The sequence below is a fragment of the Manis javanica genome, chromosome 4, assembly GCF_040802235.1.
Source record: "Manis javanica isolate MJ-LG chromosome 4, MJ_LKY, whole genome shotgun sequence".
Taxonomy (NCBI): domain Eukaryota; kingdom Metazoa; phylum Chordata; class Mammalia; order Pholidota; family Manidae; genus Manis; species Manis javanica.
In genome coordinates this window covers 113,035,884-113,088,319 of record NC_133159.1, presented here as the reverse complement: position 1 = coordinate 113,088,319, position 52,436 = coordinate 113,035,884, and the positions used below count along the sequence as shown (strand labels likewise).

At 51.8% G+C, this 52,436-nt stretch overlaps 2 protein-coding genes and 2 long non-coding RNA genes across 8 annotated transcripts; 1 reads left to right on the top strand and 3 right to left on the bottom strand.

The window, feature by feature from the left end:
* Positions 1-1,164: 1,164 nt before the first annotated feature.
* TMEM11 (transmembrane protein 11) lies at positions 1,165-13,625 on the bottom strand. Its single transcript, XM_017673918.3, has 2 exons — positions 13,493-13,625; positions 1,165-2,043 (listed from the first exon to the last, which is right to left on the bottom strand). The coding sequence occupies exons 1-2, from the start codon at positions 13,552-13,554 to the stop codon at positions 1,527-1,529; spliced, it is 579 nt and encodes a 192-aa protein (XP_017529407.1). The 5' UTR covers positions 13,555-13,625; the 3' UTR covers positions 1,165-1,526.
* LOC140849001 (uncharacterized) lies at positions 7,871-12,997 on the bottom strand. Its single transcript, XR_012130408.1, has 3 exons — positions 9,691-12,997; positions 9,108-9,289; positions 7,871-8,401 (listed from the first exon to the last, which is right to left on the bottom strand). It is a non-coding gene; the product is annotated as an uncharacterized lncRNA (long non-coding RNA).
* Positions 13,021-41,472, top strand: LOC108405655 (uncharacterized). Of its 5 annotated transcripts, XR_012130407.1 has the most exons (5): positions 13,486-15,537; positions 19,956-20,586; positions 37,688-37,828; positions 38,122-38,302; positions 39,224-41,472. It is a non-coding gene; the product is annotated as an uncharacterized lncRNA (long non-coding RNA). The 5 variants fall into 5 exon arrangements; XR_012130406.1 differs by lacking the exon at positions 37,688-37,828 and having other exon boundaries at positions 13,021-15,537; XR_005063730.2 differs by having other exon boundaries at positions 37,688-38,302.
* NATD1 (N-acetyltransferase domain containing 1) lies at positions 26,723-38,907 on the bottom strand. Its single transcript, XM_037027271.2, has 3 exons — positions 38,612-38,907; positions 31,340-31,458; positions 26,723-29,640 (listed from the first exon to the last, which is right to left on the bottom strand). Exons 1-3 carry the CDS (start codon positions 38,706-38,708, stop codon positions 29,524-29,526), a joined length of 333 nt encoding a protein of 110 aa, XP_036883166.1. The 5' UTR covers positions 38,709-38,907; the 3' UTR covers positions 26,723-29,523.
* Positions 41,473-52,436: the final 10,964 nt, after the last annotated feature.

Sequence of the window (52,436 nt, the reverse complement as noted above, 5' to 3'; positions counted from 1 at the left end):
CCACGTCTTCACCTCCTCCACATGGAACACATAGCCAGGTTGGCACTTCAGAACCTGGGCTGGTCTACCCAGCAAGGATCTCTCTGTTCAGCGCAGCACAGCCAGCCCGTTTGCAGTGGGCTTCTGCTTCTGGTGAGAGCTTCTGCCTGGCTGACCCTGGGGCCACTGCTTGTCTGCTTTCCACCTCCCCCTGAACTCTAGCTGTGGGCAGTGTGGGGCTCCCTTTCCAAAGCTGGGCTGTTTACTTCAAAAACACCCACCATTCCTATCCAGCAGGCTCAGAAGCCAGCAAATTCCTGAGGGGTCATGGGCACTGCACTGCAGTCAAGATGCAGTGTTTGCTTGGAGACAATTTACCATTGTCCCACGTGGCCAGACTGCCTTGTCAACAGTAGTGTGCACCCAACAGTCCACTGAGGGATGACTTCTTGGCCCTTTGGAATTAGTCTCAAACTCTTTGCTCTGGATCTCCAGAAAAAATGGCTCAGTGACCCCTTTGACGCCTTGCCTACCCATGCACCCCATCATTCCTCTGGTGTCAGATCTGATGGATCCTTTAAAACTAGGTGAAAAGCCAGTCAGTTGCCTTTTAAAGGGGGCCCTTCAGAGGGAAGAACCTGGGAGCTCTTCAGGGAGGACGGAGGGCAGGTTGTGGAAGTTTGCAGTCAAGGCAGGGGCCTGACCTCTGTGGAGGAGTAATTTTCTGTTTCTTGAAAGCCTCAGAGGGAATGTAAAGATGATGCAGGGTATGCCCTCTCGTGTGAGGGAGGTGCATGGCATTTGGCTTCTGCGGGCTGGGGCGATGGGGGTGGGGTGGGGCTTGGGGGCTGCTGCAGAGGCTGCTGAGAGGGCCTCTCTCAGCCTAGGGCAGTGGGGTGAGCTCAGGCCACGTCAGGAACAGCTTCAGTGCTTTAAAAACAGTTATGTGTCCTCCTAAATCAAAACCTCTGGATAGGAGGTACTGGGACCCAGTTGTCCACGTGGACGGTGTCCCTGAACAGCTTAGGGTGAGACACGAGGCTGTTCTGGGAGGGGTCTAGGCCTGCCCTGTTCTTGCTGTCGGTGGCGACCCTAGGCTGCAGCAAGGAGCAGGAGGCTCCCGTGGTACCCCTCCTTCCGTGTGCAAGCTGCCACCAACGGCATGGAGACGGAAGACACCAGAGCTGAAATTTCATAATTTTAATGGTCAACAGCTTTGGGTTGGCTCTGCGTGGTACAATTAAACAACAGACTTAAAAGATCCCTAAGCACACTCACACCCCCTTGGTGGCATCACTGCCATCAACAGTTCACTGCCCGGGCAGACGTCCACAGCCTCAGGCCCCCAAGGGTGACAGGATCCACATCTTGGTGTAGTGAGCTGCAAAACCCTCAGTACACTGTGATCTGTGTTTCTTTTAAATAACAAACATTGAACCAAACGCCTCCCCAGGCTCTGCTGCCTCACAGCAGGACCATTCCGGTGGCACCCTGACCTCTGTTGTCTCGTGGACTGGCTGCTTGCTTCTCTCCTTGTGCTACTGCGATCATACGGCATAAAGCTCGTAGATCTTCTTTACACAGTACACCAGGGCGGCCAGGGCTATTGTGTTGTGCAGTCTCTTTCTGTGCAGGTCGTCCTTCCGGACCAGCACCACCGGCGTGGAGGACGTGAGCGTGTGCAGGGGCAGGCGTGACAGTTTGTAGGCGTCGTACTCCACCTGGTACTTGCAGCAAGGGTCAAACTGCCAGGAGATCCCGTACAGGGTGCAGCAGGCTAAGCTGAGCACACCTGCAGGCAGGGAGATGTAGTGGGAGTAATCTAAGGGCAGGGCCAGCGGGGTGAAGAGGCAGGCGGTGCCAGCCAGCACAGCGGTCTTGTGCAGGCAGTTGCCCACGGTGATCCAGCGGGCGGTCTCGTCGCCAATGCGGGTGGGCTCAATCACGATGTACTTGTACTGGGCTTCCAGGGCCTGCTCCAGCTCGTACTCAAACTGGTCTTGGGCATTCTCTCCATTGTAGATCTCGTGCACGATGTAACAGTCTGTGGCTGACAAGCTCACCCTTGTGGAGGGGCAGGAGAAAGGGGAGACAGTTAGGCTGAGGAGCACTTGCCACATTTCTTGGGGAGACACAGAGCAGAGGCCAGGGGAGGGAAGTCTGGGCCTTGGGCTCAGCAGAGCCCAAGCTCTGGAGGGCACCACCTCTCTCTTTTGTTACCTTCCTTAGAACCCAATATTATACATCATTAAAGAATTTTTTCCCCCAAGAATAAAATAGTGAATGTAAAGAGCACTCCAACCTCTAAGAGGATGACAGCTCATGTTATGTTCGGGGCCTGCAGACAGCCCAGCACAGTAGATGGACCTGTGAGCCAGCAAAGGAGCCCCAGGGGACCACGACGGCTTCAGCTCCGAATCACATTAACACAAACAGGGCAGAAGCCCAGGTCAGCAGGATGAAATCTGTTCTTGGTTAATCAGGGCAAACTGGGAGGAAGACTCTTCCTCGGAAACCAACAAACCCCTGGGACGGAGACTGCCAAACCCTTGGCCCTTCACGGCTCACAACTAGTCATCCCTGCCGCAGAACCGCAGTGCGCAGGGCAGCCTCCACCCTGGGCAACAGAACAAAACTTCTCCAGCCCTCACGGCAGGACAAGCTGTGCAAGGCCCAGGCCCCTTCCAGGCCTGCAGCCCAAGGAGCACCAGCCCTGAGATTCAATTAGGAAGACAGCCCTCAAGATAGCAGTGACTCAGTGTGCAAGCAACCTGTGAGGGGCCCCAGACATTCCTGCCCACTCTCACACTGTGGCTCAGGACTCTCCATCACCAGTGAACACCTCACTCACGTAAGAAACACTATAGACAAAGGCCTACTGTAAGTAGCTGAGCAGATCCTACTTTTCCTTGGGATATGACCCTGACCAGAAGATGAATCTGGAGCCTATGGAAGGCTTAGCTCTGCACTGAAGCCAGGCAGCAGGCTGGCACAACTTTGGCAGGGACCCATTTACGGCAGACTTAGGATTCACATTGAGGCGTCTCTGGTGCAAACTTCCCAACCAAAGCAGAATCTCCCTACACCCCTGACTGGCAACGTAAACACAGACCTGTAAACACCTTATCACTTTGATTTGGCTTATTTCAGCCTGCCCAGATCTTTCTGAACCTCTACACTGCACCCAGCATATACTGTTTCTCCTGGATTTGTATTATCTGTTCATCTGATAAGGCACCTTTATACTAGCCTCTGGGAGGGATGCTGCTAGACACAGCTCTTGAGGATGGATCAAGTTGCTTAACCCATGATACGGCCACCAGGCCATCTTTGGCCACATGCCTCAGTGAGCAGCACCCCCTGGTCCCCAGGCTGGTCAGACTGTCACAGGAGATGAGGCCCGGGGATCCCATCTGTCTCCTGGCAATCACCGCAGCCCCCTCCAAGTCTGTGCGTCCTAGCTGGGGCTCGGGACTGGTGTACTGGGCCAAACAAGGCGAGCATGGCCCTCCTGCCTGAGCTCTGGCTCCCGCGGGAAGTAGAGCCCTAAGTACTCAGACACAAGCCAGCAGCTGGGTGCCCACACCACGTGGCTGGCCAGGTTAAGTCCACGGGGTAGCTGGGCTCAGAGCTTCCTGGTCACTGATGGTGCACATTAGGGACCACGAAGGCTTTTAAATCAAAGCCTGAGAGCCTCTAAGTCCAGCATAAAGGCACTTCTAGCTCTCCAAAGATGAGAGCAATTGCATATTGAAGGTGGTAGAAATGGGACTGTCAGGGGCAAACCATGGGAAAGGGGCAGGCGGTCAGAGAGCCAGACGGAAACAAACTGCCAAGTGCTCTTTCCAGTTGTTACTCCCGGGCAGGGTTCATGGGGAGCTGCTTTTAGCAAAAAGCAAGCAAACCCAAGTGGCAGGGTTTCACTCCAGCTGGACAGACTGGCTAACATGTTCCTGCACTCACTAGAAATGAAACCTTTGGTTACCAGGCTGATGGTGCCCCCAGGTACGAAGCAGCACCCCAGGTGGAGCCACAGCTTGGACCAGGCAGAAGAAACTACCCCAAAAAAGACCCTGTAATTCAGTGCGCTCAGGGAGGCTAATTAAATCAAGGCCCCATTTAAGCTATGCCCTGGGAGGCAGTCATTCCCTGGGGGCCCGACAGAAAGGTGGCTGCTACAGAGTACCAGGAGACAGGGCTGCCTTTCCAGGATGTTAATGAGCTGTTTCTGTAAGACTCCATCAGACATTTACAAAATAGCCAGGTTTTCCCCTTGAAGGGGAAGGGGAGAGGCAGCTCACACTGGGATTACTCCCAGGTGGGTCTCAGCACTTTGGAAGCCACCTTGAGCACACAAGCAACACTAGGGGCTGGTCCCACTCTACATGGGTAAGTCACATGGGGAATGGAAGCACTGGTCACGGACTGACTGTCACAGCGGCCCAGAGATTTCCTTTGTGCTCTCAGGTTCATCAGGCATAGGTGGGGGAGGACAGGGAAAGGGAGGGGCCGGTCCTGTGCGCTCTGTGCTCTGGGGGAAGTGCTTCCAAGCCAGAGTGCTTCCTGCTATCAAAGCGAGGCCAGGGGACACCACCCTGCAGTCCACGTCTGAGGCGCACTATCTGGCCACCAATTAATTCCTGTCAAACACGCAAAGCAAAGCGTCAGGGTCAAGGTTAGGATTACAGAATGTTCTTGCCAAAACCCCAGGCACCTCAGTGCAGTGCCCTGTTCTGCCTGGCACACTGTGGCCTCCTGAGTAGGCCCATAATGCGCCTGCGACAGCCTGCTCTATCTCACAAACACATCAGTGGGCAGTCCCCACCCCGCTCCGTTGCCCTTACCTCCGCAAGCCGAGCTGGCACCATGGCCACCTCTGCCCAGCCCAGGATCGGGCTCCCTTGGGTCCCTTGGTGTGGGCTAGGGGGCCGAGGTGCTGTTTTGTCATTTGTTAACACGGATTAGGGGATGCGTCCATGGGTCCCATTAAGCCTGGCAGTGGGTGAGAGGCGGTACCCTTCAGAATCCCCTCATTGCTGATGTCAGCACACGAGCGACAGTGAGTAGACACGGCTGTCATGAAACCACAGGCGAGTGTGTGTGCACACAGGTAGGCTCACCTGACGAATGCAGCCAAGCCTGCGGAAGCAGCCCGCAGCTCCCTGGAGCCCATGGCTCACTGTGGGCAAGGCACCCCATCCTGTCTGTCCCCACAAACCAGCTCTCCGCAGTGTGAAGACAGGCATGAGCCGAGTGCAGCTTCCTGAGCACAGCAAACCAGGTGTGCCCAGAGGCCCACAGAGCCATGCTGCCTGAGGCACACCAATTCTGCTTTTACAGCCAAACCACTACACCCGGTTCAGGGAAGTGAGTCTTGGTCTCCACTCATCTGGAGTAGCAGATTCCCAGGATCCCACATGGTATACAAGGAAGGAAGACAGCAAGGTTCTACACACACACTCACCAGGAGCACCCCATTTGTGAGGGGCCACCCCACAGGCAGTAAGCACCCACATCTTGCACCTGGGCTGCCCCTGCAAATGTAGGATTTGAAGGCTGCCTGGGCCACCAGGTTCATTTGTGCATGGTTGACATGGACAGTTACTTCACAAACCCAGGAGAGAGCCATGTCTGCCATCCTCGGGCTACACAGGCACCCACCCACAATGGCGTGCTTTTGCTTCTGGGTCAAATGTAACCCCACTAAGGAAAGGATCCAGGAGGAGGTTGCCTTGAAGCACTTCAGAGAATCACCAGCCAACTCCCAACTTGAACTGGGCCACACAGCAGATCATAAAGAATAGCTACCTGGAATCTTCGGAACCCTGGGCTCCCTCAGGAACTCTATTTCTGCTTTTCATTGCAGATGTGAAATGACCAGGAGAGAGTAATAAAAAACATCTGTGTTAGAAGAGAGAGTGCTGACAATGGAAAGGCTTCCAAAAAAGTGAAAAAGGCAGTTCCAAACAGTGTTTATGTATGCTATCTTTAGTGTGTTCTTAAAAATGTATACACAGAACATTTCTGGATGGATATACAAAGACCTAAGAGATGACTGTCACTAGGGAGGGGAATGGAGCAGCTCCACAAAGAAAAGGGGGTCCCTTTCTACCAAATGACCTTTGACCCTTATGCATCTGGCATGCACTGTGGTCTTTAAGGGAGGTTGTTCCTCTGATCGCCTGCTGCCCGTGCTGAGATCGCTCTGAGCCGTAGGCCTCTGACCAGCCTGTGGAGCAGAGCATCCTCCTGAGGCTCTTGAACCTCCTCTCCTGCTATACCTTACACCAGAATTGGCCTGCCCTCTCCTTGTCTGAACTGCTCGGGAAGTACTCAGGAAAGAGTCATCAAAGAAATCCCCTGGGAACACAGGCTTTCTGGCAAGAAGGTGGCCACACAGAAGACATGACAGGACAAACCCCATTTCCCCTGGGATCTGAGAACCCTGTGTGTGTGCCCTACCCCCCTGTGGTCCCTGCACCTTCACAAAGCTGGTGTCAAAGGAATCTGGGATTACTAAGCACTCTCAAATGTGGGTTCCCCAGAGTCTGGAGACACCTCCCCAAGTCAGAGCTGCACAAGAATGCTCGGAGCAGCACTGTTTGGTAAGAGGAACAGATTACTAACAAAAGGAGAGAGAAAAAAATGGTGAAATCCTCCACTGGAGTGACAGCGAACAGTCTGGAGCTTATGCTTCATGGCTGAACACACACATCGAAGGCAGAGGGAAGAGCAAGCGTGTGCAGGTGGGCGCCTTGCGTCCATGATTCCAGGAACACAGAACTAAAGGAAGGGCCACTTAGGGATTTTTTTCAGTGCAGTAACTATGAGGGAAGGCAAGGAAATGCCAGACAGTTCAGGAACTGGGTAGCCTCTCATGGGCAGAGGGACACATGAGCCACAGTAATGCTAGTTTTCCACTGCTTAAACTGACCAGTGAACAGGTTTATTAATTTTTTAAAATTATGATAAAATACATGTAACACAGAATTTCCTGTTGTAACCATTTTTGAGTGTATATTTTGGGAGCATTGAGTACATTCACATTTTGTGTAATCATCTTCAGAACTTTGCACCTTGCAAAACTGAAACTCTGTGCCCATTAAAGAAGAACTCCCACTCCCCACTCTTCTACTTTGTCTCTGTACTTGACAGCTCTAAGTATCTCATATAAGTAGAATGATATAGTATTTGTTCTTTTGTGACTGGCTTATTTCACATGGTATTTTCAAGGTTTATTCATGTTATACAGCAGGTGTCAGAGTATCCCTCTTTTTTATAGATAAATAGTATTCTACTGTATTCCAGTAAGCCACATTTGTTAATCTATTCATCCACTGATGGACACCTGGGTTACTTCCTCCTCCTAGCTATTGTGAATAACACTGCTATGAACACAGTATAAAAATATTGTTCCTGTCTGTGCTTTTAATTCCTTTGGATATATACCTAGAAGTGGAGTTGCTGGATCATACGGTACTTCTATTTCTAACTTTTTGAGGAGCAGCCATACAGTTTTTCACAGCAGCTGCACCATTTTACATTCCCAACAGCACTGCACTGAGGTTCCAACTTCTCCACCTTCTCGCCAACACTTGTTATTTTCTGTTCTGTTGTTTTTAATAGCTATGCTAATGAGTGTGAGGTGGTATCACATTGTGGTTTTAATCTGTACTTTTAAAAATAACAGCTTTACTGAGACAAAATTCACACCATACAATTCACCCATTTAAAATACACTCCAATGGCTCACTGCTTTCCTGAATTCAGCAGCCATCACCACAATCAATTTTAGAACACTTTCATCATCCCGAAAAGGAACCCATCACTCCCCATTTACCCCAACCCCGCACTCCCACCCCATGCGACACCCCCTCTCTTTCCTAACTGTGGAGCTTCCTCCTCTGGACATTTCATATAAATGCAATCATATGGTAGGTGGGCTTGTGACTGGCTTCTTTCATTTAGCAAAATGATTTCAAGGGTCACACATGGTAGCAAGTTTATGACTTTTGAAGTCAGAAACATATTTTTGGTGTGTTTAACACACTATGTTTAAAAGTCAAAGACAAAATATCTGAGATGAAGTATCAAAGGTGCTATGCAAGAGAAATGGTCAACAACGGTTTTCTTTGGACAGTGGCCTGACAGGCAGCTTTAAAATTTTATTTTTCTTCATGCTTTTCTGTATTTAAAAACAAAAACACATGCTTCTTTTACAATGGGAAAATTAATTATAAATGTTTTCTTAAAAAGAAAAACCTCGTTGAACAGCCCATATCCTCTGGATGAAGAGACCAGACAGCCGTGGGCCTGCCACAGCTGAGCAGTGCAGGAGGCCACTCATTTTCGGCAGCAAGCCCCTACCTCTGTCGGTCTGGGTGCAGGCAGCTTCTTATGAGGGTTGTGCCGCTCTCCATTCCTGCCAGTGAAGAGGACACGGAGAATTCCATTTCCGTGTTTCACTCAATCAAGCAATGGTCAAGCTGCCCCACAGTCACCACCACTTTTTGATCATGTGAGAACCAGAGAACCAAGTCAAACCGCAGTGGAAGCACCTCCTGTAGGCTTCTTCCTGACGCAGGCCCCGGGCTCACAGACAGATGGAGCCTTAGCTCCTGCTGAAAATGATTCCAAGCTCCACGAAGGCAGAGACTGCACTCCACCATAGCAACCCCAGCCCTGGGCCTGCCTGCAACAGGTTCCCAACAGACAGCTGGAGGAACTGCGTTTGACGTGAGTGATGCAAGGAAAACCATCACAGTAATTAAGAGAACCTGTGGCTGAAAAACTAAACTAGGTCCATAGGTCAGGATGCCTTCCCCTTAACGTGTACCTCTGACAGGTGGGGTGCTGGACTCCACTGCTACCCCCAGGTCTAGGAAAACCAAGTTTTGGCTAACAAAAAAGTACTTCCTCAGGAGTCTAAGAAAGCAGCTAACATCTTCACTGCTGTAGATTTAAGCGTCAGGACAGAAGGCCCAGACATGTGGCCCCAAATATCCAGGACAGTCCAGAGGCCAAGGAATGTCCACGGGGCACTTGACATTTTCATCTGTTTCAGAGAAAGCCCCATTGTGAGAGCATAGTGAGAGACACTTTCCTCTTCTGCTCTAGTAACCACGCACCTCTCTGGGAACAGAACATGGTGCTTGCATCACGTGTAGGATTCAAGTTCCCTCTCAGTCACGCACTGGCTTTGTGTCCACGAGCAGAGCCTCCACTGTGCTGGGCCAGTCAGCCTTAGGTCCGGTGGGGTGAGGCCCCCACTCCCCCAGACAGTTGCAGGGCAGATGGACCAAAGGGAGAACTGCAAAGACCAGCCCAGTGTTAGGCCCATGCAGCTGTTTAAGTTAATTAAAATTGAGTAAAATAAAAAGTCCAGTCCCCAGACACATGAGCCTCATTTCAAATGCTCAACAGACACATGTGGCTAATGGCTGCCCTAAGAGACCACACGGACACACAGTCCTGTCACAGCAGAAAGGCCTGCTGAGAGCCTGAGCTGAGGACTCTTACGACTAAGTTTCAGTGGCTTTCCCAAGAACTCTGTGGCCCATAAAGTTGCGGCCAGTGCCAGGGGCAGAACACAGTGGCGGCTGCGAGGTGGCCACAGAGCACTTCCCACCTCCTGCTGTGGCCCTTGCTCATGGGCGTGCAGGCCCAGGGCAGGGAAGGCCATCTCAGGCTTGGCCTCTGCCTCCTCCTCACCTCCCTGGACATGAGGTCATCCCTCCCTTCTCTGGACGTTGGGTCTGGATCGGAATGTGGCTGAAGGACGGAACCCCTGAGGCCCAAGCTGCTGCAGCTGTAATCCAGCCTGATTGAGTCAAGGAAAATGTAAATTCATGCCCCAGAAGACGTGCACCAGCAGACCTTAACCAACACCCAACTTTCAGGGTCAGAACGTGTGGCCCAAGCATGCATGGCCAGTTGGGGAGACCCACACCCTCAGGACTGCACACCTGTGGACGGGTGCAGACGCTGCAGCTGTGTGGCTCACCCAGACCAGGAGGAAAGAAGCGCTTTACCACACACGGGAGCCAGAGTGGGAGTCTTTCAAGAGAAGCAAAATACCCAAAGCCCCTAAAGGTCTTAGCTCTAAAGGAAAGGATCGCATCAGAATGAGTGAACAGTACCCCAGGACTGTGAGCCACCTGCTTGTGTGGCTGGTGGTCCATCCGGTCAGCTGGATTGGTAACGAATCCCTCCCAGCCATCCAGGACCACGTTCGTCTCATTCAGATTTAAAGCAAAGCTGTAAAAGTGGAGGACTACGCGCAGGGGAATGCCACGTGGTACAGAACGCTGTGGAAATAATTCCACAGAACTGGCTGCCTAAAAACACTGGAGCAGACGGCTGCACAGCTGGGGGTGGGAGGTTACAAAGTGACTTTACCCTAAAACCTAAACGTTTTGTCCACCGTGCTTGGTCCTCTGAAGACCTGAGGCCCTTGGACAGAGCTACTGTCTCCCACCAGTGTCAGAATCAGATCAAGCACAACTTCACATGGCGATAAAGTCAGGAATTGGCAGCACACATGGTGCTCATATTCCCACAATCAGGAGGGCTCAGGGTGCTCAGGGGCTACAGGGTGAAGATGAGTGGCCCCAGGGATAGGCGCGCTGTCTGTGAGCTGATCAGAAATGGCACTTGAGTGGCAGGACACACAGATACCTGTGCTGTGCCTTCCTAGGTGGGCAAGAGTGTCTCAAAGACACCAACAGGACAAGTGGCAATCTGTTTCATGTGCTCGCTGCTAGTGTGCTGAATTTTGGACAATAATTCAGGTTACAGCCCAGAGTCTGATGTTCTTCATTACAATACTGTTGATTCCCTAGATTTAATGACATGGAGAGAAAAATCAACAAGCAGGCAGCTACCAATTTGCTGTTTATACCCCTCTCCTCTTTGTCTAGGCCAGCACTATCCTGTCAGTAGAACCTTCTGCATCATGGGCACGTTCCTGTATCTGTGCCATCCAATATGGTCACCACAAGCCACATGAGGCTGCTAAGCACCTGAAATGTGGCTAGTGTGACGGAGGAGCAGTTATTTAATTTTAGTTAATTTAAATTTAATTGCCACAAGTGATAGTAGCTACTGAATTATTACAGCTCTAGACTCAAGAACCAGGTAAAAAATCCACACACTGTGTATTCCAAATCAGACTATCATTAACACACAGCTGATGACAGTAATTCTTGTGGACAGGTAGGGCCTTTAAATACAAGGCAGGCTGTGGAGTTTGCAGCCACTGGCAAATCTGGAAAGTCTGCCCAAAATGCTGCTCTCCTCCAGCCCCTGACCCAAACCAGGCAGTTTCCCTTCAGGTTCAGAATAAAGCTGACTCCAACCAGGTGTGTGCAACAAGTCAGACAAGTCGTCTTACAGTGTGGAGCTGAGATCTGAGTCAGCACAATGTAACATGGAACAAAGTCATTTGAGAGAGCCATAAACAGCCTACTTCAGTCATAATGCACTCGGGCCTCATAATCTCCAGTGCTGGGCAATCAATTAATCCAGCCTGCCCCACCCGAACAGCCTTCCCACACATGGAGCAGCAGTGGAGGTGTGCCCAGAAGTTAGCTGGAGGCCCAGCGGCTGTTATGTTTCCCTCCCTTGCTCAGCATGGGAGGCTCTTAGGGAAACTGGGCTCAGGCAAATGACACCTCCTAACAGAGCCGGGCTGGGGCCTCAACAGCCAAGGCAAACAGAGAGGTACCCCCAGCCACAGCACATTATATGGAAGGAGGAGACATGGCATCATCCAAACCACAAAACCAGATGCCCTTTCCTGGCTGAAAGAAGACATCTGCATGTGTGAGCAGAGATGTCAGTTTCAGACCAAAGGTTGCAACCTCAACACCCCAGGAGACCAGGCAGGTAAAGCCAGAAGGTGAGAGATGAACTGAAGAGTACTTGTCCTGACCAAAAAAAAAAAAGGCGGCCACTACTCAGATTTTCAAGGAGCGTTTTACGTCAAATTTTTCCATTTATAACTGTTGGCAACTAATTACTGTAAAAACCGAGGCTCACCAGTCAAGGGGCTGGATTCAGCCTATGGATGGCTGGTTTGCAAACTCAGTTTTGAATTACCACTTGTCTCCAACCAAGAAAAAAATCCCCAGTTTGATCAGTAAATGCTTAACTAGCACGTTCCCTGTATGGTGTCTGGGGCATCTCCATTAGGACCTTTCAGTTGTTTGTATCCAGTAAGGAAAAATGCCTTTCTCTCAGATACTCTTAATTTTCTAAACAGGTTATTTCCTAGTACTAAATAATTAATATGTGCATTAAAGAGCTTGAAAACGTTTGCTAGTTTTTAAGACCATTTGGAAACCACTGAGGTCACTTTTTTAACTTCTAAGAAATACCAGTGGGAGTCTGGAATAACAGCTACCTGCTTGCCATTCATTGCTTTTCCAAGGAAAAGAAAATGCACACAATGTTGGTTAACTGAGCTCAAAATAAAATGTGATATAAGGCATCTGTCCCAACTACCAAACAAGAAAAATCTTCTGGGATGGAAAAACCATCTGCAGGCAACAGCCATGATTAGATGCACTCAGTCAAAGAAAAGGAATAATGTAGAATAAGTGAGAGAAAGAGAGGAGGGGGGAAAGAGAACTTTCTGTTTATCTCAGAATTTTCTCAGGTTTATCACCAAGAGGAAAAGGCAAACGCAAACTTCCCTTTCTTGCTGACCTCTGCTAGACCAACCATGGCTTAACAGAATGGACAGGACGGTTTAATCCAGGTGACCCCACCAATACACATCCTTTCCCAAATTTCTAGTGGCTGTACAGCTTCCAGTGGCTTCTGCTAGCTGCAACTGCTTTCAAAAAAAAAAAACCTGTAAATTCAACGAAACACACGAAACGACTCCAATCTCATCTTCCAGAAAATCAGCTCTCCAAATCGAGATCCTCCTTGGAAGAAACAAAACTCCTAGTTGCCTACCCACACCCCATTCATCAGGAAAGGTCACTTTAAAGGACTCCCACAACACAAGAACGCTGGAATCGCCCCTCGAGGAAGTGGCTGGCTCTCCGCCGAGATCACACCGGGGAAGGCTGCGGCACCCCGGCAGATGCCGCCGGCCCACTCCGGGAAGCGGCCCTTCCTCCTCCCTCCCTCGCCACGTCAGGGGCCGCGGACGAGAGGGCCACGCGTGTGCTGGCGGGGCGGGAGCTCCGAACGCCGCTCGGCCCGCCGGCTGCCAGGCGGGTCCCCTGAGCCCGCGAGGGACGCCGGGTCTTCTCGCGCGGCGCGGCCGCGGCCCACGTCGCCGCCCCGCCCCGCCCCCACCCCGCCCCGGACCCTGAGCCCTCTGCGGAGGCCTCTCGGGCCCGGCTCTCCGGGTCTTGGGTCGGCCGACTGGGCCCCGCGTGCCCGGCGTGGGGACGGGCGGGCGCGCGAAGGCAGCCAGGGTGCTGCGGCTCAGGATGCCTCATGGGACGCCGCGCTCCTGCGCCGCCCGCCCGGGGAGGGCGCCAGCCTCGGGCCTCACCTCTCTCGGGGGCCGCCACCGCTGCTGCCCGGGCCGAGACGCCTCCTTCCCCAAGCGGCCATCTTGGAGACTCTCTGCTTGCAAGCGACTCGCGCCGAGGCGGCCTGGGGATGGTGGGTGAGCGGAAGGGAAATGTAGTCCGGGCCGCAGCCCGGGACAGGGCGTGAGTCGGAGGCCGGGCTCCAGTGGACTGCCAGGACCACAATGCCTCGCGCGCCTGAAGCCCCGCCCCGGGCCCTGGGAACCGCGGTCCGGCAGCGGGCGTGTCCCGCCGTTCCCCGCGAGTCGGTACGCCGGGTGTGCAGCCGGGGCAACACCAGCGCCCACCGTGGGCGCGGCCTTGAGCTTCGGGGGCGAAGAGCTGAAGGAGAGCTGGAAGGACGGTGCCTGCAACTCCGCGCCGCTCGCGGCCCTTCCCGCGCCCCCGCCGCCGCCTTTCCCCCCGAAGGCCACTGGGGCGGGAGGCACCTCCAGCTCTCTGGACTGCGGTGCTGCGCCGCGAACTCGACGGACGCGGTCTCTGCCGCGGAGGCCTCTGCGTGCGAGCTTCTGGAAGACCGAGGGCAAAGAGGAAAAAGTGGTCACAGCATGTGGTAGTTGCTATGCGAGAAACGGGATCTGCGACGGAGAAAAGCCCGTTTTAGACATAAGGGCCCCGGCCCCTTCGGCCCTGCCCCACACGCCGCTCTGTCCCGGCTGCGGTGACAGGAACGTGATCTTGTATTTTGGTGTCTTTGATGGCATTTGCAGGGCAAGTCACCCACCTCACAGCAGCCCTGCCTGGACGCTGCAGTAAAGAGGCACAGCCAAGATGGACTAAAGGGAGCCCAGCTATTCCTAGATGCTCCCTCAGACGTGGGAGCTATTCGGCGGATCTTTGGCAGTTTTTGAACTGCTAGTCCCTCTTTTCCCACAACATGGCTGAACATTCGTGGGTCGCATAGTTAGTCCCATAAATATTTGAGCAACTCTTCTATGCCAAAATCTGCCCAGATCAGAGGCGGGAAGAAGCGCAGCACCCGCTCTGAGCGCCGAGTCTGGTGGGACTCGGGAGCAGGGCTGGAGGACTGGCGGGTGTAGATTTGACTCTTTATCACAGAGGATTCTAAAGGATTTCTTTGCAGCTAACGTTCTACAGTAGGTGTAAGTGCATGAAGTCTCCTCCCTCGTTGCCTGCCATGTAAAAGTCGAGCTCTTTAGCACAGTCTAGACGCTCCTCTGCATTTTGGAGGGTGCCTGCCTCCCCAGGTTCAACTGCCTACTTCTCAGACCTGGGACTTGCCGGGCTCGCAAATTCAGAGGGTTTGAAGGTCCCCAGATGTTCCATGCTTTGCCTAAAATACCTTTCTCTCCCTGCAGCTTTGCTTCTAGACCTTGGGCCTGTGTGATCCCTCAGAAGTATCTGTTGGGTCAACCCTGCCTGCAGGTACCAACACGTGGTATGTGCTAGAGACCTCTGAACAACTACCATATTGGCTTGGCCCTGCCTATGGCTAAGTCTGCTTTCTCTGGCCCCGTGTGGTGATCAGGCTTTCTAGGGATTCTAGAACAGCTGGGCTTGAAGCATGGCTCCGCACTCTGGATCTGGATCTTGTATAACCTCTGTTTCTCAGTTTTCTTGTTTATAAGGTGGGGGTGATATTAGACACTCTCCTCAGAGGACTTCTCTGAGTATTGCGTAAGAGGACACGTGTATGGAACTTAGAGCAGTGCACAAGGTGACGATAACAATGGACGGCTATGGCATGCCAAGCCCTGTTCTAAATATTTGAAGTGATTTAACTCTTGATCTTCAAAACAGCCCTATGGAAGTGATACTGTTACTATCAACATTATTATTTTGCAAATAAGGAAACCAGACTGCAGAGGACCCTAGTGATTCACCAGGGCCATGCTGCCCGTCAGGAATGGTATCAGAATTTGAACCCAAGCTGTCTGGTTGCAGAGATCACACCATGCAGCGTGCCTCTCAGGAGGACCTCGGGAAATGCCTGTCATCTTTGATGAGGACAGGTCCCAGCCCAGTGACTAGTGCTGGAGGAAAGGTAAGTGCTCAAACAATTGTAGACCTCGGATGATCTTTCCACCCCTCTGGCTTTTGCACTTAACTTTTAACAGGCCATCTGCTTCCAGTCTGCTGATGAGCTGACGTCCAGGTCAGTGTTAGCACACTGCCATCTTCAGGGGGCTTGACGGGCAGGCTGACTCACTCAGCATGGAGTAACTGAGCTCCCCTGAGGCCTGAATGCTGGACAGTGGAGTTCCTGTGGGCTTCCATGCTGTGGAGCCCCCCGATGAGCCCCCTGAACTGCTGGCAGAGAGGCAGCAGAGGGAGAGGCAGGTCCTAGCTGGTGCTCCAAAATAATCGGCTGCTTTTCATGAGCCTTGTCATCCGTCAAGCTCACAGCAGGTAGTATTGTGTGCATACTGGTGCCAGTACCCTGAGGCACCTGAGACACAGCATTTGGTCAGACACTCTTCCTGGTCTCATGGGCTTTCCAGTCCAGTGGGGTAAACAAGTAAATAAATAAACATTCAGAGAATGGTGAGGAAATAAAGCAGGATGATGTAATAGAGTGACTTGGAAATTACTGATGTCTCGAGGTCTCCCAAGAGGTAATGTTTGCATGGGGCCCAAATGAAGAGAAAGTATGCATGTGAAGAGCCAGGGACAGAATGTTCTGCACAGAGAGAATGGGTGTGAGGGATCTGGAGTGCAAGCGGGTTTGGTGTGTTCCAGAAATGGGGCCAGGGTGGCTGAGACATGGTAGGGGGAGAGGTACCAGGTTTGCCTTTGGTTGAGTCACTTCCTCTTTCTGAATTTCAATTTTATCACCTGTAAAATGGGGGTAATTTTACTTTGTTAGTTTCTAATTGAATAAAACACCCTAGGTATTTCAAACAGAAGGACTTAAATACAGGGCAGTGTTTACAGAGGTGCTGGGAGGGCAGGAGGAGCAGGGGGTGATGAGGACACCCACGGACCAGTACATGGAGGGAGCAGCTTGGGCCCCTAAGCCTGAAGGAGCAGAAGGAAAATGAGTGTTTCCCAGAAACTGAGGTTCGTGCTGCAGCCTGGGCAGGAGTGGGGAGCTGCAGCCCCTGGGGCTGTGCTGACACCACACTGTGGCCTGGGGTGCCACCAGAACCCATCTGGGATGGCTCTTCCTCCCTTCCATCTTCTGAACTCTACCACTGCCTCCCATTGGCCGAGTCAGTTGGCAAAGGGGGTCTGGGAAATCTCACTTGTAGGCTTCCATTCCTGGCCACAAAGAAGGGTCTAGAAAGGTAAGTGTGGGAAGAAGGCAGCCACATCATTTGCCCACCAGCTACTTTGCAGGGCTTTTTTGAGTAGAAGTGCATATATACTCAACAAGTTCTGCGTGTTCTCATGCTTCATAGCACATAGCAGGCATTCAGGAAGGGAAAAACCTACCAGAAATATATCTCTGGTATACTATTTCTACACAAAGGTTTGAACTTAATGATTAAAGCATCAAAACTGAGCATTTTGAGGATGGAATTTTAGTTCTGAATGGGTAATGCATTCACATGGTGTAAAACTCAAGTCAGCTTCTCTCACCCTAACTCCTGCTACCCAGTCCACAGTGCCTTCCAGAGCCAGCATGGCGCCTCTCCTGCATACCTGCCATGTGCAAGCCAGACACAGGCAAGTGTGCACATATGTTAGAAATGACAGTTCTCCTTTGCCCATCTGGGGCATCCCTGCACTGCACTGTCATGCAGGTCACCGCCAGCACACACCTGAGTGGTTTGAACAGTGCATGGCATTCCATGGCCAGGTCAAGATGCTATTAGCCAGTTCCCCAGTGCTCTGCCATTTCAAAGTGTTGCAGTCAACATGCTTATACAACTTCCTGGTTTCCCGTGTGCATGTATTCATGGGAGATAATTTCCTGAAGAGAGCTTGCTGAGTCAAAGTGTATTTTGATGAAGATTGCTGAACTGCCCCCCATTCCGCTTGTCTCCTCCAGCTTCCTGCCATATTCACAGTGCCACTGACAGGCAGGGACAATCCTCCCTCAGAACCCTGTCTGAAGGCCTGGCCCACAGACACCATGAGCAGAGTAAAATGGCTATTTCATGCCAGTGTGTTTCAAGGTGGCTTGGTACACAGCAATAGGAAGCTCAAGCAGCCCCTTCCTGAAACCCAAAGCCAGACATTCTCCGCTTGGTGAGACAAAAGCTGGCCTAAAGTGCTGAGCAAAAGCCCACTCGCTCCCAACCGCAACCATCCAGTGTCCTCCGTGCTGTCTCGGGAGCCATGTCAGCACCCCACCTCGCACACACGAAGGCCCTGGGTGTGTGCACAGACAGTGCTCTGATGCACACCTGCTGCCAAAAGATGAAACAGTTGGCATGGTTGTATTGCATGCATCAGGGGAAGGCACAGATGGCCCCAAACTTAGTGCCCTCCTGGAGGAGACCAGTAGCAGTCAGCAAGAGCTGGCAGTCACAGAGATTTGTGGGAGATGTGTCACTTGCTCATTTGTCACCAAACCTTTGCTGAACACCTGGTTTGTGCCAGGTCCTGGAAGAGCTCCGGTGATAGAGTAATAAACAGATGAGGCCCCTGCCTTCCATCAGCCCATGTGGCCAGCCCCTAATTCAGGGTTGGGGGAAGAACACAGCAGGGGTGCAGAAGGGTAACATGGGGGTTTCAGTTTCGGTATCGGGAGGGTCCTGGGCAAAATGGGCCAAGGTGGTCACACCAGGGCGATGAGCAAGGCGAAGATGGCTTGATAATACTGATGTCTCGATAGCCCACCTGCCGCACATGCTCCTGTCACAAGCTGGAGAGGTAGATGAGACTGTTAGAATTTTGATTTCACAGACTTGGGCTGGGGCTGGGGGCTGGCTAGAGAAATGGAGAAATTCAGGATATTCCCAGGACATTAAAATATACTCTTCATTTGCCAGGGCTGCATAACAAAGTACCACAGGCTAGAGGGCTTAAATAATAAATTAATTTTCTCATGATCCTGGAGGCTGGAAGTCCAATAGGAAGGTGCCATCAGGGTGGGTTTCTCCCAAGGCTGCGAGGTTCACAGATGGCCACCTTCTCTGTGTGTCATCCCCTGAGTGTGCATCCTGGTGTCTGCTTGTGTGTTCAGATCCCCTCATCTCAGGAGGACCGCAGCGGGGTGGACTAGGGCCCACCCTGTAGCCTCACTTACCTTCTCACCTCTCTAAAGGACTTGTCTCCAGCAGAGTCACATTCTGAGGTACTAAGGGTTAGGGCTTCAACATACAGATCTCAGGGGATACAGCTGTCTGAACACTCTCCCCAATTTGCACTGCGACCACAGAATGAGGTGAGGCTCCACACGCTTCCCCTGCAGTGCCTTTGCCACCTCAGCCTAACAGGAGGTGGAGGATCAGAGGAAGTTGATCTGGGACAAGAACAGTTGCTCTGGGTGCCCTGGGCTAGGTGCAGGGACTGAAGCATGGCTACACGTGGAGGATTCTAAAGAGAGGCTACACTGGTGCCCAAGGTGGTGGACACAGAGAGGCATACCTGTGCTGGGGCCAGCTCCACTCCCCACCCGGGTGGAAGGAGATTGGAGTGAGGGGCTGACACTATTTTAAATCCTGTCCTGCCCTAGGGGACACTTAGAGGGGCAAGGATGGGCCACCAGATAACTAGGGTTTGAGAAAAGGAATGGAAGGCCGCTGTCACAGGAAGCAGACCCAGAAGGGCCACAGCGCAGGTGCTGCAGAGCGGGACCGGCAGACGTCACACCCAGGCAGGTGCTTGTGCACCTGTACTCAGCGCAGCGCTCTTCACAGGCACAGAAAGGCTGAACCACCCAGATGTCCACCCAGAGAGGAACAGATAAAATGGGGTCCACCCACACAGTGGGCTATTACCCAGGAACAGGAACGAAATTCTGACATATGCTATGATGTGGATGAACCTGGAAAATATGCTAAGTGAAAATAAGCTGGTTACAAAAGGAAAAACTATGAGTCCATGTGTGTGGAATGCCCATACTAGACACATCCATAGAGGCAGAGGTAGACTAGTGGTTGCTTAGGGCTGGGCAGGGGATGGGGAGTAGACTCCTGGGGACCAGGTTTCTTTTTGGGTAAAGAAAATGCTTTGGAACTAAGTAGAAGTTGCTATTTGTGCCAGACCCTTAGCCCATGTTTAATATTTGTCTTTAAATGGGTCCACTCTTTGAACACTGAAATGTATTTATTTAAAAGAGAGACTCTATATGACTAAGTGGAATGTCTGTATCATGTACACATAGCTGCAAAAATAAATATATGGAAACAAAGGTTATTAAGTTTTAGTTAGATATCTCACCATTTCCCTAAACCTCCCTCAAAAAGGGAGGCACTTCCATGCTATGTGAGGGCTGCTGTTTAGCTCTGGGCTTTGCACCGCCCCGGATCATCTTGGCCACTGCACCAATTTTTTTCTCTTTCCATCCAGGCTTCAAAAACATGGGCTCCTTCTTCGTGTGCCTGGAACCTGAAAATGGATTTGGCTGCTGCCCATGACTGCCTGGATGCCTCCCAAAGAGGGTCCAGGGAGGCCTGGGGGTACACTAGGAAACTTCCAGGCCCACAGCAGGAGGGAGGTGTTTGGCACCAAGCCACCTAGGGAACTTTGTTATTCATTTATTCAACAAATATTTATTGAGCATTTCCTATGTTGCCAGACACAGTTTTTGCCATAAAGAAGATGTGTATGGTCCTGCCTTAGTGGAACTCTACTTGTAGTGGCAGGAGTTGGTCTAACAAGCAAGGAAACAAGAAAATTCTAAGTAGTGGTTAAGGATCAGAATAGGATGTGGTAATGGAATAGAGAGTGCCCAGGGAGGCAACTTAGATAGGGAGGTCAGGGAAGGAAACATGTGCCTTTCCTTCTGCTTGGAATATGGTTGTGATACCTGGAGGGAAAGCACCCATTTTGTGACCTTTAAACAACAAGCATGAAGGCAAAAGCCAACATACTGAGGGTGGTGCAGAAAGAAGATGAAAAGCGGCTGGGTCTTCAGTAAAATCACTGTGCCACCACACGAGCCCTGGACCTTCACTCTCCAGACCTCATGATATGTAAGGTAAGTGAAATGCCACTATGGACTGGGTTTTTCTAGCAACTGAACACATCTAACTAAAGAGACTTAAGTGACAAGGAAGATTAAATTATGGTAATATCTGGAGGTAGAACAAGTGCAAAGACCCTGAGGCAGAACAAGCTCAAAGGATTTAATGAACAAAAGCAAAGCCTGGGCAGCTGAAATGTGATGAGCTGGAAGGACACAGGTGAGCAGGGGCTGCATCAGGTCCCCAGGTTTTACCCTCAGTGCAATAGGAGGGCACTGGGGAGTTTGGAGCGAGGGAGAGACATGGTCTGATTGAGGTTTTAGGAAAATCTTTCTGGCTACTGTGTGGAGAGCAGCCCACAGGGAGTAAAAGAGCAGTCAGGGGACCAAAGGATGGTGGGCCCTGGCCTGGTCAGCGTAGCCAGAGTCTGGGGCCATGTGTGTACACACATACCTGGACATACAGGACCCTCTTCCACCCAGACAGCCCCCCAGTTCAAATGCTGGCCCTGCCACTTCAGCTGTGGGGCTCAGCCAGGTTGCTTCAGTGCCTCAGACCTACCCATTTCTCTGTCTTACTGCCCCCATTGTGGTCCAGGACACTGGTCTCTCTCACCTCAGATCTGCCATGACCTTCTAACCTGCCTTCCTGCCCCCAGGCTTCACCCTCCAGTCCTTTCTCCGCACTCCAGCCACAATAGTTTTTTTTTTTTTTCAGTGTGTCAAGAAGAACTTTTATTACTTTTATAATAGGCTTTTATGCTTTCTTGGAGTCAAAGAATGAACTTTGCAAACACTCAAGGTAGGAGAGCAAGGCGGAGGCTTTTATTTAGAGATAAAGCAAGAGGACAGCTCCTGGCTCACGCCAGGACGGGACAAGAGAACCCCGCACAATAATACTTTTAAAACAAATGTGGCCACAGAACTTCCCTGGTTGAGGCCTTTTATGGCTCCCCACAGCCCTCAGCAATAAGTTAAATGCCCGGTAGTTTAACAAATAGCCTGAACAATGCTGCTGAGTTGGCTACAGTGCGAGGTGGGCTCCCCCCCCACAGCAGCTGGGACAGCGGTCTCCCACCAGGGACTCAGAGACCTGGGTCATTAGTCTGGTGCCCCACCACACCCCTTCCCTACTGGCCAGCGTAAGGGGAAGCTGGCAGTGCTGGGAAATGTGGCCCTTGTCCAGGACAGGAAATTGAGTTTTGGTGAGTTACTGAGTCTGAAACAGTCTGTGCCCCTTCCTCCACTCACATCTCCCCCTTTCTGCTCCAGGGCCCCTGTCTCTTCCAGATGCACCATGTTCTACAGCAGCAGCAGCCTGAGATCTAGAAGTAAAATCCAAGTTACTGCCTGCTCTGAACCTGGAGAGACAGATTGAACTCAGGGGAGGCTCCCACTAGGAAAAGGGAGAGCAGGGCACAGCCCGCAGCAGGGCCGGGTCTGTGGCAACAGGGCCAGGGGCAGTGGCCCTGACTCTGCTCTCTGGGGTGGCCCCCCTCATCCAGTTTTCCCTGCGGCCACATCTGAGGAAGGGGCTGCACACTTTCTGCAACTCCTTGCCTGCTCACCAATGTGTGGCTTCAGGGGCCAAGCCACAGGCTCGTGGCCTCTGCAGCAGTGTGATTCCCTCCAAAATTTAGGGAGTTTCCCTTCCAGTAAGTTCTGTGTACTGCACTGAGGTTCTTTTCTAATATGGCTTTTGAGCAGCTTTATTTCTTTGCTTCCTCCTCCCCTGGTCTGTTTCTGTCGTAGTTTACTGACACTCATGTCAGAGCATCTCAGACAGTTGGAGGGCCATAAGGGTCATGTCCACATTGCCACAGGGCTGAGGCCTTTGTCTGTAGAGCTAAGTAAGCTTTAATGGGCCTTTGTTGCCTAAAACCTTTTCCAGTCTGAGTTCCTGCACTTTGGGTGGGGCCCAGTCACAGATGCCTTTTCCAACACCGAGGCCTAAAACCCTTTCTTGCCCCTTTCTTCTGTTTGCAAACTGTCTGCTGCTTCCCTCTTTCTTTTACCTCACTATAAAGTGAAGGAACAGCAACACACATTAGTGTTCAGCTTGTTCCAACCACTTCTCCCTGGAGCCACAACTGGGTAGGTCTCTGGTCTGTCCCCAAGGCATTGCAGGTTTGGCTTTAACAAACGTTTTCCCCTGCACTCCAGTCTCCCCAACTTGCCATGTTGCAGTACCTATGTCCATGTTCCCTGCTGCCTGACCAGTAGCCAAAACTATGTATTTCAAGTTTAAGCACCTTACGTCAAGGCATTACTACCATCTGGGCATAACAGACCCCAAGGTGCAGCATGCTTAACACACTGTGGAAATGTGTTTATTCCTTGCTCGCCGAATAAGCCCAAATGAGAGTTTGGTTTTGGCAGGGGGCTTCTATATGCAGCCATTCAGCCAGCAGGTTCACCAACCCCAGAGCCTTGGCACTGGTTCCATCTGGCATGGTCTGAGAAAGACAGGGCCTGGGGGGAGCCTGTCTCATTTTCAGGCACATTCCATTGGCTGAACTCTGACCCAGGTCATGCCTGTGTCAAGGGAGGCTGGTAGGTGCAGCTGTGTGTCCACCCATGGAAACAGGTGGGTTGGTAACAGCCTTGACCGTCCCTCCTGGCCCTCATCACTTGCCTGCCTACCTCTCTGGGATCACTTCCTGACTCCCACTTCCAGCCACACACAACCTCACAAGGTGTGAGAAGCTATCTCACCATGAGGCCTTTGCTCATGTTTAGTCTCCCAGAGCCCCGTTCCGCTTGCTGTTCCATCCATTCATCCGTCTACCCACCCATCCAACAAATATTGTAGAGCATTAAATATGTGCCAGGCACTGATCTGATCTGTGAATATTGAAATGATGTGGGGCTTGTATTTATTACAGACAACAGATAAGGTAAAATAAAACAGCCATGTGTAGTGTAAGAAGAAAGCAATGATTGGAAAGAATCCAGCAAGATAAGGGAATCAGGAGTTGGAGGTGGCAATGTAAAGGAGCTGGGATCTGGGAAAGGCAGCCTACTGGGAAGGGGAGAGTTGGGCACAGCTCTGAAGGAGGTGAGGGAGGGAGACCTGAGATGCCTTTGGGAAGAGGAGGAGCACATGCAGAGGCCCTGAGATGGGCATGGCTCTGCAGGTATGAGATGTTGCTGGGAGGCCTGTGTGGCTGAGAGTGGTGGGCAGTGAGGTCAGAGCCCATGGGCCTCTGGGCTGGTCCCTTCACAAAGCCCACCTTCCAGCTCAGCTACCTCTTCAGGGGGGCCTTCCAGGGCCCCTCATGCTGGGTGGGCGCCTCGCCTGTGCACGCCAACACAGCCTTCTTACCGGGTGTGTGCTTTCCCACCCCCACCTGCACTGCGGGCCCCTGGAGGTGGAGCCCCATTGGCCCTGCTCACCCTTGTGCCTTCGCTGGACACACCATGGGTGTTCATCATAGGAAGCAGTTGGCTTTCTGGAGAGTGGTATCTGCCTGCATAAGGAGGAGAGCTGCCCCATCATAGGCCTGCTGGCAGATTGGAATGAGATGGCCTGGTTTTCTGATCTGTCCACGTACTTAGTTGGCCTTTTTGTCTTAGATGGCAAGTGAAACACCAGTAGGTTCTTACTCCCCGAGACTCCTTTCTCTAGATCCCAGAGTGACTGGAGAGGCTTGCTACTGTCCCGTGTCAGTTTCTCCCCACATCTGACAGGTACCTTCACCAGCCAGTCTCACTAATTCAGAAGATCGCTGAATCTTATCAAGCCCAGTCTCCCACCCAAGTTCCTGATTCACCACCTGCAAGCATCCCACTTGAGCTGTGAGCTCACATCAGCGTTGGTGATGGCCCAGTACCTCCAAACATGAGCTGCTGCCACAGCAGGCATTCTGAGCGGGCTGGTGTTGGGCTCTGTCATTCTCTGTCATGCTGGTCTTAGCATTTGGGATAGATGGGTTCGCATTATGGCAGATGCCCCATCCCTGGAGACAAGAACATCCTGTTATTTTGTCCCCACTCTTTGTCTGCTGGCACTCAGATCCCTTCTGCACCCTGATCAGAGAGGGACTGGGCACCTGTAGGCGCATTCCCCAGAGCCCTTACCAGCAGGTGGCCATTCATTTCTGTGGATGGGAGGCACAGGCAGGAGGCCAGAGCAGCAAGTTCCTGGATTTTGGGTGTTTGCAGTGGCAGTGGCAGCAGTGAGCAGAGGGCAGGTGCTCCTGGGCTTCATTGAGGCAGCGAAAAGCAGCCATGCAGCTATGGCCTTGGGGCCCCTTGTGCTCCTGCAGCTCTGGCTCCTCCTAACACCTGGGGCATCTCACCCTCTTGCTTTTGACCCTCCAGCCCTTACACCAGTTTTCATGACCAGCCCTCTGCACTCAACCCCGTTTGAAGCAGGGGCAAGAAACCTGGCGCAGTTTCTGCTTCCCTGACTGCACATGAGCAGGTATTGTTCTTGGCGAAGGAATGGCCTCTGATGAACAGTCCCTCTGGTGTGGAAACCTAGGGTCACTTATCTGGCCTGACGAGCACAGAAACGACCTCATTGCTTGGGGCAAATGGTACCCTGATGTTTACAGCTCTCAGAGCCAAAATCACTGCTTCAAGAGCTGGGGTGAGGCCTCTTGAAAGCAAAGCTTGGGGATTTGATGGGCTGTCACCCCATCACTGATGGGAGCCATGCCACAAAGGCTCTGGTGTGGGCAGGCTGCCGGGGCCTGGAATCGGCAGGAAGAGACCTACACCTGGCTCAAGACACAGGTAGAGAACTGGAGTGCATCTCTTGACAGCCAGAAATGAATCTCTCTAATATCTGCAGCTGTGAGACTGATTCAACTGCAAATGTGACCTTGAACTTGATCCTGCAAGTGGCAAAGTCACATGACTCCACAGCCTCAGCTGACCTCTGATGTGCAATTTAGGGTGTTTGTTGATTTGGGAGGAATGGGACCTTGAGAATAGTACAGAGACATCTGGGTGGACTTGGGCAAATCTGAGAATCCTCAACTAGGGAAGAAACAATGTGAGCGATTGGATGGCCCATCTGTGTTGCCGTCACCACCCTGGCTCCACTGGCAGTGCAGGCCGGAGGAGATGTTATCTCCACATCCACCCGGATCTCTGATGGGCCATGTACCTTGTAGCTCAGGACGGAACCCACCTCAGCCTTCCAAACAAACTGGAAGGTTGCCAAAGTGCCATCTGTTGCCGAAGTGGACATGAAACCTCCCTACACTCAGGTGTAGTTCATCTCAGAGAGGGCAGGAACTGAGTGTGGATCCTGGTACCCTCGCCTTCTGGCCCTGTGGACTGCAGCCTAGGGCCTCCCCGCCAAGCCTGTTTCCTTGTCTGTAAAACAGGTCTAGGGCCCAGGATCCCATGAACTGCTGCACCAATCAGCTGGACAAGCCTGTGCTCTAGGGGCCTGGCGACTGCTATGCCCTCTTTTGTTTGGGGTGGCATTGTGACCTCCAGGGTGGGAGCCAGGAGGAAGCAATCCTGCTCGGGGTCCCTCCTGTCCCAGGCAGCCAAGACGCAGCCCTCAGGCTGGACCAGAATGCTCTCACACTCCTGTTTGGGAACGTTTGCGGGGGCTTAGCCCCGGGGACTGCATGGGTGCTCTGCCGCCTCCTGCTGGACCACAAGGCTTGGAGAAGGCTGAGGGGCAGAGGGACAAGTCCAAGAGCAGCGGTGGATGTGACATGTGATAGTGCAGCTCTTCCTGGTAAATCCCGTCCAGGCAGTGGGCGGCCCACTGCTGAGAGTGTGGCCGTGGCCTCCAGAGGAGGTGGGAGCTGTGGTGCAGGGAAGGGATGTAGCTGGGCACGCACAGCAGGGCCCCGGAGCCCAACACATGCTGTCCCACAGCCAAGCCCAGTGCCTCTCGAAGCCTCGCACTCCCTACCTGAAAGTGGGGCTGCGCCACCAGTTAAGTATGAGAGGCTGACCACCAGGGCAAGAGATGGGAGGAGAGCACCTGCCAGGCTTGCTGTCTCCTCTGTCCGCTAGCCTGTGACTCCTGAGCCTCCACTGCCTGGCTCCACATTAGTAAAAGCTAAAAGGGGCCAATGATCAGACTGCGGTGGGGTAGGGCCCAGCCAGCCTGGGGACAGCAGCCCCTGGCTTGCAGGTACCCACTGTGCCTTTTCTAGCAGCAATCCTGGAGCCGGTGTGCTAGGCCATTATCTTTTATTGCAATGTACATCATGCAATCTGTTTAGGACTTTGAAAAATAACAAAGGGTGTGGGTCTGGAGACACCCTGGCCCAGACACCACCTGGAACAGGTCCTGAGTAGGAAAGGCACATGAGTTGCCATCTATTTTGACCAGGCAGGAAAGAAACACACAAGCGAGACATGGCAGAAGAGCCCGTAGCCTGGGGGCTACTGGCTACTGGGAGGGGGCCCCAGATTAGCAGTGTCCCTCTGCTCTTGCCGGCGGTGTGAACTGGTCCCTGTGGCCTGCCTCCAGAGGAAGGGCTCCTGGAGCATCCCCGGGTGGGTGGGGTGAGGCTTGGGGCCCCAGACAGGGTAGCACTGAGGGCAGGCCAGTGGCCATGGAGTCAGGCATACAGGCTGAGGTGAACTGGGGCCTGCAGGGGCATCTGCAACAGACCAGGGCACCTGCCTGGGAGAGAGGGCTATGGCTGTTGCCCTGAGGCTCTGCCGGAGCCTGAGGGCCAGCCTGGCCACAGCAGCAGAGACCCCTGCAGTGATGGCAGCAACAGTTTAAGGCAGCCCAGGTCACACCTGCAGGACCTGGGGACAGGAGTCCCTCTGAGATCCTGTGCTTCTCCTGGTTCAAGTACTGTTGTGCATGCTGGCTGGGCTCAGTAGTCACCTGCTATTCGGACACGAGTTCAGGCTGGGGATAGGGACAGGGCTGCTGTCCTGGTGCCACCTGGCTCTTTGCTCCTCTGGCCTGCTCACACAGGGGCCTCCCCTGGGGTCCTGTGTGCCACCCCTGCAGGGCACCCTCCCATGGACAGGTTGGGAGGGCACCAGGGCCAAGTGCCCTCCTGCAGCTGGCTCACCTCACCCTGTAGGCTGTGGGAGGGACAGCACTAGCTCGCTGTGGGGGAGCTTTTCATGACAGAGTCTGTGCTTGAACTTGGGGAGGCATGTGTGGATGGGGGTGGTCCTGGAGAGGGAGGGAAAGGGGGTCCCAGGATGGTGAGGATGGAGCAGGCCCAGGCCCATCTGTCCACTGGGGCCTACAACTCACTCTGCTTCAGTGGGACGCCCCAAGGCCTGACGGCCCAGCAGCTGAGCCCACTTCCTGACAGTCACTTCCAGGCCCACGACACACAGCACAGTGGAGGCCCAGGGGCTTTCTGGGCTCCCTACAATAGGCCTTTGCAGATAGAGCTGAGGAGTACAGTGGGAAGGCAAGGGGTGCCCTCGGCCTCCGGGCAAGCTCCTGAGGCCAGAGAGGAGCTAGGCATGGGCCACGAGAGTGGGTGGGTTGCTAAGGACGGTGACTCTGGGGCACAAAGACCCCTGGTGGGCAGACCACCAGGCCTGTATGCACGTGCAGATGACATATTACTGCCACTGGGTGCAGAGGTGTCTGTGCAAATGCCTGGGGGTGGGCCCTGCTGTAGCGGGGCAGGGACTGGGAGAGCTCAGTGCTGACACTGGTTGGTGAGAGAAACAGGCAACCACAGGCTAGTTCCCACCACCAGTCAGACAAAGGTGCCCCCAGCATCCACACCTCCCAAATCCATGCCAGCCGGAGGCCTGCGGAGTACGTCATCCCTGGAGATAAGCTGTCAATCGGTGCCTCAGCTCCACAGGGAAGCAGGCATGGATGGGACCGTGTGGACAGCGGCACAGGGAGGCAGGACACTGGGCCCTAAGCAGCCTCCAAAAGGAAGCTCCCAGGACAAAGGCTGCAGGAGTGCACCTCGCAGGCCATTACCCAGAAGGCAGATCTTAGAGGAGCCCTGGGACCCTAAATAGGCAACAGAAAGTGCCCGGCCACTGGTTCACCACCAGAGAGAAAGACGCTCTGATGGCTGGTAGCTGCGCAGGAAATCCCTCTGCAGAAATGCTTTTTCCTCCTGGGTGGTGAGGAGGATTTTCTGAGGACAGTTTGCCTCCTAAAGGGCCTTCTCTGAGAAAACCCACTGACAGGGTGGCCATGAGGCCACCGGGGTGGGGGTCCCCGGTGCTGGAGCCACACCTGGGGCTGGCTCCTGGCAGTCGGGGGGACAGGGAGGGCAGCTCCGGGGTCCAGGGGCCTTGGTTTTGGCAGAGCTGACAGACAAGGAGGCAGGGACTTCAGGGAATGGCTACCGAGGAGCGAACACCCAGCAGTTACCCAACCCAGCGTCCGGGTTTGTATGTGTGCACTTGCATATGCACAGTTGGACCTGGACTGGTGCCTGGTCTGCCCGTCACAGGCCTCACACATCAGGGGGGCTGCCCCTTTCCTTGGCCAGCCCCCTCATGGCACACAAGTCACAGGGCAGGGGCAGAGCCCGTGGCAGCACGGCTGGGGGCTGTGCCCCTTGGAGGTTGGCACACAAGGTTTCTTATTGCTCATCTTGGCTCGGGGAGCACCCTCCTCATCTACAGGATGGACACAGATCTAGGAGGTGGCAGCAGGGGTGCCAAATCGCCTTCCTGTGATCACAGAGCAGGGAACAGCAGGTGGGGCAGATGGGCCAAAGGGCTGCCCTGTCCACCTCTGGTCCTGGCCACAAAAGGCCGCAGAGGCCTCCTGAGAAGCCAGTGTCTGCAAAGCGGGAGCTGCTGGGACCTTGGCCACCCAGCCTCCCCTTGCTTCAGCAGCTGGACCACTGCCCATCCTTGGCCAGCTGCCTCCAGAGGTCACAGATGAATGTCCTTACAAAAATAACTCTGACTCTGCCCCCTGTGGGGACCAGGTTTCCTGAGAGCCCACAGAAGGCCAGGCGAAGGTGACGAGGAGAGGTCTGCATGGAGTACCCCCACCCCGCAGGGCCGGGGTCATGGCTGCAGGTGCTCCAGGTACTGAGGCAGGGGGTTCTCCTTGATGTACTTCTGGATGTACCAGCACGTGAGATGCGCCTTCAGGTCCTCCTCCACCACGAAGTCCAGGGCGGCCTGGCAGCAGGGCAGAGAGAAGAGCACCCAGTGTGGGACCTGCAGCCTGGGCTCCGCGTGGCCCAGCGGCCGCCTCCCCAACTGCCCCCTCTGAGCCACCTGTTCTCTGTTCTGCAAGAGGCAGGGAGGTGCTGTCCTCACCCCTGTACTTCAGTTGGGGAAACAGAGGCAGGAAGCTTTGCTACAGTGCCTGAGGCCACGTGGCATGGAAGTGAATGAGGACTGGACCCAGGATTGGGGTCCTGGCACAAAACAGGCAAGGCCTGGGCAGACTCCATACGGGCAGCTGAGAGAACCCAGCAGCAATGTGGCCGCAGCTCGGAGTGTCTTGTACAGCATCAGGCAGGGACTGAACCAGTCACCCTCTGCCCCACCGCATCTCTGCCCCACACCCCACCCATGAGGCCTGTCTCTACAGTGCCTCACCCTCCCCAGGCTTGGTGCTTTTGTTCACAGAGCGCTCCTACAGCTCCCTTTCCTCCCACCCTTCATGTGGCAGCTCATTTAATGCCTCCTCCTGGGACCTTCTTCTCCTTTCTTGGTCAGGGGTGTCCCAGGGCTCCTGTAGCCCCTCAGGGCTTCCTGCACCCAGTGGAGATCACACTTAGTTACTAGAAGGGCCCCAAAGCCAATTGTGGGGGAAGCAATGGGGGTACCAGTGTGTGGCCTTTGCGGCTCCAGTCATCGCCAACGAGCTAGGAGGGGGAGAGCAAGGGCCTGTCCGGTGTACTCGTTGCCCCTGCCAGGGCCTTCTCAGGATGCCATGCACACAGGTGGTGTCTAATGCTTGCTGGTACAAAGTGGGAGATGAGGGTTGGCTGATCTGACGAGGCACCTTTCACTGAGCACCTAGCAAGGGGCCGGCTTGTCTGAGTCTCCGGCCCCACGTGCCGAGCTGGCCTTTGGGTGTCTCGACAGCCACACCCTGTCCCGGGGCCTATGACCTGAGACCCTCTCTAGTGACAGGACTTCCATCTATTCTCCCAGTCTACAGAAAAGAAACTGAAGGCCCAGAAAGTGTCATGGGAGGCCACAGGGTGAATGCCTGTGCCTCAGCAGGCAGGGCCCCAAGTGGATCCCCTGGCTCCTGAGTGAGGGAGGGCACGCCCCTCCTGGCCCACACCCTCACCCAAGGCAGGGGCTCTGTTTCCTCCTCTGTAACATGGGAAAGCTGCTGCTGAAAGACGTACTCCCTCCCCGCCTCCGTGCTGGGCCTGGGCAGCACCAGGTGAAGGGTGGAGGATGAGTGGGGGCCTCGGGTGGGGATGGATGTGGGAAGACAGGCAGGGGGAGGAACCCAGGCCACTGCAGGCAGCAGCTCCCTCACAGCCCAAACCTGCAGCAGAGCGATGAAGGGTAGGTTGCGGGACAAGAACCACTTGAACATTTGCTTAACCATTCTTTCAACAAGGGTGTCCTAAGCACCTGTCATCTGTGCTGGGACCTGGCCAGTGAGCTCCTGGCCCACAGGAGGTGACTGTGGCCCTGGAGGCTCACTCCACAGAACCCTGGGCCTGGGCCCAGAACCCCCACCACCGGCCGGAGAGAAGTGGCGGGAGGCACATGGCTCTGACAATAGCTCGTCCTCGCTGCAGCCTGCTGGCAGGGTGGGCACCCGCTGCACACTGCCAAGAAACAGGCCGGGGTCAGCCCTAGGATGTGGCTCTGCTTGGGGTGGGGTGGTGACCCCACCGCCTACCTTGGCGAGGTGCTTGGCGATGCCACGTCCACGGTAGGCGTCAGGGACCTCGGTGTGCTGCAGGTCCACAGTGCGTTTGCCCACATACTCATAGAGCAGGACGGCCCGATCATGACATCCTGTGGGGCAGGTGGCAGCAGAGTGAGGCACTGCAGTCAGGGGCTTGGCTCAGGCCCTTGGAGGCAGGCACTGGAGCTGGGTCCTGAATAACCTATGTGTCCCTTAGTTTCCTCACCCATAAGTCGGGATATAATGAAACGCTCCTCCTGGAGTCTGGAGGGTTAAGTGAGGTAGTCTCTGAATGTGCTCAGAGCAGGCCCTAGAACACCCCAAGTCCCACGAAAGTCTCCACTGTTGAGGTCTGTCATGGCACCCCAAGGCCCCCAGCACCCCTCCACCACCCAGCTCCTGTGTCCCCACCTGAGTGCACTCTGAGCTCTGGGAGTCCCTGGCCCAGTGCTGGAAGCACAGCAAGGCTCAGCAAGTTCCAGCTAAACCCCAGCCTGAATGGACAAGAGGCCACAAGATGCATCGGGACCACCTGCTGACCCTGCGGAAGATCAGAAGCAGCACTGGCATCTGTGAAAAAGTGATGTGGCACAGGACGCAGGAACAGGCCTGCCAGGACTGGAGCGCACCAGTCCACCCAAAATCCCGCTGGCAAAACATTTAACTGAAGTTCAAACCAACCAGTCTTTAGTTCCCCATCCATCTGAACATCCATTCAACTACACACATCCATCCATCTACCCCGTCACACACCTACTCAGCCATCTGCCCACCCAGCTGTCCAGCCATCCGTTCCATTCAACAAGTGTTTATGGAGCCCCAGGCACTACTTCAGGCACTGGGGACACAGCCATAAACAAGCTGGACAAAGAGTCCTGCCCTCATGGAACTAGAAGGGGAGACAGAGACAGAACAAGGAAGCAAGTCAATGTGTGGCATGGCAGGGGTCGGAGCAAGGGTAGAGGGGGTGCTGGGTAGGGACAGGAAGGAGAGGGAGCCAGCCAGGCTGTGTGACGCTTAGGGGGCAGTGTTCCAGGCAGAGGGGGTGGCTTCAAGGGCTGGGAGAGGGTGGAGATGAGGGAAGTGATGGGCAGGTCCTGCAGAGCCCCTTAAGCCATCGTGAGCTGGGGGCCACATAAGGGTCCTTGGCAGAGGAAGGACAGGATGTGACGTGGGGTTTCACAGGATCCCTCTGGCTGCCAGAGAACAGAGTGGGGGCAGAAGCAGGGAGACCAGTGAGGCGGTTGCTGCACTAGTCCGGGTGAATGGCAGTGAGGACCCAGGACAGGCAGTGGGGTGTGAGGAGCAGTCAGACAGACTGTTCTGAAGGTGTAGCCAGCAGATTCGCTGAGACGGCTTGGGTGTGGTAAGTGAGAGAAACAGTTGATGAGCTAAGGACACCTACAGGGTTTATCATTTCAGAGTTTTAAGTGTGTGAAGGAAATAAACCGGGTTTTGGCAGAGAAGGGCCATTTAGCCAGGGGTAGTCAGGGAATATCCTTCCAAGAAACCTCTGGGCTCAGAGCAGGAGAGTTAGTGGGTACAGCTAGTACAAAGGCCCTGAGGTTAGTATACACAATGCACTGACCCTAAAAGAAGTTGTGTTAAAGCAAAGGGTCTTTCTCTAGTTTTTAAAAGGGGACTGTTATTTCATGCATCTTAGCTTCAAAGCACCATAGAGAATTCAATCCTAAATGCTGGGCACTTGGCCTGTGGGAATGGGGAAAACTGACAGGCTAAGAGATATAAGTGACCAGTCCAGGATCTCCAGCAAATTGGACACTGGGACAGGGTCCAAACCCACTTAGGAGGCTTCTAGTTCTCTACAATTCACCTCCCCATTTCCAGATGGGAAGATAGGGATCCAGAGACCCGAGTTCCACAGTGAATCCAAGGTGAAGCTCCAGGCCTCCAGACCCTCAACCCAGTCCTCTCCTGCCCCACCTCCATGTGCCTTCCCCCTCCTGCCTCCAGGCTTTTGCCTAGGCAGCTCCCTGTACCTGGAATGTCCTTTCCCTCTTCAGGTCCAGCTGGAAGTGACCCCCAGCCCAACCTGCAGGCCACCAGCACCTCTTCCTCATGGCCTGACTGTGACTCTGCCCCCTGCCCTGGCCCCCCTGTGGCCTCCACTGCCCCTGCCCCGGCCTGGGCCCTGCTGTGGCCTCCGCTGCCCCTTCCCCTGGCCATGTGGAATGGAACCTGGTCTTTGGCTCTGCATCTGGGGTTAATTCAGCTCACCCAGGACAGCAGAGCAGAGATCAGGAGGCTACTTTGGGCCTGAGCAGGTTCACCAGTCAAATTAGGAGCTGCCTGCCTACTCTGGCTACTTAACTATCCCAAAACCTTAACTCACTGAGGGCCTACTATGTGTCAGGTAGGGGTTCAGGTGCAGGGGATGCAGCATCCTCACAGAGGGAGACAGACAACATCATCATCACAATACAGGATTCAAAGATGACGAGTCAGATACAACACAGGAGAGAAGCAGGGGCTGCCGTTGTATTGAGGACACAGGCCTCTCTTCAACAAAGGCCAGGATCCACAAGGAGATGTGGGGGGTGGGCAGTCCAGTGGGAGGACCACTAGGAAGATCCTGAGGAGGCTGTCTGGGGAAGGGTGGGGGCCTGCCTGCACCTTCCGGGAGAGGGCAGGAGGGAGCGGCTGTAGCTCCCACTTGAGGTGGGGCTGCCATGGTACAGACCTGTGCTCAGCTCTCTCCACAGCTGAATCCTCACACAATCTTAGGAAATGGGCAGGTTCTTACAGCCCCACTTACAGGTGGGGAAACTGAGGCCATAAAATGTAGTCACACAGCTTGGCAGTGCATGGAGGTGAGCTCCGTTAGGAGGGCCTTCTGGCTGAAAGAGGAACAGAAGGGTGTCCGGTGCCCCCAGGGGGTCATGGCTACACAGGACGACACCGAGCCTGGCTGGGGAGGGGCCAGGCCCCCAGCGCACCGTCTCGGAGGGCTTGGCCTGTGGCCCGGCATCCTGTCCCAGCTGTCAGGGGTCTGGTCCAGCCTCACTGGCCTCCTGGCTGTCCTGCATGCACACCCAGCTCTCCACCTAGCCTTGTGGGCTGCCCCCTCTGCCTGGAACACCCCTCCCCCATCCTTATCATTCAATGTCACTTCCTGAGGCCTCCCCGCCCATCAGCCAAAGGCGAGGGCAGTACCATAAGCCACCCTCCCAGCCTGGGCACCAGGGCCACCCCATCACTAATGTCTGGGCCACAGACCCTTTGATAACACTTATCTGTTTGATAACTCACAGCATCGTGGGCAGAGCCCCCGGGCACAGCCTGCTCTGGCCCCAGACCTTATCCAGGCTGGGTTGCATGAGCTGCCAAGACTCCCAGGCCTCAGAACAGCAAGTAGGTCACTATTTACCACCTGGGGTCTCAGGAACAAGCCAGGGCAGGGCAGGCCCAGGGTTCCAGTCCCAGTTCTGCCAAATGGGGCCAGTCAGACACCTGTGTCCAAGACCTCACCTGTCCTGGGACAGTTGGTATCATCCTCCTGGGCCTTGGAATCATATCAAGATCACAGATTGTAACTAGGCTTGAGAAATGTTAAAACTGCTCCACTAGCAGAGGACTCTTCCCTGGATCTCTCCACCCCAGTACCCTCCACCTCACCCCACTCTCAGGGCTGAAACCCTAGGAAGTTATTGGGGTGAGTGTCAACAAGAAATTGTCTACCCTACAGGTGGGGAAGAAGAGCAGGGGTTCTAGGTGGGAGATTTCGGGTCTTTGTGGAGGGCATTGATGGCCACCATCTCTGCTCTGCCCTAACCAATCTGATGAGAGGGCCAGTAGGTCAAAACTCCTGTTGTACCAATGAAGAGACTGAGGCGGAAGCAAACCAGAGCCCAGGCCTTCTGCTCTATCTGGGAGCTGAGTTAGTGAGCAAGGACAAGCAGTGCAGGGGACAGGCCCCAGAAGTACCCAGCTGGCTTTTCTGGGTGCCTGCACGTGCACAGCCTGGTTTGGGGAGGCGTCACATGCTGGTGGCTCAGAGGTGGGTTAGGCAGTGGACTCGGCCTGGAGGAGCCAGGGGTGGGCAGGCCCCAGGGTTTCCCAGGGAAGTCCATCCCCAGGCCCAGCCAGTCCCCTTGCTGCACCAGTCAGCCTCCCAGTACCTCTGCTCAGCATCCCTTTAGGTGGCATCATGGGACGCTATGGGGCAGGGTGGTCCCCATGGGGTACCTAGGCCTGGGATCTGAGTGCCACAAGACCTGCCAGTGCACGTTTAGCCCGGCTGCCTCCACAGGTGCTGCAGGCCAGAGCAGCCACTGACGCCGGGGGCCTCCACCTTCCTAACTGGGAATGGGGGTCTAGGTGGGTGCGGAAAGCACTGGGATTCCATGGCCCCCAAGTGACCCTTCTTGCGGCAAGCAGGCACTCAGTGTGGCTGAGGTGGGAGGGGAGGGCAGGGAGGGGACCGCCCGGGCTGGGGCTCAACTCTGGCTCTGCAACCTACTGGCTGTGTGCCCTGGTCTCCCCACCTAGCGTACAGTGACATAGGAGCTAGCAATTAAGAATCCGGATCTCCCACGTCCCCCAGCACTCATGTCAGCAGCCCATCTGTGCCTCCCGCAACATCTGCCCAGGACCGTTGCTCCCACTCCCCGATCTGGATGAGTGCAGAGCCACCTCCCTGCTTCTGTCTCGCCAGAGAAGCCTTTCATACCTCTGCTCAGAACCCTCCAGGGCCCCCGTCTCACTCAGGGGAAGCCAAGTCCTCATGCTGGCTTCCACCCCTGCACCGTGTGTACCCCCAATTCCTGGCCTGGTCTGCTGGGGTCCTCCTCTCCAGTCTGTGCCCCCTGCCACTCTGTAGGCACCCCAGGGACTGCTGGGCCTTTGCTCTTACTGCCTCTTCCACTTCAACAGCTTCCTGCTTGCCTCCTGGTCTGTACTCAAATGCCACCTTCCCAGGATAGCCCTTCTGGACACCCAGTTCTACACAGCAGCCCCTTCCTGACATGCCTTTCCTCTGCCCTGCTTTCTTCCTCACCAGGCTCTTGTTTCTAGAATGCTCTACAGTTTATTCCTCAGTGTTCTTCTAGTCCCATGAGTCTCTAGCACCTAGAACAGAGCTTTGCACACAGTAGATGCTCACTAAGGACCTGGTGGAATGAATCCCAGTTCTTCCAACTCTGAGTTGCAAGACCCTGGGTGAGTCAGTCATTTCTACATGCCGCAGTCTCGTCTGTAGAGTAGAAGCAGTGTCTCCTCACCCCACCCAGTGATGTTCTGAAGATTAAGTAAGTGGTCCATGAGCCGGAGTCCAGCTCCTGCCTGGAGCACAAGGACTTACATGCAGCAGCTAAAGCTCACCCCTCACCCAGAGCCAGAGCCAGCTGGAAGCTCAGCAGCAGAGCTCTGCCATGTGGAAGGCCCAGGCCCAGGCCTGCCCCAAGAGCCCTGGGGCTGCCTCCCCTCTCAGCCTGCGTTCCATCTTTCAATGGGCACAACAAGCCAGGCTCTGGGGCTTGCCTTGCAGGTCAGCACACACTATGACAGGCTGCTCTTCTCCCCAGTTGAGGCAGGGCTGGGCCAAGACACAGAGAGTCAGCCCTCTCTTAGCTTGTATACATGCCAGACCTGCTGGACCAGGGCTACCCAGCCCCTGCCTTACAGGCTGGAGAGAAGCCAGTGGCTCCCCACTCCTCTCTGGCTTGGCTGGGGGATCCCTATTTGGGCAGTAGGTTCTAGAAGGGGCAAGTTTAGAAATACGGCTGGGCACATCCAGCCCTGACCATGGCTGACTCCAGAGGGGCATCCTTTGGCCCTGCTAACTTGGAAGAGAAAGGAAAACCCCAAACGTCCCTTTACCTCCTGTCTCCTTGAGTGCTTAGGGCCTCCTGAGCCCCCAAGAGAAACAGAAGCCTCTCTGGAACCTCTGAAAAGAGGACGTGAAAAGCCACAAGGCCCTTCCCTATGAGAGTGGCCAGCCCTCAGTGTTGGCCAGCTGGGCGAGGCAGGCACCAAGGCCTCTGAAGGACTCACTTCTGTGATAAAGGGTCACTGGGCCCTGGTGTGAGTTCTGGCTCTGGCACTTTGTGAAGCTGGGCAAGTCATTCCTTCCCTGTGGTCCCAGCCTCAGTTTGCTCATCCATAAGGTAGGTGGTACCCACATCACAGGGGTGTTGTGACAGAGAAGTGGTGGGGAGACAACCATGCCACAGGCCCAGGCCATGCCCCATCCTGACGGCCTCCAAGTGCAGGTCGGAAGAGGAGCCAGGCCAGGCACAATCCTATCCCAGCCTGTCACGACTCACTGCCCGACCTCAGGTAAGCCTCTCCCTTCTCTGGACTTCTGCCTTCCCTTCTCAGAAATGGGCACAGCGTTTCTACTGCCACAGAGGGCCCAGCTGGGAGAGAAGAAAATGTTACTGATATGGAGAGCATGGGAGATAGAAGTTCATGTTCCTGGATTTTATAATTCTGTGTTCTAAGGGGAAAGGGTGTAAGACGGTAAGTTGGCAGAATCTTTCTTTACAGGAAATTAAGACTTGGCTTTCTGGTTTTAAAAATAATGATCAGTCCATGTTTATGAGCACTTAATATGTGTAGCAGGTGCTGTTCTAAGCCTTTACTTTTACGGCGGCATTTCATCCACCTAACCAGCCCAGAGCGATGCACAGCTGTTACTCCCACTGTAGAGAGGGAGCAGAGGCGACTGGGCCCAAGTCCCGGAGCCAGCGGGGTATGCTCGGGGCATCAACCCCCCCACACCCCCACAGGGCAGACACCACTTTCTCCCTCAGCCCCAGGTCTGCAGAGAAGATTTTTCCAACGCCCTCAGGGCAGAAAAGCTAAGCTTCCCGGGGCAGCAAGGCGCCATTTAACACCCGGGGAAGCGGGAGAGGTAACGGCGGGCCCGCTCTGCGAGATTTCAGGCAGCAGCCCTCGGCGATGTCCGGCCCCGGAGGATAGCCGGCGGAGCAGGTGCGGGTCCCCAAGGCTGACGCGCGGCTGGCGACCGCTCGCGCCCCGCCGTCCCTAGGGCCCCACCCGCCGGGGGCGCGCCCCTCCCGGGCAATCCGCCCCGCACGCCTGCGAGGGAAGCCCCCGGCCCGCCCCCAGAGCGCGGGGCGGGGCTGCACAGGAGCGGCGGCCGCCGAGGCCATCCCGCGGCGCGCACTCGCGCCCCTCCCCCGACTGCGGGCCGGGGGCGCGCGTCCCAGCTGGGGGCGGCCTCGGCCGGTCCCGCTCCCTCGCAGACAAAAGGCGGGGTTGCGCCGGGCGCCGCGTTACCGTTGAGCCGGACGGTGAACTGGCGGCGCCGGCGGTCGTGCTCCACGCGGATGGGGCAGCCCTGCTCCGGCGGCCCGGCGGCCGCCGCCTGCGCCATCTGCGCACCGGGCAGCCGCTCGGACCCGCGGCGGGCGCCGGCTCAGCGAGGCCGGGGACTGAGAGGGGCGCGGGCGGTCGCGGGCCGGCACGCGAGAGACGACGGCAGACGGCGGCGCTGAAACTGACACTCGGCGGCGGTGGCCCGGAGGAGGGGCCGGGAGATCAGCTGTGCGGTCACGTGCGGCGCGCGGCCAGTGGGTGCGCGGACTTTTTGTTTTGATACATTCCTTTCGCTTCTTAAAGGGGCTACGCGTCTCTCTAGCCGCGTTCCCCTCGCAGCTGCGAACAAAACACCGCGCGCCAGGGCCTGGGTTCCCTCTGGCGTTTGCTCATCGGGCGCCCCAGGGACTCTCTCGGGAAGGTGTGGGGAAGCGCAGGCGGTCCGGGCGTCCCCTCGCGGCCGCAGGGTGACGGGCGCCGCTGTGCGCGCGGCCAGCGCGTGGTGTGCCCTGGGAGGTTGCGGGGAGCGCCCAGCACCCGGAAAGGCGGCCACACTTGACCCCCATTTTACAGACGCGGAAGCAGAGGCCCAGAGCAGTGCCAGCGCCTCGTGAGTCGCACACAGCTGGGCCCTGGGAGGGCCGGCGCTGCGGAGAGATGATCCGACAAGCCCTGTTGGGGACGGGGGGTGAAGTGCCACCTTCTCCCAAAGGCAGAAGCGCAGGGGAGGCTTCGGCGATGACTGCGCCCCACTCCGCAGGTGGGGAAACTGAGGAGCAGGGACTTGCTTGAGAAGTCACAGGACTGCGGGAAGGAGAGGTTTCTTCTCTGAGAAGGGACTGGACCAGCCTACGTCCAGTTCCATCTTTTTTGCACCAGAAGCTACAGTCCCTCTCACCCACAGCTGTGCGCTGAACTCCGTGACTTTAGGTCACTGTTTACTAGTTGGTTAATTAACGTGTAAGCTCCTCGTTCACTCCCATGTGACCACCACCCAAATCAAGATAGGGAACACTTGTGGTTCTCTGGGCCCTTCTAACCGGTGCCCCATCCCATGAGGTAACCTATCCTTGACTTCTAGCATCATTGACTCATTTGCTTTTCCTAGAACATCATCAAAACAAAATCATGTAGTACTGTCTTGCCAATGGGTTTCAGCCCCAGGCAAGTTCACTATGGATTCAATGTCACCAAAGAAATTGACAGCAAAACGTTCTTGGGATGAAAGGGTTATACCCAACTTTATTTCCAAGTGGCAGGTCAGTCACTAGAGTCCCATTCAGTCAAAGCAAGTCTGCATGCAGCAAGCCGGTCTCTGCCTCTGGGCCCCTCTGTCCGCACAGTCGTCCTCTGGCCCCCTCTGCCCGCAAGCCGTCCTCTGGGCCCCTCTGCACAGTCATCTCACACAGCCATCTTCTGGGCCCTTCTGTCTGCACAGCTGTCCTCTGGGCTCCTCTGCCTGCACAGCCATCCCGCAGAGCTGTCCTCTGGGCCTCTGTCCTCGGCACTGCCACCACTCCAGCCTCTGCTCTGCTCTCCTGCAGCCTTGCAGCCCTGCCACTGTGTCATGCCCAGAGCACTCAACAGCCATGTATTGCCCACAGGTGTGCAGTGAGCTAGTCAACCACAGGAACTCTCATTTTATCCACAAGTACCTACATTTTAGTGTCCAGCTTTCTTTTGTTCAGCATTTAATGTGTGAGATTCATCCGTGTTTTTGTGTCTTCCTCATCACTGAATAGTATCCCATTGTGTGCTAGCCACACACCTGTTGATGGGCATTTGGGTTGCTTGACTATTTTGACTATTTTGAATCAACCTGCTGTGGACATCCTTGAACACATCTTTTGGTGTCCTTATTGTAGCATGCCTCTTGGGAGCCACGAGGAATACACTGTAGATCTCATACAAGGTGTATTTTTACTATTAGGAGAAATCGCAAACCTTTTTCTGAAGTGGCTGTACCATTTTACACTCCTACCAACAATTTTGACAGTTTCACTTGGTGTCACAGTATTTCCAGTCTCTTTTAAGTTTAGCCATAATGATTAGTGTGACATGGGCTTTCACTAGCTTTCATTTGTATTTGCCTGATGACTGATGGTCCTGAGCCTTTTCCATATGCTCCTTGGCCATTTGGGTATCACTTTTGTGAAAAGCTTGTTTAAATATTTTGCCTACTCATTTTTCTTCTTTTTGAGTTGTTGTAGTTTGGTTTTGAGTCCTTTGTCAGATATTACTGAGAATATCCTAGCATTTTTTTTTAAGCAAGTGTCTTTTATCATAGAGTTTGAAAACAAAACAGCTGAGGTGTAAGTCATCATATACAAGGAGATAGAAAGGGATTCTGAGGTCAGAAGGGGCCTTGACCTCAGCTGAGTCGGGGCTGGCTGCAATCTTGAGTAAGCAAGATGTGACCTTGCATATGTCTCAGGTGACTTCTTTTGTTTACAAAGAACTTAAATAGGGTGGGGAGACCAGAAGAAGTGTCTGGAAATTCCATGAACAGGCCATGCCGTGCCCCATTTGGGCCTTTGCATCTGGTGTTGTCCAAACATCACCTTCTCTGGGAAGCCCTCATTTGTGCTTACCAGCCAGCTTGGGTCCAGGGAGGCCCCTCATTGAATAAGTCTCTGGCAGGGTCCAGTGCACACCAGGCCCATCCTAAGAGCCCCAGATCCTCCCTGTTTTTGACTCATTTCTGTCTTTCCTACTTTTGAATGTCTATTGATTTGCTGGAGTCTTTAAACCTTGCATAAATCCTTTGTGGAACAAGCCTATGAATCAATAAAAGAGTAAAGTGAGCAATTGATATCTGCTGAGTTGAATGGACTTGCTCTATCTTTTGACCCCAGAACATGCTGGTCATGAAAAAGACTTCGGGGAGGGGTGAATCAATGTGTGACCACTGAAGTTTGAAAGCAAAGTGGAGTCCCAGTAGTCTTGGAGGAGATGGGCCCTGGGTGTTGAAAGCACCTATGGCTCGGGCCTGGTGGGGCTGCATGGATAAGGATATCATTTATTCAGTCAATTATCTATTCATTTAGCAAATATTTATTGAGCATCTACTCTGTAAAGTGCTATTCTAAGGGGACACAACATTGAACAAAGCAGAACAAGCTCCTTGCCCTTTAGGAGCTTATGTTCTGGAAGAGAGGGAGATAATAAAGAAATGCATAAATACGTGGTCCATCTTGTGGGGACAAGTGGCCCAGAGAGGGATTCATCTGGGAGGGTGTGGGGCAAGCCCCTGGAGGAGGTCTCCGGCGGGATGGCCAGGACATAGCTCAACTGACTTAGGGTCTTTTTAATGACAGACTTGAAGCAGGTAAGGGAGTGAGTCAGGAAATATCAGGTGGTGGGGGAGGAGTGGTCAAGGCAGAGGACAGCCAGTGCCAAGGCCCTGAGGAGTGTTTGAAGAACAGGGTGGGGCTCTCAGCTTTTACTCTGAGCCAGGAGGGAGCCACAGGAGGGTTTTGAGGATACAGTCTTAGGTTTTCTTGTGTTTCTCTCATATTTATTGATCAAATGGTTGTTAACAACAATAAAATTCTGTATAGGGGGGTCAATGCTCAATGCACAATCATTAATCCATCTCAAGCCTAATTCTCGTCAGTCTCCAATCTTCTGAAGCATAATGAACAAGTTCTTACATGGTGAACGAATTCTTACATAGTGAATAATTCTTACATGGTGAACAGTACAAGGGCATTCATCACAGAAACTTTCGGTTTTGATCACGCATTATGAACTATAAACAATCAGGTCAAATATGAATATTCGTTTGATTTTTATACTTGATTTATATGTGGATCCCACATTTCTCCCTTTATTATTATTATTATTTTTTTTATTTTTAATAAAATGCTGAAGTGGTTGGTAGATGCAAGATAAAGGTAGAAAACATAGTTTAGTGCTGTAAGAGGGCAAATGTAGATGATCAGGTGTGTGCCTATGGACTAAGTATTAATCCAAGCTAGACAAGGGCAGCAAAACATCCACGGATGCAGAAGATTTCTCTCAAAACAGGGGGGGGGGGTTAGGTTCTGAGCCTCACCTCTGTTGATCACCAATTTCTCACCTGATGGCCCCCCTGCGACTGTGCCTGTCTTAGGTTGTTCCTCCCTTGAGGAATCTTACCCATCTCTGGCTAACCAGTCATCTTCCGGGGCCATACAGGGAAATGTAAAGTTGGTGAGAGAGAAGCCATATTGTTTGAAAAGGTTAGCTTTTTACTTCTTTGCAGATTTATGCCCTGTGGCTTCTATGCCCAGCACTTGTCTCGAGGTATCTTTACCACCTGGAGGAATTATGATACTTGGTAAATTTGATATGAGGCACGAATTCTATTTAAGGGTTGTAATTAGGAAGGAAGAAGAAAAGCTATAGAGGTAGCATATGGAAGAAAATATGGGAGGATTGATTATTTCTTTGACATATCTTCTTGTAGAGTACCTTAAGCATGAATAGGTTTTAAACTACTAACTAACTTGCACTCACATATTAACATAATAGGAATACGGTGACATAAACAAAGCAAATCTATAATTACCATCCATCTCCAGTGAAGTCAAGAAAACCGTTTAGGCACCCTAGGCATTTGTGAAAATTTGTCTATGATATGATGGATATTGTCCAACTCTACTTCAACAGTCTGAGAGAAATCAGACAAATTAAAGCAACCCATTTCTGGGATCTGTTCACATCCCATATGTTCTTTTAACTGTAGATAGTCTATAGTCATAAGATTTTGGAGTGCTACAACTTGCACCCCTCGCAACTCCTGGTTGAGTTCCAACAGTACAGATCCGGTCAAATTTGTTGTCTCACTGTATGCACATGCCAGCATAGACATCTCCCTCCTCATTCCAATGACAAGTCCAGGAAACGGTCAGGTGGATGCAGCCACAACCGCAGCATCATCTGGATCCCTGTGGAGGCTTTTTGATGATCATCCCAAGTATCATAATTTACCAAGTATCATAATTCCTCCAGGTAGTAAAGATACCTCGAGACAAGTCCTCCAGAGAGTGCCGATGCCGGAAGCTTCTCCTCATATCGTATCTTAGTTCATTTTCTGGGTAGCGAAGCTAGGCCTTGATCTTCTGCATAGAAACAAACAGACCCTTTGCCCACACTTTGACATGCCCTCTATACCACTGTGTAGAACTCATTGGAGGTCAGCACACAGGAACTGCTTTTTTTTTTATTATTAAGAGAAAGGAATATTATCAGAAAAGAGTACCTCCATAGCTGATCATCTGACACCCTTTAAGTGATCAACATTAAGGATATTTAAAGCATGCGTTGATCTTTGATTTACCAATAGTTTTATCCTATCAAGGAGTAATCCCCCTTTTCTTTCTTTCTTTCTTTTTTTTTTTAATCTTTAATCTACACTTACATGAAGAATACTATATTTGCTATGCTCTCCCCTATATCAGGTCCCCCCTAAAAACCACATTATGGTTACTGTCCATCAGCTTAGCAAAATGTTGTAGAATCACTACTTGTCCTCTCTGTGTTGTACAGCCCACCCTCCCCTTTCTCCCTCCCCCCCATGCATGCTACTCTTAATACCCCTCTTCTTCTTCCCCCCCCTTATCCCTCCCTGCCCACCCATCCTCCCCAGTTCCTTTCCCTTTGGTACCTGTTAGTCCATTTTTGGGTTCTGTAATTCCGCTGCTGTTTTGTTCCTTCAGTTTTTCCTTTGTTCTTATACTCCTCAGATGAGTGAAATCATTTGGTATTTCTCTTTCTCTGCTTGGCTTATTTCACTGAGATAATACTCTCCAGCTCCATCCATGTTGCTGCAAATGGTTGGATTTTTCCACTTCTTATGGCTGAGTAGTATTCTATTGTGTATATGTACCACATCTTCTTTATCCATTCATCTACCGATGGACATTTAGGTTGCTTCCAATTCTTGGCTATTGTAAATAGTGCTGCGATAAACATAGGGGTGCATCTGTCTTTCTCAAACTTGATTGCTGTGTTCTTAGGGTAAATTCCTAGGAATGGAATTCCTGGGTCAAATGGTAGGTCTGTTTTGAGCATTTTGATGAACCTCCATACTGCTTTCCACAATGGTTGAACTACTTTACATTCCCACCAGCAGTGTAGGAGGGTTCCCCTTTCTCCACAGCCTCGCCAACATTTGTTGTTGTTTGTCTTTTGGATGGCAGCTATCCTTACTGGTGTGAGGTGATACCTCATTGTAGTTTTAATTTGCATTTCTCTGATAATTAGCGATGTGGAGCATCTTTTCATGTGTCTGTTGGCCATCTGTATTTCTTTTTTAGAGAACTGTCTGTTCAGTTCCTCTGCCCATTTTTTAATTGGGTTATTTGTTTTTTGTTTGTTGAGGCGTGTGAGCTCTTTATATATTCTGGACGTCAAGCCTTTATCGGATCTGTCATTTTCAAATATATTCTCCCATACTGTAGGGTTCCTTTTTGTTCTGTTGATGGTGTCTTTCGCTGTACAGAAGCTTTTCAGCTTAATGTAGTCCCACTTGTTCATTTTTGCTGTTGTTTTCCTTGCCCAGGAGATATGTTCAAGAAGAGGTCACTCATGTTTATGTCTAAGAGGTTTTTGCCTATGTTTTTTTCCAAGAGTTTAATGGCTTCATGACTTACATTCAGGTCTTTGATCCATTTTGAGTTTACCTTTGTGTATGGGGTGAGACAATGGTCCAGTTTCATTCTCCTACATGTAGCTGTCCAGTTTTGCCAGCACCATCTGTTGAAGAGACTGTCATTTTGCCATTGTATGTCCATGGCTCCTTTATCAAATATTAATTGACCATATATATTTGGGTTAATTTCTGGAGTCTCTAATCTGTTCCACTGGTCTGTGGCTCTGTTCTTGTGCCAGTACCAGATTGTCTTGATTACTATGGCTTTGTAGTAGAGCTTGAAGTAGGAGTGAGATCTCCCCTACTTTATTCTTCTTTTTCAGGATTGCTTTGGCTATTTGGGGTCTTTGGTGTTTCCATATGAATTTTTGAATTATTTGTTCCAATTCATTGAAGAATGTTGCTGGTAATTTGAGAGGGATTGCATCAAATCTGTATATTGCTTTGGGCAGGATGGCCATTTTGACGATATTAATTCTTCCTAGCCATGAGCATGGGATGAGTTTCCATTTATTAGTGTCCCCTTTAATTTCTCTTAAGAGTGACTTGTAGTTTTCAGAGTATAAGTCTTTCACTTCTTTGGTTAGGTTTATTCCTAGGTATTTTATTCTTTTTGATGCAATGGTGAATGGAATTGTTTTCCTGATTTCTCTTTCTATTGGTTCATTGTTAGTGTATAGGAGAGCTACAGATTTCTGTGTGTTAATTTTGGGTCCTGCAACTTTGCTGTATTCCAATATCAGTTCTAGTAGTTTTGGAGTGGAGTCTTTAGGGTTTTTTATGTACAGTATCATATCATCTGCAAATAGTGACAGTTTAACTTCTTCTTTACCAATCTGGATTCCTTGTATTTCTTTGTTTTGTCTGATTGCCGTGGCTAGGACCTCCAGTACTATGTTAAATAACAGTGGGGAGAGTGGGCATCCCTGTCTGGTTCCCGATCTCAGAGGAAATGCTTTCAGCTTCTCGCTGTTCAGTATAATTCTAGCTGTGGGTTTATCATATATGGCCTTTATTATGTTGAGGTACTTGCCCTCTATTCCCATTTTGCTGAGAGTTTTTATCATGAATGGATGTTGAATTTTGTCAAATGCTTTTTCAGCATCTATGGAGATGATCATGTGGTTTTTATCTTTCTTTTTGTTGATGTGGTGGATGATGTTGATGGATTTTCGAATGTTGTACCATCCTTGCATCCCTGGGATGAACCCCACTTGGTCATGGTGTATGATCCTTTTGATATACTGTTGAATTCTGTTTGCTAATATTTTATTGAGTATTTTTGCATCTACATTCATCGGGGATATTGGTCTGTAATTTTCTTTTTTGGTGGGGTCTTTGCCTGGTTTTGGTATTAGGGTGATGTTGGCTTCATAGAATGAGTTTGGGAGTATTCCCTCTTCTTCTATTTTGTGGAACACTTTAAGGAGAATGGGTATTATGTCTTCTCTGTGTGTCTGATAAAATTCCGAGGTAAATCCGTCCAGCCCCGGGGTTTCGTTCTTGGGTAGTTTTTTGATTACCGTTTCAATTTCTTTGCTCGTAATTGGTTTGTTTAACTTTTGTGTTTCTTCCTTGGTCAGTCTTGGGAGGTTGTATTTTTCTAGGAAGTTGTCCATTTCTTCTAGGTTTTCCAGCTTGTTGGCATATAGGTTTTCATAGTAGTCTTTAATAATTCTTTGTATTTCTGTGGAGTCTGTCGTGATTTTTCCATTCTCATTTCTGATTATGTTGATTTGTGTTGATTCTCTTTTTCTCTTAATAAGTTTGGCTAGAGGCTTATCTATTTTGTTTATTTTCTCAAAGAACCAGCTCTTGGTTTCGTTGATTTTTGCTATTGTTTTATTCTTCTCAATTTTGTTTATTTCTTCTCTGATCTTTATTATGTCCCTCCTTCTGCTGACTTTAGGTCTCATTTGTTCTTTTTCCGGTTTCAGTAATTGTGATGTTAGACTATTCATTTGGGATTGTTCTTCCTTCTTCAAGTGTGCCTGGATTGCTATATACTTTCCTCTTAAGACTGCTTTCACTGTGTCCGACAGAAGTTGGGGCTTTGTGTTGTTGTTGTCATTTGTTTCTATATATTCCTTGATCTCTATTTTGATTTGTTCATTGATCCATTGATTATTTAGTAGCATGTTGTTAAGCCTCCATGTGTTTGTGAGCCTTTTTGTTTTCTTTGTAGAATTTATTTCTACTTTTATACCTTTGTGGTCTGAAAAATTGGTTGGTAGAATTTCAATATTTTGGAATTTACTGAGGCTCTTTTTGTGAGCTAGTATGTGGTCTATTCTGGAGAATGTTCCATGTGCACTTGAGAAGAATGTATATTCTGTTGCTTTTGGATGTAGAGTTCTATAGATGTCTATTAGGTCCATCTGTTCTAGTGTGTTGTTCAGTGCCTGTGTGTCCTTACTTATTTTCTGCCCGGTGGATCTATCCTTTGGGGTGAGTGGTGTGTTGAAGTCTCCTAAAATGAATGCATTGCAGTCTACTTCCCTCTTTAGTTCTGTTAGTATTTGTTTCACATATGCTGGTGCCCCTGTATTGGGTGCATATATGTTTAGAATGGTTATATCCTCTTGTTGGACTGAGCCCTTTATCATTATGTAGTGTCCTTCTTTATCTCTTGTTACTTTCTTTGTTTTGAAGTCTATTTTGTCTGATATTAGGACTGCAACCCCTGCTTTCTTCTCACTGTTGTTTGCCTAAAATATGTTTTTCCATCCCTTGACTTTTAGTCTGTGCTTATCTTTGGGTTTAAGGTGAGTTTCTTGTAAGCAGCATATAGATGGGTCTTGCTTTTTTATCCATTCTATTACTCTGTGTCTTTTGATTGGTGCATTAAGTCCATTTGCATTTAGGGTGACTATTGAGAGATATGTACTTATTGCCATTGCAGGCTTTAGGTTTGTGGTTACCAAAGGTTCAAGGTTAGCTTCTTTAGTATCTTACTGCCTAACTTAGCTCGCTTATTGAGCTGTTATATACACTGTCTGGAGATTCTTTTCTTCTCTCCCTTCTTATTCCTCCTCCTCTATTCTTCATATGTTGTGTGTTTTGTTCTGTGCTCTTTTTAGGAGTGCTCCCATCTAGAGCAGTCCCTGTAGGATGCCCTGTAGAGGTGTTTTGTGGGAAGCAAATTCCCTCAGCTTTTGCTTGTCTGGGAATTGTTTAATCCCACCATCATATTTAAATGATAGTCGTGCTGGATACAGTATCCTTGGTTCAAGGCCGTTCTGTTTCATTGCATTAAATATATCATGCCATTCTCTTCTGGCCTGTAGGGTTTCTGTCGAGAAGTCTGATGTTAGCCTGATGGGTTTTCCTTTATAGGTGACCTTTTTCTCTCTAGCTGCCTTTAAAACTCTCTCCTTGTCCTTGATCCTTGCCATTTTAATTATTATGTGTCTTGGTGTTGTCCTCCTTGGATCCTTTCTGTTGGGGGTTTTGTGTAATTCCGTGGTCTGTTCGATTATTTCCTCCCCCAGTTTGGGGAAGTTTTCAGCAATTATTTCTTCAAAGAGACTTTCTATCCCTCTTCCTCTTTCTTCTTCTTTTGGTACCCCTATAATACGTATATTATTCCTTTTGGTTTGGTCACATAGTTCTCTTAGTGTTGTTTCATTCCTGGAGATCCTTTTATCTCTCTCTATGTCAGCTTCTATACGTTCTTGTTCTCTGGTTTCTGTTCCTTCAATGGCCTCTTGCATCTTATCCATTCTGCTTATAAATCCTTCCAGGGATTGTTTCACTTTTGTGATCTCCTTCCTGACATCTGTGATCTCCCTCTGGACTTCATCCCATTGCTCTTGCATTTTTCTCTGCATCTCATCCCATTGCTCTTGCATTTTTCTCTGCATCTCTGTCACCATGTTCATGATTTTTATTTTGAATTCTTTTTCAGGAGGACTTGTTAGGTCTGTCTCCTTCTCAGGTGTTGTCTCTGTGATCTTTGTCTGCCTGTAGTTTTTCCTTTTCATGGTGATAGAGATAGTTTGCAGAGCTGGTATGAGTGACAGCTGGAAGAGCTTCCCTTCTTGTTGGTTTGTGGCCTTCCTCTCCCCCTTCACAAGGCGCTGGGTTCTTGCACGTGTGGATGTGGTCTGGATGTTGTCCTGTGTCCTCTGGTCTCTATTTTAGGAAGAGTTTTCTTTGTTATATTTTCATAGATCTATGTGTTTTGGGGAGGAGATTTCCACTGCTCTACTCACGCCGCCATCTTGGCTCCCTCGTGTTTCTTTTTAATGCTGGAAAATTTCAATCTTAAATGTAAATGGAATCGTAAAATAAATCCCAGTGTACCCATCATGGGTGAGGTTTTTGTTTATTTAAAAAATTTCAAGTGTTATTTCGTAGTTATGTGCACTAAAAATGATCCCTTTCTTCATGTAGTTTTGACAATGTATACAATATCATGTGGCTGCCATCAGAATCAAGTCATAAAAGTTTTATCACCTCCTAAACTACCCCACCTCTATTGTTTTGCCATTTCCAGTGTCATATAAATGCAGTCACCCTGCTCATGGCCTTCTGAGCCCACTGCCTTCGGTCAGCATGACACCTTTGCTTCAGCCAGGCTGCCATGTGTGTTGGTGGCTGTGTGTTGGTGGCCTGTTCCTTGCTGTGTTCTGTAGGATTCCATGGAACTGTGTAATGGCCTCAGCTCTGAGGACCCAGGGAGGTGTGGGCCATGGAGAGGAAAGGAGAGAGGCGGGGAACCCCTACTCCAGTCCAGACAAGCAGTGACAACAGTGGCCATGTCTGTTGTGCTGTTGTGCTGCGCCCTGTGGTTCTCACAGAAATGCTGCATGGAAGGCTGCTCATGGGCTTGGCACTGACACCTCCACCCTTTGGAGGGGAGGAAAACTGAGGCCCCATGAGGAGGAGGCTCCCAGGAAAGTTAAGTGGCATATTTAGAATTTGAACCAGTCTGTCTCCAGAGCCTTGCTCTCGATCCCCGGGCCTCAGTATCCTCATCTGTGAGATGGAATTGACAGGTATGAATAACTCCATTGGGTGTCCAGGTGTTATGTTGGAAGCTGACACCTGAATAGGCCTGGCCCTTCCATCCTGGTGTTGCTGTGTGACTCCAGGCCAGTCACTGGCCCCTCTGGGCCTCACCTTCCCACCTGTAGCACTAGCCAACCCTCAGGTCCTCAGCTCTGCCAGACTGTGTGGGTGAGTGTGGGTAGGCAGGTGGGAGGCCTGCCCTGGTCACCAGCCCAACGTTCTTAGCAGTGAGCCCACCCCCTGGCCCCCTCTGGGCCTGAGACACCCCCATGCCTGTGGCAGAGCCATTATTGTTTCCTTTCCTGATTAGATGCATGAGGGGGTACTCATTTTAGAATTTCTGAATAAGCAGAAAAATATCAAGAAGACACCTGCTGAGCCTGCCACTGTTCAGAGTCTGGCTGTGTGTCCTCCAAGATGCCGTGTTCTTACAGCCATTCATTCATCCACTCTTTTATTGGCTTGCTTATTCAGTGTTTGTCAAGCAGCTCCCTGTGTCCAGGGTTCTGGGAGCACAGCAGCGAGGAAGGCAGGCCGAGCTCTTGCTCACCCGGACTCTGCAAACCCACGGTGTTCTTCCAACGAGAGTGGAATCAAATCATATACATTGTGTGGTAGATTTTTTTCCCCTTTTAACAATATACTGTAAACATTTTCCTTTGTTAACATATGAAAAACTACAGAACCATTCTTTTAAGAATATTATTTAATTTTTTATTAGGTTTGTGTTCACGTTTCAAAAACTGAAACAAAATATACAGTGGCCCTACAAAACATTCTACCTTCTGCTCCTGTTTCCCATCTTCCTAGTTCTCCCTGACACATGCAGTGAAGCATTCATTTTTACTTGCTTCCTATTCATTTTTCCAGAGTTTTCCATATACAAAAATAAATACAAGTATATATTCTTTCTTGCCATTTTTTTAACCCCAAAGTTAGGAGTATCACTTCACAGAATATCCTGGAGCCTGGACGTTCCCACCCTTCTCTACATAGTTTCCCATTGATGAATATCATGACATCATCAACGGACGACAAAGCCTGACCATTCTCTTAGACACAGTCCTTTATTGGTGGCTATGTGGGTCATTTCTAAATAAAGCATGTTTGTCTCAGCCGCTAAGTACTCCATTTAATGGATACAAGAATCATCTAACCAACTCCTCATTGTCGGACATTTAGGTCAATTTCCAGTTTTTCACTGCATTTAGATGAATGCAGGAGATATGTGCTGATGGGTTAAGAGCAAAAGGTTATGATGGCAGTGAAATGATTCAGAAACATTATGTCTCTAAGTGTGGGGGAGAGACAGAGGCAAAGAGAAAGGGAGCATGTCGCCCTGTCTTAACGACGCCAGCCCAGGCTGCCTGTGTGCTTGAAAATTTCCATAATAAAAATTTGGGGAAAAGAAGGAAAATCCAGGGGGTAAAACAAAACATACATGGGTGCCAGATATGGCCCCTGGTTTGCCACCTGTCATTTAGCCCTATTTACCCTAGTGCAAGATGGGGGATCTGAGGCCCAGAGAGCAGAACCAGTGCCCCTTTTGGCCGCTGATTCATTTTGCCACCTGGTGTGAGAGCAGGGATTGGGCTGGTAGGGATGAGGCCTGGCCGGCACTTCTGTCTTCCTTATCTTCTCTCTCTCCTATACCAAGAGCCCCACAAGAGCAGGTCTGTTCTAGCCCCATTTTACAGAGGTGGAAACAGGCCCAGAGAGGGCAGTGACTTGCACATCAAGTTGGGGAGGGAAGCTGGTCCTCTGGACCTCCCATTTTCCCTTGTATCCCAGAGCAAGAGCACTGGCTGTGGAGCCAACAGGACTAGCTCCACTGCCAGCTTTGCTGTGTGACCTGGGGAACTCACCCAACCTCTCTGAGCAGTAGCTTGTGGTAAGGAATTAATGAGGTGACATGTGAGAAGGCTCCTGACCCACTGCCTCATGCATGGTGGAGCTGTGACATGTCCTTCTAGCCTGCAGTCCCTGACATCTCAGCATCTCCAGCCTTATGCCCACCGGGGCTGCCCCACAGGGCCATTGCCCTCCCTCCAGCCATCCTCTTTCCCCAGCCCCGTACCCGCTGTCCCACCAGCCTCTGCCTGCGCCTCTGGGTGTGTGCTCTCATCAGAGTGTGCC

Coding starts and splice junctions, on each gene's coding strand:
- TMEM11 (XM_017673918.3), bottom strand. CDS start 13,554: ATGGCCGCTTGGGGAAGGAGGCGTCTCGGCCCGGGCAGCAGCGGTGGC. Junction 2,044..13,492: donor GGTGGCGGCCCCCGAGAGAG/GTGAGGCCCGAG, acceptor CCCCTCCACAAG/GGTGAGCTTGTCAGCCACAG.
- NATD1 (XM_037027271.2), bottom strand. CDS start 38,708: ATGGCGCAGGCGGCGGCCGCCGGGCCGCCGGAGCAGGGCTGCCCCATC. Junction 31,459..38,611: donor GTTCACCGTCCGGCTCAACG/GTAACGCGGCGC, acceptor CCTGCCCCACAG/GATGTCATGATCGGGCCGTC. Junction 29,641..31,339: donor TCGCCAAGCACCTCGCCAAG/GTAGGCGGTGGG, acceptor CCCTGCTGCCAG/GCCGCCCTGGACTTCGTGGT.